This window comes from Leopardus geoffroyi, chromosome C2 (assembly GCF_018350155.1).
Source record: "Leopardus geoffroyi isolate Oge1 chromosome C2, O.geoffroyi_Oge1_pat1.0, whole genome shotgun sequence".
In the NCBI taxonomy this organism is placed as follows: Eukaryota; Metazoa; Chordata; class Mammalia; order Carnivora; family Felidae; genus Leopardus; species Leopardus geoffroyi.
The window spans coordinates 8,292,057-8,353,004 of NC_059333.1; the positions used below are offsets into that span (position 1 = coordinate 8,292,057).

General features: G+C 47.5%; 1 protein-coding gene across 2 annotated transcripts; it reads left to right on the forward strand.

Annotated features, from left to right (window-relative positions):
• The first annotated feature begins 6,976 nt into the window (after nt 1–6,976).
• Nucleotides 6,977–59,213, forward strand: VPS26C (VPS26 endosomal protein sorting factor C). Of its 2 annotated transcripts, none has more exons than XM_045501393.1 (8): nt 6,977–7,202; nt 32,109–32,252; nt 33,922–34,071; nt 41,672–41,752; nt 45,161–45,235; nt 50,287–50,437; nt 50,678–50,830; nt 57,194–59,213. In XM_045501393.1, the coding sequence occupies exons 1-8, from the start codon at nt 7,146–7,148 to the stop codon at nt 57,280–57,282; spliced, it is 900 nt and encodes a 299-aa protein (XP_045357349.1). In that variant the 5' UTR covers nt 6,977–7,145; the 3' UTR covers nt 57,283–59,213. The 2 variants fall into 2 exon arrangements, with proteins under 2 accessions (XP_045357349.1, XP_045357350.1); XM_045501394.1 differs by lacking the exon at nt 57,194–59,213 and adding an exon at nt 53,421–54,133 and having other exon boundaries at nt 6,985–7,202.
• Nucleotides 59,214–60,948: the final 1,735 nt, after the last annotated feature.

Genomic DNA, 60,948 nt, shown 5'->3' on the forward strand with positions numbered 1-60,948 from the left:
TTATATTTTTATTGCTATTGAACATACAATCCTTATTTTCATTTTATTTTCTGACTGGTTACTGCTGTTAAATAGAAATGCCTATTGATTTTTGTATGTGTAGCTGTTTTAAAATCTACAGGCACAACACATAAAGGGTCAAAAAAGTAACAGTCTTCATTTCTCTGTAAATTAACCTGATTTAGCTCTCCAGCAACCGTTTCTGCTGAGGGTGGGGAAAAAAAATCAATCTTACTATGTAGTTGGAACTCAGTTGATACTATATTACATTCCCTTTTCACATCCCCATTCTCTTTCTTGCCTTCTCTCTGAAATAATTCTATCTGGGATGGGGAGAGGTGGATGGTTCAAAAATGTCATATATCTCGGCCAGTAACCCTGCTGGTGCAGTTTGTAGTCTCCTCCCGGTCCAGCCAACACTATGCTAGAGCGTTTTGCTAGAATAAGCCTGAGCTCTCCCCGCTGCCAACTCAATTCGAAGCTCACTCTTGCAGGGTCTTCTAATCCTCTCCTCTTTCACTCAGGCTTTCTGCTTTTTCCTTTCTTTTCAGAGCCCAGCCCAGCCCCATCCTCAACCAGGATGGTGACTCCAGAGGACAGGCAGCCAGCCCTCGCCCCCAGATCGGTTTCGCTCTTTCCATGCCTTTTCCTGTAGATCAGACACATTTATTTCATGTCTTTGGCAAAATGCTCTTTATCACAAATTCGTGATCCGGGGCATAAATCTGGCGGAGGGAGGGTTGGTGGTGGCGTACCTACTAGGAATTACAAGGGATAAAAAAAATACGTTGGCTAGTATTTCAAAAATAGTGTCTCCTTCTACTATGGGATTCGAACATACAGAAAAGCACAGAGAATAGTATAATAAAGCTCCTTGCCCTCATTATTCAGCTTCAATAATTAACATCTCTCACCCATGGCCCTGTCCCAACCATACCTGCTCTCTTTTTCTTCCCTTCTTCGTGGAGTTAATTTAAAGCAAATTCCACATATCAGATCATTTCACATGGCCAAATATTTATAAAGTCTTTTCTAATAATTTTACAGAGGAATCTTTCTTCGGTGTATCCGAAGGCTTTGGTATGAAGCATTCACACTTCCTTATTTTTAGTCGATTACTGTATTTTTATTTGCTCGTTGACCTATGTATTTGGGAGAGTTTACCTGAATTTCGAAATAGTTAAAATTTGGCTGGTTTAAGTATCTGGACCATACTTAGTTATTTGAATATGAGATTTTCTTTGTGGTATAGTATGCAATCAATGCTTACAGATAACTTGGAAAGGTGAATCCCCTGTGATTCCATTTCATTGTATTTAATTATTTAAAATCCTCTATACCTTTATTGTTTATGCACTCAGTCTCTAACAGGTTGTGTTTTGTTAAAATCTTCTACTAACTGTATCTACTAACTGTACATTTATCTTTATATGTCTAAATGTTTTTGGGACACCTGGGTAGCTCAGTCGGTTAAGTGTCCGACTTTGGCTCAGGTCATGATCTCACGGTTCATGAGTTCGAGCCCCGTGTCGGCTCTGTGCTGACAGCTCAAAGCCTGGAACCTGTTTCGGATTCTGTGTCTCCCTCTCTCTCTGACCCTCCCCCGCTCATGCTCTCTCTCCCTCTCAGAAATAAACATTAAAAAAATTTTTTTTTTAATATTTTTGTCTATATATTGTTGCCATATGTTACAAGTTGAATTGTGCCCCCACCAAATTCATATGGTGAAGTCCTAACCCCCAGAACCTCAGAACATGATTGTATTTGGAAATAGGGTCTTTACAGAGGTAATCAAATCAAAATGAGGTCATTAGTGTGGGCTCCACTCCCACATGACTGTATTCTTACAAAAAGGGAACACTTTTTTTTTTTTAATTTTGTTTTTTAACATTTATTTATTTTTGAGCAGAGAGAGACAGAGCATGAACGGGGGAGGGGCAGAGAGAGAGGGAGACACAGAACCGGAAGCAGGCCCCAGGCTCTGAGCTGTCAGCACAGAGCCCGATGCGGGGCTCGAACTCACGGACCGCGAGATCGTGACCTGAGCCGAAGTCTGACGCTCAACTGACTGAGCCACCCTGGCGCCCCACAAAAAGGGAATACTTAGAGGTGCCTGGGTGGCTCAGTTGGTTACGCGGCTGACTTCAGCTCAGGTCACGATCTCACGGTTCGTGGTTCAAGCCCCATGTTGGGCTCAGTGCTGATAGCTCAGAGTCTGGAACCTGCTTTGGATTCTGTGTCTCCGTCTCTCTGTCCCTCTCTGGCTCATGCACTGTCTCTGTCTCTCAAAAATAAATAAAAATATTTTTTTAAAAAGTGGGGGGGGGGCATTTGGAGACAGACGCACATGTGGGGAGAATGCCAGGTGAGGATGAAGACACACAAAGTAGCGCAGTGTGAGGGGTCGCAGAGGAAGACCACCATCTGCAAGCCAGGGAGATGCACCTGGAGCAGAACCTTCCCTCACAGCCCTTGGAAGGAACTAACCTTCCTGCTGGAAGGAACTAACCCTGCTGACATCTTGTTTTCAGACCTCAGTCTCCAGAACCAAACAAGAGAGGATAATGTTTGTGGTTCCCAGCTGCCCATTGGCAGTACTTTCTGATGGCGGCCCCAGTAAGCTCATGTGCCATACAATTCTCCTCTGGCTTTTACAGCGTGTCTTCACCATCAAGTTCTCTCAAATCACCTTTGACTGTAAGTTGAACTCTTGCTTGACTTTCACATTTCATTGGGAGTTCATTGCCCGGTCTTTTCATTAAGACCCTCTGCCCCCTTGCACTAAGCCCAACGTTTGTCGCATGCACGTATGTAGCATGGTGATTGGTGATTGCACATGTGAGCTCTGGATCAAAATGGTGGCCGCCACTTAGCTGCTACATGGCTTCGGGCGAGTCCACTAACCCTTCTGTGCCTGTTTTTGCCTTTTGTAAGGTGAGGGAGTCATAACTGTACTTATAAGGATGGAACAAATTAAAGTATTTCAAGTGCTTAGAACAGTGCCTGATCGGGGCGCCTGGGTGGCGCAGTCGGTTAAGCGTCCGACTTCAGCCAGGTCACGATCTCGCGGTCCGTGAGTTCGAGCCCCGCGTCAGGCTCTGGGCTGATGGCTCAGAGCCTGGAGCCTGTTTCCGATTCTGTGTCTCCCTCTCTCTCTGCCCCTCCCCCGTTCATGCTCTGTCTCTTTCTGTCCCAAAAAAATAAATAAACGTTGAAAAAAAATTTTTATAAAATAAAAAAAAAAAAAGAACAGTGCCTGATCCACAGCAAGTACTTCATATATATGTGAGTTGTTATGAATCACTTTATAAGGAAAGAAGCACTGAGATCATTTTACAGAAGCTCAAAGAAGTTAAGTCAGGAAGCTGGCGTGACAGGATTGCTGCAGGCTGGTTGCCAAGGGGCAGGCCCTGAGATGGAGATTAATGTGCAGGAAATAAATTAAGGAGTGTTCCCCAGATCAACAGGTGTGTTGGGGGTGGGGTGGGGGTGAAGCAAGCAGGGTTGGGTTGGGCAGAGGGAAAGTGTACTTGTGATGCAATCACAGGAAGGCTCCCCAGCCAATGGGCGCAGAGTGCTTTAAAATATGCCCACAGATTCTTTGATATTCCCTTCCAAAGGAGCCAAATTCCCCTTCCCTTGGGTGTGGGCTGGAATCAGACTCTCTGCTAACCAACAAAGGAAACGTAAATGTGAGAGCTCGGAGCCTAGGCCATAGAAGGCACTGCAGAGCTCCGTCTGCTCGCCCTGTGGGACCGCCTGGTATGGGAGAAGCTGGCTGCCATGCTGTGAGGGCTCTCAAGCAGCCGGTGGAGAATCCCACGTGGTGAGGAACTGAGGCCTTCAGCCCATAGCCATGTAAGGGCGCCATCTTGGAAGTGTATCGTCCAGTCCAGTCCAGCCTTCAGAGGACTGTTGACTTGGCTGCAGCCCCCTGACACCTTGAGCCAAAACTACCCAGTGAAGTTCCTACCCAGTTCCTGAGTTCCTGATTCACAGACACTACGAGTTCAAAAATGTTTGTTGTGTTAAACAAACATTTGTTTGTTGGAGGTAATTTATCACACAGCAATAGATAACTAATATAGGGATCTTGGGAGCTGACTTGTCCTTCAGAGTCGTTCCAAACTGGGGTGAAGGGAAGAAGTCTTTACGTTCTAAATTGACTAGTCATTACAGGTGGGCTGTCCCCCCCAAATTCCCTCCCCCACCCAAATGACCATGACTTTGGGCAATGCAGTTTTCCTCAGCTAAGGGCAAGCTTTAAAGAGTGAGTTTAGCTGACAACTTTTGAGAGCAATACTCCCAGCAGCTCAGAAACACGTTCCTCAGTCCTAAAAGGTCTGAACAGAGCAGCACAGCCTCCACTAAAAGATGTTTAGTGGTCCGTCTCCTACAGTCCCCGAATGGGCAATACGCTCACAGCTGAAACAAGCATGTGCCCCATCTTCCAACAAAGGATGCCTACACTTGGAGGCAGGTATTTTCCCCAGAGCTTAATAAAGAGCTGCAGTCAAGCCCTGCTTCCACCAAATACTTCCCCAATCCTCTCCATCTCAGTCGACATGGCGAGGGCGAGAAAGGAATAAAAGGAGGCAGTTGGCCTTGCAGAGAGTTCAGCGTTTCTGGTGGGAGGTGATGTAGGGGGGGAGGCTGCAAAGTAATCTCTCCTTGGTATTGGTGGGGACTACTGCAAGGAGAGGCTGGTCTTTCATTGACTCCTTGCCAACCTGTCTGGCCTACATTCTTGATTTATTCCTGCCTGCATTTTAGGAGGGAGCAAGAAGATGGAAGAAAGACAGCAGGGTGGAGAGGAGAGGCCTTGGGGCAGGTTCCAGTCCAGCCCTTTTGTGTGGCAAGGATGTGTATTTCTCATGGGTCACGCGGACTCCATGGGAGATAAATGGTCTTGAGCCGCCTTGCTGAACCGTCACAAAGAGGCTGGGTGTACTACTGGGTGCTGGTAAGGGGGTGATAAGAAAATATTGAGCTGGAGATAGGTCTTCCATGGAAATGCATGGGAGGGAGAAGGCCCACCAGACCTTCTCATACGTGCCCCACGAAACGAGTTTTGAACAAGGACCAGTTATGAAGACAAGCAGGAATCAATTAAGAGAGAACTTTGGCAGTGGCCAGTTAAAAGATGCTTGCCTCAACACAGAAGCATCCAGGCCTTGAAGAGGACGCTGAAGAAGTGTCTGAGCCAGAAGCATGACTCGTACCTTCCCACTCCCAACTAAGGATCTGGGATCCCACTCATGTCCTGAGATTGGCACTTTGACGTGGTCTGATTTTTAGTAACTGAAACTGACCAGACAGGAGTATGCCCTAAGGTGTAGCTGAGGGATGGAGAAAAGATTCAAAACAACAGTGACTGGAGAAAAATGGACCGTTTCATGTTTGGAAGCCATCAGAGAGGGCCCCAAAACTGATTACACTGACAACTGCTGGAACCAGAGCTCTTTGCTCCGCACCAGCATTCCACACAAATTGTGTACAACTTACAAAGAGGAATAACAACATGGCCTAGCTGACCTCAGGGAATAAGAAATGTTTGGTTGTAAAGTTAAGTAGAAAGCAGGTTTGCAGAAGCAGACAAGTCTAGGAAGTGGATCCCTGTACGAGGTTTCTTTTCCTGTTTCCCTGCATTGTCTACTGAGATTGAGATTTACCAGTTGGAAATGCTGGGTGAGTCTAGTGGAGAGGGATTCATTTCTTGAATTGCAAATAGACTAGTCTGTGATTATCAAGTCTCTAATGAATTGTTTTAGAATTGCTGAGTCTGAGTTGCAGGAAGACATCCAAGACAGAGAGACTGAAGCCCTGAGGGCAGAGAGGAGCTGAAACCGGAGACCTGAATATTGGGAAATACCACCTTGTATCACCCTTCAAAAGCAATGGCAGCTATAGCACCATCAGTGTCGTCCTATAAAATGCCTTAAATTCTCAAGAGGGAGGCACCGGTCACACTAATTCACGAAATCGTTTTACGGAAGATTTCTAACGTCATCCTGTAACTAATGCACATTGAAAAACAAACATCAGAACTAAAGAATTTAAGAACAAAAAGCACTTCTTCACCGCACTGCCAAAAGAACGAAATGTTACCTGCCTGCTTATTGGCAAAGCCCTCGTTTAAAACATCTACGAGGAATTTTATTCGTCAGGGCAAAACGTTTCCTACCACTTTATTGCTGCCCTGCCTGGAGGCCACTCCCCCCAAAACCAATATGTCTTGTGTCTGCTTCAGTCGGCTCCTTCCGGGAATGAAAAACAGACTGGGCAGGTCCGCTTCGGCTCCGAGGTTCCCATCCGCGCGCGCTGCCGGCACCCAGGGCCTGCGGGCCGCGCCTCCCCGCATCCTGCGCACCGACATGAATATTCAGCCCCCGGTTCCAGGGCGCGCGCCGGGGGAGTACCCACAAGCCCCCGCGGCCCCGCCCAGTCGGCCTCCGGGGACTCGGAGCGGGGCGAGGTCACCTGGTGCTCCCCGAGACCTTGGCCCGCGGCCCAGCGGCAGGGGCGGGCCAGGCGGGCCGCCCGCCAATCGGCGCCTTGCGGGCCGGGAGCGCGGGGCCGCGGGCAGGGGAGGCAGTGCCCCAAAGGCGAAGACGCCAGTCTTCAGAACCCTCGGGAGAGAGTGGGGGAGGACTAGAGACGGCGAGAGGCAGGAGACTAGGGAGGGAACTCAGTCCTCAGTTATCACCACCTTAAGGCCAACATAGCGCAGCGCCCCTGGGCCGCACAGCCTGACGGGAGCTTCACTTACCCCGCAAAGGCAGGGCCCGCGCTACGCGACCTCGGCACCACCCCCCACCGCGGGGCACGCCGGGAGAGAGCCGTTTTGGAGGGTATTTCCGGTGTTAGGACCGTCTTTACGGAAAGGGTGGGGCCGGCCTGGTCCCGCCCCTCACGCCCAGCAGGGGCGGGGTGAAGAGTGACAGCCCCTCGGCCCGCGCTAAGGCCCGCCCCTGCACCGGAAAAAGGAAGGCGGGGGAGTCGATCCCGGGAAAGGCGCGAGGTCTCCAGAAAAGACAGCTAGCGGCAAGGGAAAAGGGGCGGGCCCGGGTCGGAGGGGCGGGGCGACTCGCCTTCCGCTCGGGTCACGCGCGGCAGGAAGTGCTGCCGGCCGCGGAGTACTCGAAATGGGGACCTGCCTGGATATTAAGATTAAGAGAGCGAACAAGGTTTATCACGCCGGGGTAAGTAGGGTGGGCGGGCCTGCAGGTCCCGTCGTCTGCGGGGCCCCGCGCACTTCTGGGTGTGCCTGGGCGGGGCAGAGCGCCCCTCCAGGTGCGTCCCCGCCAGGTGTGTTCTGCGCGCGGCCCGCAGCCCTAAGGAGGGCACCCCGGGCGGAGTCGTCGCCGCGTCGGCGGGGCTTGCGGGCCGGAGGGGCCGGCGCCTGGGCTGCAGCGTTTACCGTCTGGCCTCGTGAACATCCGGCTCGGCCTTGGTTCCGGAGCTCGAGCTGTCCAGTGAGGGCCGAGGAGCTCGGTGACCACCTGCCACGTTCCTTCGCTCCCGCTGTGACTGCAGGGGTCTTACTGAACGAAAGGCAGAATTCGCTTTGAAAGCAGAAATACGCACTTCGGGCCCCGGTCAGCTCTAACACCGTACAGAAGTGACTCATTTCTCCGGTTTTATTGTTTGAATGATCTACAGAAGGAATAGCATATTAAAATGCAAGTACAAAAAAATAAAAATCTTAATTATGGCACTAACAAGTTTTGTGCCTGCCATTCGCCAATCACTTAATCTCCTCAATCGTCAGTTGCCTTATTTGCAGAACGAGGGTGATGCAAGTTTCTTGTAGCTCAACCCTACTCTGCAGTAGAATCAATCACCTTGGGAATTTTAAAGTATGATAGCCAGGGTCCCACTCCCAGAGATACCATTGATTGGAATGTGCAGCCGGTGTTAAAATCCCAGCTGGCTTGCACTGTGGAATAAACTTGCGGGTAGCAGTTGGTCACATTAATGCAGAGCAGTCTCAAGAAGGATCGAAGACCAAGCAAAGATCATGAACAGATGCTAAACCTTTTGAGTGCAACACAGCTGGGGAAACCTGATATTTACACAGACTCAAATGGTCACCTCCCAGATTATTAATGTCAAAGGGAAAAAGCTACCTTTATAATGGAGGAATCAGGTTATCAGGACTCCAACGACAACCAACAGTGAGCATCACCTCACTGCCACCACTAGTGACACTGAGGTTTAGTTCTGGCATGATAATAAAGGGTCTGGCCTGATGGCACTGCAAAGCAAAAGCCCTTCGATGTGATATTCCTACCAAAAGGGTTCAACTTAGATCAGTTCGTAAGGAAACAATCAGGCATTTCCAAATTGAGGAACACTCTGAAATAATTGGCCTGGATTCTTAAAAAATGTGAATGTCATGAAAAGCAATTTTTCTAGATTAAAAGAGCCTACAAAGATACGACAGCTAAATACAGTGTGTAATTCCTGATAAATAAATTTGGATATAGATTGTACGAAAAATAATTTTGTATGGGTGTTAAATTTCCCGAGTGGGATATTTGTATTTTGGCTATGTAGGAGAATGCTCCACATACTGAAGTCTTTAGGAGTAAAGTGTGGAAATAACTAGATTTTAAATAGTCCACCCACATACTGTGTGTGCGTGGATGTGAGGAGAAGAGAGAGCAAGTGGGGCAAAGTGTTAATAATTGAGGACTCTGATCGAGTCTAACTTGTATTTTTTTTTTAATTTTTTTTTAACATTTATTTATTTTTGAGACAGAGAGAGACAGAGCATGAACAGGGAGGGGCAGAGAGAGAGGGAGACACAGAATCTGAAACAGGCTCCAGGCTCTGAGCAGTCAGCACAGAGCCCTACGTGGGGCTTGAACTCACGGACCGCGAGATCATGACCTGAGCTGAAGTCAGACGCTTAACCCACCGAGCCACCCAGGCGCCCCTTGTATTCTTTTTTTAATAACAATTTTATTGAGATGTAATTCAAATACCGTAAAACTTACCCATTTAAGGTGTAGAATTCAGTGGTTGTAACACATTCACGGGGTTGGGTAAATAATCACCGCCATGTAATTTTACAACATTTTGATCCACCCAAAAAGAAACCCTCCACCCATTAGCCGATACTCCTCATCCCCTCTACATCTCAGCCCCTGGCAATCACAGATCTACCTTCTGTCTCCATGGATTTGCCTATTCTGGAAACTTCATATAAATGAATCATACAACATGTAGCCTTTCATGACTGGCTTAATTCACTTAGACTGTTTTCAGCGTTCATACATGTAGCGTATGTCAATCAGTTCCTTGTCCTTTTTATGGTGGACTAATATTCCATTGCATGGATAGACCATGTTTTATTTACCCATTCATCTGTTGATGGACATTTAGGTTGTTTTCACTTTGGCTTTTATGAAGAATGCTACTGTGAACATTCCTGTACAAGTTTTTGTGCGAACATAGGTTTTCATTTCTCTTGCATATACACAGAGGTGTGGAATTGCTGGGTGATACAGTAATTTTATGTTTAACGTTTTGAAGACCCACCAAACTGTTTTCCAAAGCACTGGGACTGCTCTACTGTGTGTGAGCGTTCCAGTTTCCCTACTATTTTGTATTCTTGGAACTTTTCTGTGGCTTGGAAATTCAGAATAAGAATTGGGGGCAGACAGTGGTAGGAGACTATATACATTTTGCCTTAATCATTTTCATTTCATTAAAAAGTCAGTACATTCTATTCAGAGATGTTGGGCCAGCTGAGATGTTTTCTGTGGCTTTTAAATAATGGCACAAGTAATCGAAGGTGCATCTAGAAAAGCTGCAAGAAATGAAGTGGTGAAGTTGTCCCAGCTGGAAGTCTTCCACATGTAGGACCAGGCCTCGTGGGTGGCGGAGTCGAAGGTGGTGTCAGCTTTGCACAGCTACTAGTGCACATCCCTTAGTGCCATTAATGGGGAATAGAACCTGTAGTTGCTGGCTTATGGCGGTTTTAATTTAATTAACATTTTAATTTAATTAACATTTGTTTTAACTTAACAGGTTTTTTCACTTTTATTTATTTTGAGAGTGTGAACGTGCATGAGCATGTGGGGGAGGGCAGAGAAAGAGAGAGAATCCCAAGCAGGCTCCACACGATCAGCACAGATGACACAGGGCTCAAACCCACGAACCGTGGGATGACGCCCCGAGCCGAAGTCGGACACTTAACCGACTGAGCCACTCGGGTGCCCCCCTATGGCAGTGTTTCTTGATCTTGCATTGGGAGACCGTACATGGTGAGTAGAAGAGAAAAATCGAGGTAACTTCTCCTAAACAGATGGTTGCTATGTTTTTAGAAGCCAAAGGAAGAAAAAATGTTACTACACTGGGCAGTCTAATCAACCAACAAAAGTATGTATCTGAACGTATGTGCCTGTGACTCAGATGTCAGACTCCGTGATCTGTGATTCAGGATAGGTGGAGTAAGCCAGCACTGCTATGGTGGCTTCCTAGGCTCCAGCCGGCAGGACCCTTGCTGGCCAGTTGCTTGATGCTCTCAGGGCCTGTGGACAGTGCGTGTTTCAAGCATAGTTTGGGCCATGGTTGTGTGAGGGGTGGCCTCTTTTTCCCACTCTCACTGGCCGCAAGGGGAACTAATCACATACAAGTTTTCGATTTTCCCTGCACATCTCAACAGCGCTGGTAAAGATTCCGTTACTCAAGATTTGACTCCTCGGTGGGTCACCAGAGCACAGTACCTGTAACTGTCATTGTTTGACGTGGCTACCCCCTACGTTAGCCCGATCCTTAGGTCGTAAGTGATTGTCATTCATGCAAAACATGTTTGCCTGTGTAACCACATAAAGCGGTCTTCTGTTCCACTCAGACGTACTTGGTAAGCACTGGTATGGGTTTGTTAGGCCGTATCACTCCGTTTTACTGATGAGGAAACTGAGGCCTAAGCAGGTTGAGAAACTTGCCCAAGGTTACCCAACTCCTGACAGCCTGGATTCCAGTTCAGGCCAGCTAGCTTCGTCCATCCAGCAGTCTTGCCATCCTGCCTCCCTAAGAGTCACTATTTTTGTGCAACATGGTTGAATTTATAATGTAGAAATAGTTGTTATTAATTTCCTAAGAGTGCTATAATAGTATTATAATATTTCCGTTTAAAAAACTATGACTTCTGGGGCACCTGGGTAGCTCAGTCGGTTAAGCATCTGACTCTTGATTTCAGCTCTTTGTTAGATCGAGTTTGGGATTCTCTCTCTCTCTCTGCCTGCCCCCCTTCTAGCTCTTTTCCTCCTTCTCTCTCTCTCTTAAAATAAGTAAATAAACTTTAAAATAAAAAAATAGGGACGCCTTGGTGGCTCAGTCCGTTAAGCATCTGACTCTTGATTTTGGCTCAGGTCGTGATCTCACAGTTGGTGGGTTTGAGCCCTGCTTCGGGCTCTGTGCTGGTTGTGTGGAGCCTACTTGGGATCTCTCTCCCTCTCTGCCCCTCCCCCATGGGCACGTGCACTCTCTCTCTTTCTCAAAATAAATAGATAAACTTAAAACATAAAAAAATAAATCAGAACCTCTCCCCTACCCTTAAACCATGGAAACCACTGGTTTGTTAAAAAAATTTAAAAAACAAAAACTATGACTTCTACTCAGAAGAATGTACTGATTCTGTTACTGTGCTTTTCAGTATTTTACTTATCATAAAAGCATTTGAAAATGGCTTTGATTCTGCGGATACCAGAGAACCTGAGTTACCTTGGGTTTAAAATTGGCAGTCGGGTTTTTTCCTAGAAAAAAAAAAAAGTTTTTTCCTATTATTGACAAAATGATAGACTTTAAAAAGTCACAGTTGAATCATTTAAAAAATAAAAATGTAATTCATGCCATGTTGACCACTTAACATTTTATAGAAGGCTGCTAAGTGAAAAGCAAGTTCTTCCTCCTCTCCCCCCCACCCTTTTCTGTACCCTGGAGGTATCCCCTAGCAGTTCATGTACTAGTCCAGGCATTGCCTATGAATAATAGGTGTGCATGTGCATGCACTCACACACACACACACACACACACAACTTGTTCTTTCTGCATAACAGTGTCTCTGTGTCTTGGATACCTGTTCATATCACCACATCCCCATCAATCTCCTCCTTTTTTAGTTGTTACTTAATCTAAACAAATTTATTCACCCCGTGTCTTTGGTCTCATGAGGCTTGGCGGTCAGAGAGAGAGATGGGTAACTATATAAACGAAAGGTGAGAAGGAGCTCAAATAGGAGTATCTGTGGCAGATGAGCACAAAGTTGGGCATCCGCATTTCGGGCGGGCAGTAGTAGGGCCCTCTGGAGCTCACTGGCGGTGATGTTTGCACCTAGCTTTGAAATTTAAGCACTGGTCTGGGGTCTCCCTCCCCACCGGGCCTGTTCATTCCCACCAGGAGGAAGAGACAGTGTGGCAAAGTGAACAAGAACCCGCAGACATTTGCAAAGCAGTCTGAGTCCAGTAAAAAGGTTTCGGACTTTTTTTTGTAGGCTTTTCCAGTGACTTCTATAATCCCATTTGACAGTAATTTTTTTTTTTTTTTTTAAGAGAGAGTGCACGAGCAGGGGAGAGGGAGAGAGTGAGAAAAGAGAGAGAGAGGGAGAGAATCTTAAGCAAGCTCCGCACTCAGCACAGAGCCCCACACAGGGCTCGATCCCACCACCCTGGTACCATGACCTGAACCAAAACTAAGAGTTGGACTGTCCACCAACTGAGCCACCCAGGTGCCCCCACAGCAGTTTTTTGTTTTTTTTTTTAATTTTATTTGTTTTTGAGACAGAGAGAGACAGAGCATGAACAGGGGAGGGTCAGAGAGAGAGAGAGACACAGAATCTGAAGCAGGCTCCAGGCTCTGAGCTGTCAGCACAGAGCCTGATGCGGGGCTCGAACTCACAGACCATGAGATCATGACCTGAGCCGAAGTCAGACGCTTAACCGACTGAGCCACCCAGGCGCCCCTCCCTCACAGCAGTTTTTAAAGGGGATTTCACTTTATCATCTTTCCAAATATTTCCCCTCTTTTTCTTGAATTTATTCTGCCTTTTTCCTGTTGTTGTCTTTTATGTTCCTAACTTGACTGTTTAGCATATCAACTTAGAGCCTCCTTTTAAAAATGCAGACGTTTCCCTCTAAGGACTGCTTTAGTTACAACCGCAAGTCTGCTCTGCCTACGCGCTGCCCGAAGACACGGCTCCAAAGGACCCCACCAAGACTGCATGGCACAGCAACCTCACCCTCTGCAGACATGGCAAGACCCCCAAATCACTCTACCACCGTGTCGCGTGAGGTGTGATTTGTGGCATTTCATACTTTATAATAAGATATTACTACAATATCTTCCAATTTCCACTATGGTTTTTCCTCTGACACGTGAATTGTTTAGAAGTGTGTGTTTTCAATTCTGTTGTAAAAACAATTCTCACTCATAGACTTAGAATAATTCTTTTTTTTATTTTAACATTGTATTTTTTATTTTTTAAGAGAGAGGGACAGAGCACAAGCAGGGGAGGGGCAGAGAGAGGGGGAGACACAGAATTGGAAACAGGCTCCAGGCTCAAAGCTGTCAGCACAGAGCCTGACATGGGGCTTGAACTCATGAACTGCGAGATCATGACCTGAGCCGAAGTCGGACACTCAACTGACTGAGCCACCCAGGCGCCCCGACTTAGAATAGTCCTTAAATTGCAAATTTAAATTTTAGAAAGTTCCTTATGAGAAGAGTACCTTGAACTGGAATGTGTGATCATGGTGGAGCAGAGGTGTTGGTCCGGTGGTCAGGAAAAGACTTAGTATCATGCCATGTTTTCTGTAACTCAGTAGTAACCTGTAATGCATTAGCAACACCTTTTATAGGTACCTGTATCATTGCACCAGTTAAACTTGTTGCAATTAACTTGTTCTTTGAATCTTCCTAACTACAATACTGTCTTGTTGACATTGATATACCTAGGGCCGTCAGTACCTGCCTACTCAGTAGGCACTCTAAGACTTTATTAAACGATAGTTGAAGCCTTTAAACTAAATTCATAAAGCTAATAGTTTTCTAAATGCATCGATCAGAAAGGGAAAGCTATGGTTTCATAGGTATACTATAGATTTTCCTTTGTAATTACAAATAATACTCTAGGCATAAATTCTAGACAGATGTTGGTAAGATTCTTATTTTGGCATAGCCCCAGAGCTATGTGCGAACCCTCTCCATTATTTGTATTTGCTTTAGGACTATCGTTCTTAGGGTTTTTTTTTAATGTTTATTTGTTTATTTTGAGAGAGAGCATGCATGTGAGTGTGAGCCGGGGGAGAGGGCAGAGAGAGAAGGAGAGAGAGAATCCCAAGTAGGCGCCACACTGTCAGTACAGAGCCCGATGCAGGGCTCGATCTCACAAACCGTGAGATCATGACCTGAGCCGAGTTTACGAGTCAGACGATCAACCAACTGAGCCACCCAGGCACCCTTATGATGATCATTCTTAAAAGAATGATTCAAATAAATATGGGAATGGAGACTTCCAAATTCCTATCAACGTGATTCTCTTCTCTGCAATTCAGAAACAGAAAATAATAGAAAGTGGTCCAAAATTTGATCTGTGCCTTCATCACAATTTACATAGCGCAGAGTGAGTAGACCTTCCTCAGAGCTTAAAGCAGCATTGCCGTTCCACTCTGAGAATCCTTCTCATTGAGTTCAGAAATTTGACTAGTGTTTCCCAAGCCCCATGTATGTCTGATACAAGATAATCAGTAATATGATTTAAAAAGAATTCCCTAATTCCATATTTCCAGTGAACATTGTGATAACCCATGAGAGCACTTAACTAAAATTGCTTTATAATAACATATACTAATATGGCCCTTTCCAACTTTAATCCCCACCAACACTGAAGAATGCCCCCATTTTATGCCTGAGAAGACTGAGGCTCAGAGAATTCAGTGACATACACTGATGAGAGGAAATATTTGAAATCGGGCTTCTGTATGCCTTGTCTTAATTTTTAAGGCCTTAATTTTTCTCAGCTGGAGGAGGAAGCTGATACCTACTCAAAAGTGTTATTGTAAAATTAAATGACATAATGTTTTAAGACATTTACTGTAGGCTCTGACCCTTAGTAGGGGCTCAAATGGTAAGTGTTGGTATCGCGAGGTTTTTCGATAGTGTCTGTTCACACAGAATCGCTGTGTTAGTGCACTTTCCAAGTGGCGTACAAGTCAGTGTCGTATCAGATGCTTCTCACATCGTCAGATGTCTCTCCACCGTGGACTTGGAGGAAGGAGGGCCAGTGACCTAGCAGCCCCGATAGGGAGCCCGGCAGTTTTGGGCACTGAAAGCTGAGTGGAGTGTTGGTCTCCCTGTATACTCCTCACACGGTGCAGTAGATGTGTTCTTGATCAAAAAGTTTGACTCCATTGCACCGTAAATTATTGTTTTCAGTGCACCGGGGAAGTTTATTGGTTGAAAGAAACTTGCAGTAAATCTTTTGGTGATGTAAATGTGGTTCATTTGTTTTTATAAATTCAGAATGTTTTATGTTCTAAAATCCCGGCACATGTACTCGTGAAAGTGATGCTGTTAAATAACGTGCTTGTGCAAAACTTAAATAAGAGCTTTGCTCTCCGTCATAGCCAGGTCACAGTGATAAGGGATTTGTGCCCAGTGCGCTGATTACTGTAGCGTGAGAACCGCTAGGTTTCCATCTTGTCTTACTTGGCTTGCATGTACTTTCTTGTTACAAAATTAAAGAGGGAAAATCCTATATGTAACAGTTTGTTACTCTGAGGAAAAATTGCGGGACTGGAATCGAATGGAAAAAGAGCCCCTTACTGTACTTTGTACTGCACGATTCTTGATGCACGAATGATCAGTTCTGGTGAATGCTGATGCAGGTACTTAGGGTACAAAGATGTAGATCTTTGAGCCAGGAGGGGTGAGTAATCCTAAGACATGTGGGGGAGGTCTGAACCTTTTAGGAATCTCTGTCGTCTAAACGTTGAGTGGGTCTCCTCTAGAATAATCGAATGCTCCTCCAAAGGCCTGTCTCCTGAATCGTAACCTAACCCTTATGTAATGCATGAGAGGCATTTTCAGAATTATCCAAGCCTGTTTGAAAACTGGGTGCAGTAAAATGATTCATGTAGTTCTCTAGTTGGTGTTTGTGACAGCGGGTTTTGTACTGACCTGAGCATTAGGAAAGCCTGCTTGACCGCTCTGGGTGTGCCGGTTTCTAGACTCGGCAGCAGCCGGACGAGTGTCAGCACGCAGGGCCAGGCTGCCCTGACTCCAGCAGGGTGGTTGGGTTTCCTCTGCCTTCCTCTGGATGCCGGTCCCCAGTTCGGACCTCCTGGCCTTGCATCATCTTGGATTTGCTGGTGGAACCAGCCGCACCCTCCCCGTGGGCTCAGACCTGCATCTTTGCCTTGCCTGCTTCCTGCGGTGATGGTCCCCCAGCTGGAGAGCCAGTAGCATGGGCAGGTTTGGGGGAGATGCCACCTCTCTCCCCGTCTCGTCCCCCCTCTTGACTCCGTCCCCACTACTGCCCCAACCCGAGTCAGCAGAGCCCTGCTGGGCTGTTCTCCAGACTTCAGGTTCAGCTAACCCTACGGATGGACGGTCCCTGCTATGTCTCCCTTACCTCCCCGCTCTCGGTCCTCTTGCACCTGTGAACCACGGGCTGCTCACCCCCTCAGCTTTGAGCTGGACCGACTCCCTGGCCCTGGCTCTCCTCCTACTTCCATCACTCTTCCTGCACGTCTGCCCACCCTGCTTGTCCTCTGCCCTCTGAGCACAGGCATGTTCTAGAAAAGCTGTAAGTTGCAGTCTGTTTTCCGTTTGCTTCCCACTTTCATTTCAGCTACATGAATATCTCTTCATCTCATTTGGGTTTTTTTTTCCCCCTAAATCAAGTAGTTGTTACACAAAAATGCAATTCTTTTAGTAGACAAATCAATGGCCTCACCCCCACCCCCTGTTAGTTTTCTGGGCTTCAGCTGTTTCATTCAGAAAACAGTCCCTTGTGAGCCACTGGGTGGGTGGGCTGACCTGTTTCCCCTCCCCATGAGCGCACAAAGCCTTGGAAGTTTCCGAAGAGCATCATTAACAAATTAGCAACTGAGGGTCTCGTGCCAGCAAGAAAAGGACAGTGTTCTTGGCCCTGTCTAGATGGATGGTTGAAGGAGACGTAGGTCATGCGGTGCGTGTTTGTGAGCCACTGTGATTCCCACGTGTGGCTGGAGATGCAGGGTGCTGGGCTCTGGTGTGTTGGGCATTGTTCCTCTCCGGCTGTGGGGTTCTGGGTCCTTTCAGATGCTTTCCACAGACAGGTAAAGATCCAATTTTTGTAAAAGACTTTTGTGAAGTGAAGAATTCCTTTCAGTTTCAATTAGTGTCCCCTACCTGCACACAACACTTTCCGGACAGCTTTATGGTGAGCAGCTCTTAAAAAGACTGTGTTGGTCTTCTGTTGTCCTTATTGAAGAGAACAAAGTCTACTTTCTTACTCGTAGGTAGAAGAAAATTCAGGCTCAGAGCAACGGTGCCTTTCTTGAAGTGATGGAAGATATATATCTCCTTTCATCCCCAAAACTAAAGGGAGTGTTTCCTTATAAACAGCTCAAGAAAATGAACAACATCGTTTAGAATGAAGATTCCCCCCCGCCACCCAAATTGAAGCCTTGAACCTCTTATGTTAAATTAAATCTTATATAGAACTCTAACATACCAATTTTTGTAAGTATATGTTTTATAAGCATATAAAATCAGAGCTTTTCCCCTTTGAGGAGGTTTCCCCTGGCTTCCCTGACTCATCCTCAGATCCCAAAGTGGCTGCTGAGGCGTCTGCATAGGCCTGGGGCTCAGCGTTTCACAGCTTGAAAAGTACTGGTTGTATGATGTAATGACTGGCCACAGCCAACAAAGTTGAAGTTTTGTATCATCCCATTTTATTTTGTCTTATGCCAGAACTTGAAAGCTCTGTTAACTTTCACATATAATGCAGTGGGTGCAACCAGGCTTAAAGCATTTTGCTTTCATTCACTGGAGTATGTAAAGAATAATAATAATTAAAAGAGGTAGCCTCCTACTCTACACGAGATTCCAGACCTACCCTTGTTGGTGAGTCTTCTGCCAGTTTCCTCCTTGACAACCCGCTCACCTGGGGTTCTTGGGCCAGTAGTCCCAGCAGAAGCCGGTGGGGTCTGGCCACCTTCACCGTTGTTCTCCTTACCGGTGGGTGATTAAGCTTGCCGTGGGAAGAGCGGTGTGAGATTGTCAGTAGAGCCTTTGATTCTTGCTGGGAACCTGAACCTGGTCATGCTCTCCTGACCCCGGATGCTGATGTTCAGAAAGGGCTTGCCTCTGAGAAACTGTGGGCTCCCACCAGCTGTCCTCCTGGCTGTCAGGCAGGTTCTCACGGTGTGTGACATTGGCACACGGGCTTTCTAATGATGGCTGGGCTCCGTTCATCCCCAGCACCCCGCCCTCTATGCTGACGTGCTTCTCTATGCTTATGGTTTTCTGTCACACACCTGGCATGATGTCAGCCAAAAATCGGCCCTTCCTCTGCTTCTCAGAAAAGATCGTTTAAGACCATTACTCTAAAACCCGAGTCATCATCTTTAGGAAAGGAACAGAAGTCCCATCAATGGAAAAGTAAGGGATAGAAGGACAGAAATTCCTCCCTTCAATAATAATCAGGAAAAAAAAAAAGCCACTTTTTTTTTTTATTGAAAAAAGATCTAGTGGTGTTAATTTGGCCACGCGTTTCAGATCTTTCAAAAAAGTTCTATTTTATAAATTAAAAAAAATCTATGTTTTCCCTTGCTAAGAAAATTTAAGGAAGAGAAAGGAGTATCAGATGAGAAGTAACATTCCCTGTCCCCCTCCTTCACTGCCCCGTAAGCGCCCAAGAATTAGCACGTGACACTCGCAGCCTCCCGCTGTGGCAGGGTCCTACAGTCTCTTTGGGCAGGGTGCCCGGGAGCCACTGGGCCGCCTGGAGCAGAGGCTGCTGCTGCGTTTGGAAGCGCGATCAGTCGGCCCTGGGCTCTCTGGCCCCGCTCCCGCCTGTGGGCCCTGCTCCCCTCACCTCTCGCCCTCTGCTCCCGGGCCCGGGCTCTGCCTTGGACTGATGCTACACTGTTGATGATACACTGTTGATGTGTACGTTGTTGATGTACTGTTCTCATTCATATGAGAGTTCCCTCTGCCTGGGATTCAGTTTGGTGGCTTGTTGGAGTTCATTATGTAAGCGGGCTGGCTGTTCAAAGCATTTTCTTTGGCCAGCTCTCTGTATTCCTCGGTCATTACTTTGGCATATCATCAGGCCAGCTCCCAGCCTTCTGTGACGGGAGCTCTCTGAAGCTCTTGGTTTGTAGTCTGGATGGAGTCTTTATGTTCCCTTATGCCAGTAGTTGCAGACAAATGTCAGTGTTCCCAAGTTTCCATGAGTTGTACTGTTCTTGAAATTTGAAACCCAGTCATCTCTATTAAGTCATCACTTTGCTAATACGTAGTATCCAAGCCCTGAAACCACACAGCTCACCAGGATTCTAAGGTAACACTCCTGTCCTGAAGACTCCATATTTACTTACTCGAAAAGGTTTCGCTTTTTGTGACTAGTGTCGGCAATCTTATTTTGCCCCTTCCGGAACTTTTACTCAGTGGCTCAGATTTCTTTTCCAGACTCAAGAAAGTTTGGGAACTGGAAATTTCAGACATGTCTCCCTCGGACAACTGCCATGAGTTTGTCAGCCCATTTTACTTAGTATCTACACCTGTACTTCTATAGCTAGAAGTGCAGAGGAAACCTGCTGTCTTTCACCGTAGTAGTACAGCATCAGAATGCGGTGCTAAAATGCAAGCCTTGAGAAAGGGACTTTTTGTCTCTTTTGTCCCCTGCCCTGTCCCTGGTACCTGGAACAGTGTCTGCCTCCTAGAAGGCATACCAAAAATGTTTGTTCAATACATAATGATATTATTTCTGCTATTTTGGCAATACATATGTGAATGTAAGCCAAACAAGTTAGTATCTCAGTATTTTGTTACCGTTCTGTTGTCAGTGAACCAATTGATTTTCACAGATTTTTACTTAAATATTAATCACTTTCAGGGGTGCCTTGGTGGCTCAGCCGGTTAAGCGTCTGACTCTTGATTTTGGCTCAGGTCATGGTCTCGTGGTTTCTGAGTTCGAGCCCTGCATTGGGCTCTGTGCTGACACTGCAGGGTCTGTTTGGGATTCTCTCTCTCCTTCTCTCTCTGCCCCTCCCCTGCTCATGTTCTCTCTCAATAAATAAATATTTTAAAAAATCTTTAAATATTAATCACTTTCAGACTGTGACTCTGTTGTCGAGAAAGTAGCATGTATTGAAGAGGGCATCTTTTTTTTTTTTTTTTCTTAATTTTTTTTTTTTCAACGTTTGTTTATTTTTGGGACAGAGAGAGACAGAGCATGAACGGGGGAGGGGCAGAGAGAGAGGGAGACACAGAATCGGAAACAGGCTCCAGGCTCCGAGCCGTCAGCCCAGAGCCCGACGCGGGGCTCGAACTCGCGGACCGCGAGATCGTGACCTGGCTGAAGTCGGACGCTTAACCGACTGCGCCACCCAGGCGCCCCAAAGAGGGCATCTTTTGGGATGAGCACTGGGTGTTGTATGGAAACCAATTTGACAATAAATTTCATATATTAAAAAAGAGAGAAAGTAGTATGGCTGTATTTCCGTCTCTGCTTAATGATCTCTGTGGGTTTCTTAATTGAGGTTATCACATACAATAGATCACTCTTCAGCGAAGAGTTCTTTCGAGACGGTAACCGCCACCATGGTCAAGATCTGGAGCAAGGACACCTGGGTGGCTCAGTTGGTTGAGTGTCCAACTCTTGATTTCAGCTCAGGTCATGATCTCATGGTTCGTGGGATCAAGCCCCACGTCAGGCTCCGTGCTGACCATGTGAAGCCTGCTTGGGATTCTCTCTCCCTCTCTCTCTCTGCCTCTCTCCTGGGTTGCATGCATGTGCTCTCTTTCTCTCTCTCAAAAAAAAAAAAAAAGACCTGGAACAGTTCTGTCACTCCCTGAAACTCCCTGTGTCCTCTGTAGTCAACCTCTTCTCCCCCCTCTACCCCCCCCACCCCCACCCCAGCCACTGGCAAACTCTGGTCCGTTTTCAGTCCCCTATGGTTGCCCTGTTCCAGAATATCTTGTAAGTGGCCTAATTTTGCTTACACGATATGTAGCCTTTTGAATCTGGCCTTATCGTGTAGCATGATGCCTTTGAGATGCATTCAAATTGTTGTATCAATAGTTTGTTCCTTTTTATTGCTGAGGTGGCTTCCCAGGTATAGATGTACCACTGTTTGTTCAGCCATCCACCTGTTGAAGGACATTTGGGTGATTGGAATAAAGCTACTAGAAACATTTGCGTACAGATTTTTGTGTGGACATAATCTTTCGTTTCACCTATAAATGGGGTTAAGTAGCATTATAGGTTTTAATGACAGATCAGAGACGATACAGTCTCTTAAATTCTCCTTTCTAGAACTACAGTAAACACCACATGATACTGGCCATTACTGACTATGTGGTGACCTATCTGGTGATTCTTCTGCTTTTCAGACAAGATGGAAAACAGTTGTGATACAGAATAGTGGAAATGGGGGTACCTCACAAATTGAAATCTCCCTAATGTTTCTGATTTCTGTTTTCCAAACAGAGTGGGTCTTTGAGTGCTACTAAGAAAGAGTATTGTTTCAGCAATTGTCTTCACGATTAATTGTCTAACTTGCGTTTTCCCACCTGGCTCGCCGATTTACCTTACGATTTTGCTGTGCATTTGATTCTCTCGTTGGTAAATGAAAGGACAGCCCATTATCGATGTGCAAGATCTCTAGACCAAATGTGGTGTGAGAATCCCAGGGTGGTTCTGAGTAGTGCTGCAGCATTAGGAAGGAGGGACTTGTTTGGATACACAGAGGACTCTTGGGAACAGTGCCGGCTCCTCTGGGACCATCAGAACGGAAAGATACTGGAGAGAGAATGGCTGAGGCATCAACTAAGAGGCCTTTGCCTCTCTGGCAGTTGTGTTCAAGTCCAAAGCAAGAGATAATCCAGCTGTGACTTTCTAGCATACAGTCTTCAGATCTTTTCCCAAGGCGAGCAGGTTATCAGAATTTAAAGAACTTAGAGTCTTTGTACATTTAGGTCCAGAGGCCACCCATTCTGGGATTGATCTTACTTTAAAATTGATTTATTACGTTAATAGTTAATCAATTCACATGGTTTAAAATTCATGAGTTCCAGGATGGACGCATCTACCCCTCACCATCCATCAAGGTCCTCTCCATGGGGCAACCAAAAGCTATCTATTTCTTGTGATTCCTACCAAAGAGATTTTATGCATATATAAGTAAATCATACATATGGCCTTTCTCTCCCCCCTTTTTTTTTCACAATGGTGCAATATGCATCCTTAAAAAAAAATAATAACCATGTATATACTAATGTGAACGATTTCCAAGGTATTGTTAAGGGGAAAACCACCATTTTCCTGTTGTTGGAATTTAGGTTGTTTACAGCCTCTTGTTATTACAAACAGTGTTGTAGTGAGTAACCGTGTTCCTAAGTCATTTCACCTGTGCTGGTATATCTCAGGAAAATTCCTAGCTAGGAATTGCCAGCCCGGGTGTTAGCGAAATGTCTCTGGTATTGCCAGATGTTCCTTATGAGGTCATGGTACTCCAGACTCCACCCACCGCAACATCTGAGAGTACCCATTGCTGCCTCCCTTAACACAACACGATAAAATATTTTGATCTTTAGTAATCTGATGGAAAATGGTGGAAAATATTTTGATCTTTAGTAATCTGATGGAAAATGGTGGAAAATGGCACTTAGGATAGTTTTATTATTTCTCCTATTACTGTTGAGATTGAGCGTATTTTCATGGGTGTGGAATAGATTGCCTTCTTTTTCTGTGAACTCTTTGTTCCTATCATTTGCCCATATTTAAAATATTTTTTGATGTTTATTTTTGAGAGAGAGAATGAGAGACAGAGTGCGAGTGGGGGAGGGGCAGAGAGAGAGGGAGACATAGAATCTGAAGCAGGCTCCAGAGCCCGATGCAGGGTTTGAACCCACGAACTGCGAGATCCTGATCTGACCCAAAGTCGGACACTTAGACCAACTGGGCCACCCGGGTGTCCCGTCGTTTGCCCATATTTTAATTTTTCTGTTAAGTTGTTTATCTTTTCCATTTATTTTTTAGGAGTTCTTAAAGTATTAGAGAAATCATCAGCCCTTTGCCTTTTACATGGAGTTGCATTATTTCCCAGGTTTATCATTTATGTAAATGATTTGCTCATAATCACTTTTATGAAACAAACTTTAGGTTGTATCTGTAGTCATATTTATTCAGAATTTTGAGTCATTCTTAGAAAGGCCTTCCCCACTTTGATATGATAAAAATCATCCTGGATGGTTTCTTCCAACATTTTGGTTATTTCTGTTTTTACATTGAAGTCTTTGGTGCGTTGTGAACTTTTCTGTGAACAAAGGTTTACAGTATGGCTCCAGCTTATTTTTTTTTCCAGTTCTGAGGCCAGTTTTCTAGTATCATTTAGTGACTTTTCCATCTTTTCCTCTGGATTTAAAACGCTTACCTTTATTATCTGTTAAATTCCCCTACTATCTGGGTCTGTTTCCGGACTCGTCTATTTCCTTCTGTTGACCTTTCAGCCTGTACATGCCCTGCACCTCACGTCGTGAGTAATGGTGGCGATGTGACATCTCATGGGGCTAGTCTCCTTTTCAACATTTATTGACTATTCCATAAGAATCTTCAAATCAGCAGCACGTGGGTGGCTCAGTTGGTTGGGCTTCTGACTCTTGGTTTTGGCTCAGGTCATGATCATGGTTCATGGGATGGAGTCCTGTGTCAGGCTCTGTGCCTTTGGCATGTAACCTGCTTGGGATTCTCTCTCCCTCTCTCTGCCTCACTCCCACTTGCATGCACATTCTCTCTCTCTCTCTTTCTCTCTCTCAAAATAAGTAAATAAGCTTTAAAAAAAAAAAAAAAGAATTTTTGAATCAGCTTGTCTGGTCTTTCTCACCCCACCAAACCCCCCCCAAAGAGAATTATTTTCTTTAGGATTCTGTTGCCTTTATAGACTTAACTTTGGGAAAGTAGACACACTTAGGGTGTTAAAACTTTGTGTTCATAAGTATGGTATGGCTTTTCATTTATTTTGTGCCCTCAGCTGTTTTAAGTTTTTGTCTTATCTGTGTTTTGGACATTTCCTCTTAAGTTAATTTATAACGTTTTAACTTTTGGGGGCACCTGGGTGGCCCAACTGGACGGCTCAATTAAGCATCTGACTTCAGCCCAGGTCAGTATCTCGCAGTTCATGAGTTCGAGTTCTGTGTCTCACTCTCTTTGCCCTTCCCCCACTCACGCTGTCTCTGACTCTCTCAAAAATAAATAAACATTAAAAAAAAAAAAAAAAAGCTTCCCATATAATATTTTAACTTTTTGTTGCTTTTGGAAATAAAGTCTTTACTTCCAGCCATGTCTTCTCACTGGTGGTTGTTTTATACAGGATGCCTTATTAATTTCTCTGCATTAATTTTCTACCCAACTGTCTTCCTGAAATTTTCTTCATGTTGATAATTTTCAGTGAATTCTCTTGGGTTCTTTTAGGCATGCAATCATATTATCTGCAGATAATGACCATTTTACTTTCTACTTTTCAATTTTCATACTATTTGTCTAGTTTCATTATGTTAACTAGTACTTGTACAATAATAGTGGTGACAGTGTTCATCTTTGTTTTATTCTTTTTTTAAATTTTTTAAATGTTTTAGAGAGAGAGACAGAGTATGAGTGGGGGAGGGGCAGAGAGAGAGGGAGACACAGAATCCGAAGCAGGCTCCAGGCTCCGAGCTGTCTGCACAGAGCCTGACGTGGGGCTTGAACTCACGAACCCATGAGATCATGACCTGAGCTGAAGTTGGTCGCTTAACCGACTGAGCCGCCCAGGTGCCCTAATCGTTGTTTTATTCTTGATTTAAAGGCAGTGTATCTCATTTCCCATCAAGGCTGAGGCTGGCTTTTGGGGAAAGTAGATATATTTTGTCATGTTAAGGAAGTATCCTTCTAATGTTACTAAGAATTTTATCGAGGACGGGTATTAGATTTTAGCAAGTGACTTTTGTGCATCTATGGAGACGACTGTATTTTTCTCTGGAGAGCTATTAATGTGCTGTATTAATAATTTTTCTCAATAATCGAGCTATCCATTCCTGGACTAAATCCCACTTGATTATGATGTGATATTCCTTTAAGTTGCTCCTGGATTATATTTGCTAATATTTTATGTACCTTTTATCTGTTTGGGAGTAGTTTAATATTGGAATTTTCTGCTCTTCATATATTTTGGGAGTGGTCTATGAATTTCTCTGGGCCTGGCGCTTTGAGCAGGGGTTTATTTATACCTTTCTGTACTTTTTCTAAGGTGATTGATTCGGTTTCATGGCTCCTTTGTTTAGGTTAATTGTATTTTCTAGAATGATAATTGACTTTATCAACTTTTCAGATTTACTTACATGCAGTTGAATAATGTGTTCTCCTATTATTCTTTTAATAACCTCTGTATCTCTGATACTTCCCTCTTATTTTGGAAATTTGTGCTTTTTTTTTTTTTTTTTTCTTGATAGTCATTTGCTTTTTTTTCCCCCCTGAAAAAACAACTGTTGAACTTACTTATGGGCCAGCTTGGTTGATTTTTGTGAAGGAACCACGGATATTAAGTGTGTATCTCCTTTTCCAGGGGGTAGAGTTCCACATGTACCTCATTGACATGTAACGTAGGTCCTTTATAGCCTTTCTTCTCTTTGTCCTTTTATCTGTCATGAGCCAAGGGGGTAAATGAACACCTCCCACAACTAACGTGCTTCCCTCAATTTGTCCTTGTTTCCCCTGTGGTTCTTGCACTGCGTTTCGATGCTGTGTTATTTGATCTGCAGCGAGTTCTGCCACAGGTCGTCGCTGTGAGTGGCACTGCCTCGGGTGGTACAGCGCCCTTCTGCTTCAGCCCTTCCTTCTCTGAACTCACCCTTGTCTGATGTGAAGATTACAGCCCGTGATTTATTTCTTCGCTTTTGCCTCACAGTCCTTTGCTTATCCTTTCTTCTTCTTTTAGGTGCTTCTCTGTCATACACCATAAAATTGGGTTTTGCTTTAAGATATAATCTGTATGTCTGTTTTTAATAGACGTTAATTTAGCCCATTTATTAATGCGACATATGTTTGGCATTAGTTCTGTCACTGCTGCTTTGTTGTCACTCGAGGGGATGGTTAAGTACCTTTTAAAACTTCTTCCTCTCTTATTTTCTTTGCTTTGTGTTGATTTTCTAATACTTTGGAGTTTTATTCGTTATAGTTGTTACCCTTACAACTTTTTATTGTGCCCCACATCTGCTATGTTTTAGACGTTATTTATAATTCCCTCTTGTGAACGATGATGAGATGACTGTATCCCCTCTTTCCTTCTTCCTTTCTCTTCTACCAACTGGTCCTAGTTATTTACAAATATTAACTCTACTGGCGTCTACCTTTGTTAAGTTTGTACTGTATGGTTTGACGTGTTAACTTTAGATCCTCACTGTCTAATAGAACTCTCCCCAGTGATGTGCATGTCCTGTACGTTATGACAGCAACTGGCCATAAAGTGGCTTTTAAGCACTTGTACGTGTGGCTAGGATGACTGAGGGGCTGAACTTTAAATTTTATTTATTATTAACCTATATAAATTTGAATTTAAATAGCTACCTGTGGCTAGTGGATACCATACTGGAGAGCATGGCTTTATTGGAGTGTTTGTAAGTCCCAGCTGTGAGAGTCAGGAAAACCATGGCTCTCCCTTCCTTCCCCAACTAGTGTCACTTAAGTCCCTTCTACACTGTCAGGTATTTTGCATTCTTCTACCGTCATCATCGCGTATCTCGTCGTTAGAGTTGAATGGATTGAATCTTCACATGTTTGTTTTGTTTTTTTAAAGATTTTATTTTTAAGGAATCTCTACACCCAGTGTGGGGCTCAAACCTGCAACCCCAAGACCAAGAGTCACACGCTCCACTGAGCCAACCAAGTGCCCCACACGTGGGTTTTTTTGACACGGTTTTTCTAGCCATCCCACAGGTGCATATAATTTGCAATGTAGTAAATTCCTCAAGGAGGATTTTCATACAGTGTTCCCTGGGGTTTATTTGTTTCTGCACATTTAAAACTCTTTTATACTGGAGTGACTGTTGAAGTGGGTATAAAATTCTAGGATCACTTTGTTCTTTGAGCACTGTGTCAGGCATTTTGCTGTACCTTCGTTTTGTGTCTTGCTGTGGAGAGTTTGTTTTCTCCCCTCTTGTGAGTGACTTAATCTTTCTGCCTGACTCCTAAAGGATTTTCTTTTTCGGTTTAGAATAATTTTACTGTAGTTTGTCCTTTTTCTGACCATTCCTGATTCATTTTCCCTCTCAGTATTTTAAAATTGATCAGTGACTGTGTTCTGTTCCATTCTTTCAGTTTTCTTATTTGGGAACTTCGTTATGCGCCTGTTGGGTGTTCCTCACAGTCTGTCCTATTTGTCATTGTTTTTGTGATTCTTTTTAGTTCTTAAATTTTTATTTACTTTGAATTTTCTTATTTCTGCCCTGCATGTACTTTTTGCCCTTTTCAGCTTCACCCCCTTTTCTGTGGTGTTTTTGGTTTTTTCCTTCCACTTCTTTTCTGAGTTTTTCTTCTACCTTTACCTCTTTCTGTGGCCTCATCATGTCATTTTCCCTGAGCTCTTACAGCTCTGTTTTGTGCCCATCCTTTATAGAAGCAGTTTAAAAAGTTCATGGTGAAATGCATCTTCACAGTGTTCATCTGCTTGATGATACTGTTTTTCCTGGTGAATGGTCATTTATGAATATTGAATAGTGAATATGGATCGAGGGCTTGTGGTTGCAATCACTCTGCCCTTGTGGAGTTTATGTTCCAAGAGTACAGATAATAAGTAAGAGAGAATTACTTATGTGTATTTTATTGATTGATTAATTGATTGATTTTTGATTTAAATTCGAGTTAGTTAACATACAGTGTAGTACTGGTTCAGGAGTAGAACCCAGTGATTCATCGCTTACATACGACACCCTGTGCTCGTCCCAACAGGTGCCTTCCTTAATGCCTGTCACCCGTTTAACTCATGCTCCCTTTAGCCCACCCCCCACCCACCTCCCGTCTAGCAACCCCTGTTTGTTCTCTGTGTTTAAGAGTCTCTTATGATTTGCCTCCCTCTCTGTTTTTATCTTATTTTTCCTTCGCTTCCCCTATGTTCATCTGTTGTGTTTCTTAAATTCCACGTATGAGTGAAATCCTATGATATTTGTGTTTCTCTGCCTGATTGACTTCTCTTAGTGTCATACCCTCTAGTTCCATCTACATTATTGCAAATGGGAAGATTTCATTCTTTTTGACCTCGGAGCAATATTCCATTGTAAGTGTGTGCATATACATATATATATACCACATCTTCTTTATCCATTCATCAGTTGATGGACATTTGGGCTTTTTCCATAATTTGGCTATTGTTGATAGCACTGCTATAAACATGGGAATGCAGGTGCCCCTTTGAAACAGCATTTTTGTATCCTTTGGATACATTCCTAGTAGTGTAATTGCTGGGTCATAGGGTCATTCTATTTTTAATTTTTTGAGGAACCTCCACACTGTTTTCCAAAGTGGCTGCACCAGTTTGCAGTCCCACCAGCAGTGCAAGAGGGTTCCCCTTTCTCCACATCCTCTCCAACATCTGTTGTTTCCTGAGTTGTCAATGTTAGCCATTCTGACGGGCACGAGGTGGTATCTCATTGTGGTTCTGATTTGTACCTCCCTGATGATGAGTGACATTGAGCATCTTTTGATGTACTTGTGTGTATTTTAGGAGGTGACATGTGCCCCAGAGTGGAGTTGAGGTGGGGCTGACTGTTGGGGAGAGGGCGGTTTGGGACGGCACGGTCTGCGAGGGCCTCACTAAATGGGGCCATTTGCATGATGACTTCACAGAGATGAGCGAGTGAGTGTTGAAGAAAAACGATCCGTGACGCTTGTTAAAGATGGTCGGGCAGGTTTTTTCAAGGAGGACTTCTGTGGTGGGCGCAGGGGAGAGAACAGGCTCAATTCTGAGCATGGTGTAGGTAAGGAGTGGGGGTGGGGAGGAAGAGACACGGGGACTGAGTCCAAGTGGGGATTCTGGCTTAACCAATCTAATGGGACTCTTGCTGAAGGCAGGCCAGGTTGACGGGGTCTCATGTGTTGGGCCGAGGGCCCCGGGTGAGGAACCTGAGCAAGGGTGATCAGATATGGGGGGTGGCTAAAGCAATTAGCAGAATTCTTGCTACAGTCAGACATTGCAGAGGTGAACACGGGAGTCCAAAAGTTGAGGCCTCGTTGAAAAAGAGCTCAAGAGAAGCTGAGTAGAGTTTGGTCAAGGAGAGGATTTTTGTCACAAGCCGTGTGGGTATGTGCAGGAGGAACATCCAGGTTGGGGGGGGGGGGCGGGGAAGGACATGTGCAAATGCCCTGAAGTTGGAATTTGCAGGCACCTAAAGGACTAGCAGGGGGGCCAGTGAGGGAGGATTGGAGTGAAGTGATTGAGGGGGAGGGCTGAGAGATGAGGTCAGGGAGGGGGAGAGAGAGAGGAGAGAATCTCAAGCAGGCTCCTTGCGGTCAGCAAGGAGCTTGACAGAGGGCTCAAACCCACTAACCGTGAGATCATGACCTGAGCCGAAGTCAGGAGCCCGATGCTTAACCAACTGAGCCACCCAGGCGCCCCTACACTTGGACAAATTCTATATCCTTCTTTTATTGGCAGGGATTGAACAGACCTGTATATCATAGGAACTCCTAACTTATCTACTATTTTATTAATTTTGTATTCTCTCTACTGCGTTCTTTCTGAATTAAATCAGCGAATGACAAAAGAGTCCCTTGGGTCATAAATTATTTACTCTGCTTACTTCCAAGGTACTTTGCTTCTTTTTCCTTCTTATGCCATAGGGATTAGGGAAGGAAAGGTGCTACTGATTATAATATGCCAACCAGTGGTCAGCCCAGACAGACCCTGCTCCTGTGAGATTAACTGAAAATGTTGTGATTAGATAGGAGCAGACCTGTCCCAGGCATGACTGTGTTGCATTAGGTGATAAAGTTCATGCAGTTGTTTTGGCTCATTTTATTTCTCGGTTACACTAGTCAAGTAGATTTTTAAAAATATACTAGTGAATTTAAACTTCTAAAAATTAGATTTCTGTTTAATATGGGTTGTACAAGAACTAGTAGAATTAATTTTAATTAAATTTAATAAGATTTTTTTTTAACGTTTATTTATTTTTGGGACAGAGAGAGACAGAGCATGAACGGGGGAGGGGCAGAGAGAGAGGGAGACACAGAATCGGAAGCAGGCTCCAGGCTCGGAGCCATCAGCCCAGAGCCCGACGCGGGGCTCGAACTCACGGACCGCGAGATCGTGACCTGAGCTGAAGTCGGACGCTTAACCGACTGAGCCACCCAGGCGCCCCAATTTTAATTAAATTTAAAAGTTAAATTATTTCTGGGGCGCCTGGGTGGCACAGTCGGTTAAGCGTCCGACTTCAGCTCAGGTCACGATCTCGCGGTCCGTGAGTTCGAGCCCCGCGTCGGGCTCTGGGCTGATGGCTCCGAGCCTGGAGCCTGCTTCCGATTCTGTGTCTCCCTCTCTCTCTGCCCCTCCCCCGTTCATGCTCTGTCTCTCTCTGTCCCAAAAATAAATAAATGTTGAAAAAAAAAAAATGAAAAAAAAAAGTTAAATTATTTCAGAGGAGTTTTCATTTAAATTTGCCTACGTACTTTTTATGGGGCAGTAGGAAACAAAAGCAAAATACTTAGCATATTTAAGGGACATAGAATATTCCCTGCTCCCCAAATTCCATATACCATGAGAACTTGGTCAAAGGGTTTTCACTGGATGACTAGAGGAGATGGAGAGGTTTCAACATCAATAGGACAGATGGTTTTTAATGCTTTGATCTGTGGGCCCGTTTTAATTTTGCTGTTTTCCTTTTTTTGTGTTGTTGCCCCCAGTTTTCTGCCATCATATTACCGCTTGACAGACGCATGCTGTTTCTGAAGGTCATTTCAGAAACACATTGTTTGAATTTATTGTGGATTCTCTTTCCGCTCGGGTGGATGCTATTTAATCTCAACTTCCTTTTCCACCCAAAACCCCCATAGCAAATTGAGACTGTCGAGTTCAATGGCAACAGGAAGAAACTGCCATCCAGCCGAGAGTATAATGTCCATATTCTGTTGCTCAGTAATTATCTTCAGGCAAATGAATACGCGATCTGTTGTGAAATTGTTCTCAAATGATTTATGATCCAGAGAATTCTGGGCTCGAATGTCTACAGAGTGAACCTGGACGTGGAGAGACTGGGGAAGACCTTTAGTGAAAGGCTGGGTTGCACTCACGTGTCGTGTAGACAGGCTCAAGATCCCCCCTCGGTGAGGCTTCCTGGGCAGAGAGAGCGCCATTTAACGAGGAGTTGTGTTAAATTACGCTTTTGAAAATGTGTAGTCGTTTTAGCATAACCGGGAAAGAACCCAAAGAAAAGGGTCTTACTTGATCGTATTCTTTCTGAAGAAGTCATTATACGTGCTCATGTGTAACATGATTGTGAATCTGCCATTTGCCTCGGGCCCTTGTCTTTGCCCTTTTGAAATCAGACATTTGTTGGGATTCCCCCAGCTGGGAGTGCGGATGTGTCTGGAAGGGGGCGATCGCATGAGATCCCCGCCCGCTCCCCCCCTCATGCTCCCAAGCAGTGTGCACCCAGCTAATTGTCCATGTAGTTGTCCATGGCCGTCCGGTGCCCCCACCCGAGGCTGTGCCTTCTCCATCCCAGCATCCAGGCCTCTGGTCTGTAATAAGTGCTCAGTGAATGTCTGCATCTTTGAACAAATCCTTAAGGAGACCTATTTTGGCTGATAAGGTGAATGCAAAGGAATGTTAATTTGGTGGCTGTCTCTGCTTTCCTAGGAAGTCCTCTCGGGCGTGGTGGTCATATCTGGCAAGGATTCAATCCAGCACCAGGGAGTGTCTCTGACAGTGGAAGGAAGTGTGAACCTCCAGCTCAGCGCCAAGAGCGTGGGTGTGTTCGAAGCTTTCTATAATTCTGTTAAGGTAAGAATGCTCAGGTTGCACATTTCTTTTTTTTTAGTTCATTATCCGCGTAATTGTGGGGTTTTTTGCTTGCTTTTTGGCTTTATTGTTGTTACCTGTCGTTGTTTTGTAAGGTACAGTGATAGTCATACTTTTAATACTTACTAATCAAACTGAAAAAAATACTCCGATATTTTGATTCTGAATATCTCCTACGATTGAAAGTCTGTTTTTATTCCTAGAAGATAGGACAAGGAAAACTACAAGTGGTCTAAATTCAGCCTTTATTTTTATTTATTTATTTATTTATTTATTTATTTTCAACGTTTATTTATTTTTTGGGACAGAGAGAGACAGAGCATGAACGGGGGAGGGGCAGAGAGAGAGGGAGACACAGAATCGGAAACAGGCTCCAGGCTCTGAGCCATCAGCCCAGAGCCCGACGCGGGGCTCGAACTCCCGGACCGCGAGATCGTGACCTGGCTGAAGTCGGACGCTTAACCGACTGCGCCACCCAGGCGCCCCTATTTATTTATTTTTAAGTTTATTTATTTTTGAGACAGAGAGAGACAGAGTTTGAACGGGGGAGGAGCAGAGAGAGAGGGAGACACAGAATCGGAAGCAGGCTCCAGGCTCTGGGCCATCAGCCCAGAGCCCGACGCGGGGCTCGAACTCACGGACGGTGAGATCGTGACCTGAGCTGAATGAAGTCAGACGCTTAACCGGCTGAGCCACCCAGGCGCCCCTAAATTCAGCCTTTCAAGAGACCAGAGCCCTTCTGAGACGTTGTGCCTTTGGCTTCTGGCACTCACCTTCCCAAAACGAAACCGTTACTTGATATTCAGATAAGACGCAGGTAGGGCAGTGGCCATTCTTTCCTTTTTGTCATTTTGGGTAGAGGTCTGTGTTCCGGAATATCAACTCTTTTTCCGTACTTATAGTTTCCATTTCCTGAAGGACATGTTAACTCTCAGTGTTGAGAGGGAAGGAGGTGAGAGGAGAGAAGGGCTCTTGTTGCCCGTGGTCAGATTCCGGCCTTCCCACCCTCTTCCGCAGTCTCCCTGCTTTCCTCCAGCAGCACTTCGAGACTCACTTCAGAAGTCGGAGATCTTCTGAGTGATGCTAACCCAGGGCTTGGAACACATTAACTACGATGTGATGGCTGCCTTCAGGCAGGTTCCCAGTGTGATGCAGAGGCACGCAGGGCTGAGGCCGGGCGGGCCCGCTCCCTCCGCACACGGCGGGCGGGCGGTGGGCAGGCTCCCGGGAGGCTGGTGTCCGAGGCGGGTGCCGGCTGGTGAGAAGCCCCGGTTCAGGTGGCGGCCCTCCTGGCCACTCATCCTGACTGTGCTGCACCTGCTTCTTCATTCTGAAGGTCAGAGTGCGAGGCAGGAGGGTTGTTAGGATAGTTGACTGAGCTTTCTGGGGAGAGGAGAGGAAATACCGCTTCAGATGTGCCCCAAACATCGAAGCATCCGGTACCGTGAATGAACCATTATTGTGCCAGAGACTTGAGCCAGCTGTGGGCTCACCTGCAGATACAGAGCTGTGCGGCCCAGGACACCGGGAGGGGGGGCACCCGAGGGCTCGTGGCTCGCGGCTGTCAGGAGATCATTAACGGACACGGTAATTTGGAAGTACATCTAGAAGTGCGTGTTGATAGATGGAGTTGGTTTTTTTTTCTTTACAGCCTATCCAGATTATCAATAGCACCATCGAAATGGTGAAGCCAGGAAAATTTCCCAGCGGCAAGACAGAAATTCCTTTTGAATTTCCCCTGCACGTGAAGGGCAACAAAGTTCTGTATGAGACTTACCACGGCGTGTTTGTCAACATTCAGGTGAGCGCTTCCTAACGCTGTGGGGCCACCTTCACAGCTGTTCTTCTGCAAAACGGCTCTGTGTCTCTTTCACCGAAAGTTAACAGACCCAAGAAGTTGATGTTGTAGTTGTTGCCGAGACCTCCTGTGTGTATTCTATTTTGATTTCTCATTTTGCTTTGCAGAACACAGTTTGTGTGCGGCCGTTAGTTTTGATAGAAATCCCAGAGGACCCGTGCTACACGGCTTCTTTGAAAAAACTCCGTTGTTTCTTTTGGCCCCCACTCAGGCCGCATGGACACCGTGCGAGGGGTGCTTTTATTGTGTGGTGATAGATATGCCCTCACGTCTCTCTGGCACCCGCACTAATTGTCTATTTTCTACGTATAAATATCTCTTTGTTAGATATCCAAAGGCTACTACTCTAACATAGGCTTGTATTCTTTATTGAACAAACCTTGTAAATGAGGGGAAGTGAATTTATGACTTCCTGTCTACCTCCGCTAGCTCAGGATGCCTTTCACAGCCACTATTGTGTCAGGCACAGTTTGGAGTCATGACTCAGAGCGAGCGAGCGAGCGAGAGAGCCTTTCCTTTATTCAGTGGAAAGAAAGGTACTTTTGTGATACCAGCTCTGCAGGGTTCCCCTTGCTGGATGAGACAAAACCATCTTGTCTTACGTACGTGCAAGAGGGCAGCAAGTTGGGAAGTTTTTTGATTTATTGAGTTTTAGCCGGTAATTCGGTCTTGGTAAGTCCCCATTCCCCTGCGTCAAATGTAACACTTTAAAAATGCAACACTTTAAAAATGCGGTTCCTCAAAACACTCCTGAGAGTTTTAACTAAAGGTCTGTCTACGTGTGAGTCCCATTAAGTGCTTAAAAGATGGGCAGACAAGAACCACGTGCAGCCTGGCCTACTGTGCTGCACGGAGTATCTTTCTACAAAGAAAAACTGTATCTAGTCCTTTGTTATTGGTGCACCTGTTTCAGGCAGTCTGTATACTGAAGGCTTTGGACAGGCCCGTAGGAAGTACTTGTAACAGTGGGGAAGCGTCTAGATTGGAAGGAACCTGCCTGCATAGACGTGAGTCCTCTGCCCAGCTTTCTAGGCTGGGAGCACTTTCACCGTATAAGACCATAAATGCAAAATGCCTTTTTAGGAAGACTGAGACCATCTCAAACGTTTATTTGGAAATCATATTTATTCTCTTTCCAGAATCAGCATCACTGCACTTTCCTGACATCGTAGCTCTTTAATACTGTTTATTTAATAACATAAGCATATGTTCATTAGAAACCGAATAGAGGGGCGCCTGGGTGGCGCAGTTGGTTAAGCGTCCGACTTCAGCCAGGTCACGATCTCGCGGTCCATGAGTTCGAGCCCCGCGTCGGGCTCTGGGCGATGGCTCAGAGCCTGGAGCCTGTTTCCAATTCTGTGTCTCCCTCTCTCTCTGCCCCTCCCCCGTTCATGCTCTCTCTCTGTCCCAAAAATGAATAAACGTTGAAAAAAAAAAAAAAAAAAAAGAAACCGAATAGAATAGTGTTCAAGTTTCAGTGGCATACTTCTTATTTCCTCCTATGTTCTTTGTTTTTGTTAAAAGATTAATTGTTTGAAATCAAATTGGAGGGCCGCCTGGCTGGCTTAGTTGGTGGAACATGTGACTCTTGATCTCGGGGTTGTGGATTCAAGCCCTACGTTGGGTGAAGAGATTACTTAAAAAAATAAAATCTTTCAGGCCGCCTGGGTGGCTCAGTAGGTTAAGCATCCATCTTCGGCTCAGGTCACGATCTCATGGTTCGTGGGTTTGAGCCCCAGTGTCGAGCTCTGTGCTAACAGCTCAGAGCCCGGAGGCTGCTTCGGATCCTGTGTCTCCTTCTCTCTCTGCCCCTCCCCTGCTTGCGCTCTGTCTCTCAGAAATAACTAGAACATTAAAAAAATAATAATAATAAAACCTTAAAAAAATCATATTGGAAATTTCATTCTTTTCCAGATGTTGCCAGGAAGGGCATGTGGATCTACAGTTGACCCTTGAACGGCATGGGTTTGAACCGTGCGGGTCCACTTACTTGTGGATATTTTTGTCAATACATACAGTCCAGTGCTAATGTGTTTTCTCTTCCTTGATTTTCCTAATAACATTTTCTTTTCTCTAGCTTACTTTATTGTAAGAATATGGTATATATGATACATATAACCTAACAACATACGTGTTAATCCACTATTAATGTTATCACTCAGGCTTTTGGTCAACAGTAGGCTCTCAGTAGTGATGGTTTTGGGAAGTCACAAGTTACACCTGAGTTTTTGGACTGGTGCCCCTAACTCCCCATTGTTCGTAAGAGTCAACTGTACATAAAGACTTGTGTACTTATGTCCTGCATAGCTGTATGTAAGTTGGAAATTCTTGAAAATGCCGTTAGAGGGCTAACATGTGGTGAATTCTTTTAGTAAGGTGTATACTCTCCCAACCCAACCTTTATTTTGGCCCTAAGATCTTATCCCTTGGGGGTTAACTTCAGAATGCTACAACCTGGAATTCTCTACCTCCCCAAATATCTCACAGATTTCTAAAGATGAGGGGATTTCTTCTTATCCTAACCTTAGATTTATAAGAGCTTATCACCTAGAGTCAACATTCATTAGAATTTTGCCACCTTTGTTTCATCTGTATTTATGCTTCCTGAATCATTTCAAAGTTAGTTACAGAATCTCGACACTTCATCTAGAGGCACTTCAATGTCCATCTCTGGAAAATAGGGACATTGTCCTACAGAATCACAGTTGACATTTTCACACCTATCAAAATTAACAGGAATTCTCAAATACCATCTCATTCCCAATTCATATTCAAATTTGTCATTGCTTCTTTTGAGAAAATACACTTAAAAAAAAAGATTTTATTTAATTCATTAAAAAACATTTTTTTAATGTTTATTTTTGAGAGAGAGAGAGAGAGAGAGACAGAACATAAGCGAGGGAGGGGCAGAGAGAGAGAGGGAGACCCAGAATCCGAAGCAGGCTCCTGGCTCTGAGCTGTCAGCACAGAGCCTGATGCAGGGCTTGAACTCGTGAACCGCGAGATCATGACCTGGGCCAAAGTCGGACGGACGCTCAACCTACTGAGCCACCTAGGGCCCCCAATTTAATTTATTTTTTAAAAATGTTTATTTATTTTTGAAAGAGAGAGAGCATGAGAGAGTGCGTGGGGAAGGGGCAGAGAGAAAGAAAGAATCCCAAGCAGTGCAGAGCCCACAGTGGGGCTCAAACTCAAAACCCTGAGACCAAGAATCACACGCTCCACCGACTGAGCCAGCCAGGTGCCCCTTGAAAATACACTTCTTGAGCGAAACTAGGATTATGGGTTTTTTAAATCTGCTTTTCATTGATTGGTTGATTCAGTCATTGGGTTTCTAGATGGGTCTTTTGCTGGCCTTCTTGTTTTATTAGCAGAGCAAGTGCCTCCCAGAGTCCACGGTAACCACTTGTGGTCACAGGGCTGGCCTTTGCACCATCGCTTACCACGCTTACTCTGCAGATTCATGGGCGGTTTACTTTGGATAGAAGGTGGTGTTAAACTAGATAGAAAGTGTTATTAAACCTAGTAACATCCTCTTTCTCAAATGACGTGGGCACAAAGACATTTTACACTTATAATTTGAATTGTGTTGTAGTAACATATTGTAAAAACAGTAAAAACCGTAAGACAGAATAAAGGGTTTAAGATGCAGCCAGTATTAAATTCCCAGCTTGCAGGGTCTGGGTTTCCTTGTGACTCCTTAGACGGAGGCTCAGCGGTGTTGGCCCGTCTTCTTCTCAGGCCTGTTCTCACCTTCATGATTAGATCATGCATACGAGAATCTGCCCGCTTTCCCTAGTTGTCCTTGGTGCGCCTTTTCTTTTAAAAGTTATGTAAATCGTAGGCAAGTTTTATTATGTATGTTCCACTCATGTGGCCATACTAACAACGTTTTGTCCTATAATAACACAGCATAGAGCAGTACTAACATGTCTGAAATCGCAATTCAAAATTAGTTTATCCAGATGCTAGTCATTCTTTGTCATAGTTCAGAATATCCTTTCTGGGAGTCTGCTTCAAATCTATTGGCAGTCTTCTTTCTTCTTCCTGTTGGCTCTGTGTTTACTGACGGTCATAGAAGACCCAATCTTGCACCTCCTTCTGGAGCCCTGCTCAGTCTGACCGTCCTGACCCCCTCTGACCTGCGGAAACTCCTACCACCTGGACCATTTCTTCACGATTGGGCAAGAGCGGGATAAAGCAAAAAGATCGAGGGCTTTGCAGCAGACAGATCTGGGCTTGAGTTATGTGTTGTGTAAAGATTCAGAGCATGGGTTTTGGCAGCCAGCAGGTGTAAATTCATATCCCACCTCTGTGACCCCGAACAGCCTTCATGACCTCCTCCTAGGGGATTAATGAGGTCTTGGCATGAAGTGCTTAGTTAGCTCAGTGCCTGGCACATGGAATGGTCCAAGTCCGTATTTGTTGAATGATTGAATATAAATGAGGTATTGGTAACTGTCCTTGCATTGTCCTAACAGTTCTATTGGAGTTGTTAGAATTAACTGAGATGGTGCATGTAAAAGAATTAACATAATTCCTGGAACAAAAATCAGCATGTTCCTCTTCTCCGCCTTTCTCCCCACCCTCGCTTGTTAGCATCTGCCCCATGTTACGAATTATTGCCTTCATACTTAAAAACATTCCGTGGCCAGAAGTTGATGCCACTTGTTCTCACTCCTTTGCGAGTGATGGAAATCCAGTTCAAGCTGACTTCACCTAAAAAAGGGATCAGATCACAGAGCCAGAAGTGCGGGAGGCCAGTTGTGTCTCCGGCTCCGTTGTCTTCTGTGCAGGCCTCATTCTCAGCTGGGTTCTTCCCTGGCCACGGCAGAGCTGGCTGCTAGTGTGTGGCTGGCGTATGATCTACTGGATCGGCACCCCAGCAGAAAGAGTTGTTTCCCCGTAGCAGGCCTGGCTTACCGGTCACTTCCAGGAGGCTGATGGGAGGTCAGCTCTGCCAAAGCCCTGAGACTAAAAATGAGGAAGGGGAAGTTCCCACTGGGAAAAGAATGCAAGAGACCAGGCAGGTCCGAACAAAATGTCGAACAAAATGCTAGACAGTGTGTGGGCTGTGTAGGAGAAAGACAAAACACGTGTGTGCATACACACAGACTACACACATACACACACGTTGTGTGTGCACACACGTATACAGATCTAACAGTACCAGGCCTCACTGAGCTTGTCTGACTGGGGAGACCAGATTGAAATCTCAAAAGAGCAAAAGAGAATGTGTGTGTGTGTGTGTGTGTGTGTGTGTGTGTGTGTGTGTGTACACACGTATATATACATCCCTTGTCTACAAAGATCTTTATATATAGATATATAGATACAGAGGGGCGCCTGGGTGGCTCAGTCAGTTGAGCGTCTGACTTCGGCTCAGGTCATGATCTCACAATCTGTGAGTTCGAGCCCCATATCGGGCTCTGGGCTGATGGCTCGGAGCCTGGAGCCTGCTTCCGATTCTGTGTCTCCCTCTCACTCTGCCCCTTCCCTGCTCATGCTCTGTCTCTCTCTCTCTCAAAAATAAATAAAAACATTAAGAAAAAAAATTAAAAAAAAAAGATATATAGATACAGATATAGATATAGATCTTTGTAGATCTTTATATATATAAAGATCTTTGTAGACAAGGGATGTTTCTTTAGAAAAATGTTTTAGGGGCGCCTGGGTGGCTCAGTCGGTTAAGCGTCCAACTCTTGGTCTCCGCTCGGGCCATGATCTTACAGTTCTTGAGTTTGAGCCCTGTGTCAGGCTCTGCACTGACAGTGTGGAGCCTGCTCGGGATTCTCTCCCTCTCTCTGCCCTTCCCCTGCTCATGTTCTCTCTCTCCCGAAATAAACAAACAAATTTTTAAAAATGTTTTAATATCCCAGTAACACCTTAAATATATAGCAACTCCTTGTATAATGTGGACAGGTCATTCATAATAATGTAGCTTCTTGATTCAACCATGCATGTAGTCCCAGTTATATAAAATATTTTGAACATAATTCTAAAGTTTTTCCTGGATGATTAAAACAGTAGCTGACTTTCTTCAATGTGGGTTATGTGATTTTTTTTTTAGATTAGCATGAAGACAGTGATCATGCTATAGATTTTTGTTACCAGTGTGTCAACCCACAGACAAGAACCATGTGAAGAAACAGTCCCAGGTCAGAGCTCTTAGCTCAGGGACCGGCCCCGCAGAGGGGCCCGCTCTCCCTTGGGTAGAACCGGGCCTGTCTTGCAGGAGGTACACGAGCAGTGGCTGGTTCAGAAAAACAGCCCAGGCACAGCAGAGAAACTGAACACGGGTTAAAAGCTAGTGTGATGCCACCTGCCTTACCCGTCCCCATCACCTTGCACTCAGGGTACGTCTGTGTATTGGCAGATGGGGAACGGCTGAGAGGGAGAATAGTTAAGATTGGCCATGCATCGACCCCTGTGGAAGCTGGCTCCTGGATACGTGGGGCGTCTTTATACTCTTCTCTTTACTTTTGCATATGGTTGGCTTTTCTAAAATAAACATTTTAAAAGATTTCCCCTTCTTTATTACTTAAGGTTAAAATATGGAGAGCTAGGGGTGCCTGGGTGGCTCAGTCGGTTAAGCATCCGGCTTCGGCTCAGGTCATGATCTCACGGTTTGTGGGTTCAAGCCCCGCATCGGGCTCTGTGCCGGTGGCTCAGAGCCTGGAGCCTGCTTCGGATTCCGTGTCTCCCTCTCTCTCTCTGCTCCTTCCCCGCTCACACTCTGTTTCTCTGTCTCTCTCAAAAATAAATAGACCTTAAAAAAGTTAGTTAAAATATGGAGAGCTAGTTTTGAGGTGCCCTGGAGTCTTAGACCTTGAGCACTGTCACCGCAGCGTCCTCTCTTCGCTAAAGCCGGAACTCCTGGGTGCAGGGTCCGACTCCGATCTTGCTCCGTCACCCGGCGCCGTGCTGTGCACACGGTGCCACGGGCAGCTCGCTTCTCAGGGGCGGTTCGTGAAATGCCAGACGCTGTCCTGGGGCTGCTTGTCCTTCCTGTGTGTTTTCTAATCCTCGGGACAAAATAGCTGCCATTTTACCAAGAGCTGCTATGTGCCAGACCCTGTACTAAGTGGGTGTCACACATCATCTCATTCGGCCCTTGCTGCAGGCAGGCGCTAATATCCCCATTTTAAAGAGATCCCTGCTCTTTAAAGCTCAGACGGGTTGTCTTATTTGTCGGGGTTCACACGCTAAGACAGACAGCTGGATTCAAAGCGGCTTTTGCTCCCAGGTGCACATTCTTTCCGCTCTCTGCCTCTTCTAGGTGAGACTCTGTGCCTTTGCACCAGCGGGTCAACTACGGGGCGGCCGCGGCATCACCCGAAAGTGTGTCTTTGCTTTTGGTCTTTTTATAGAAATGCCTTTACTTTGAGCACTGGCTCCCCCAGTTATGTGTATTAGGTTCATATAACACAGTAGTTGGACCACGTTTCCCTGAAAGTTGGCTTTCTTGGGTCTTTGGATAAAGTTCCAAGGTGGAAGCAGACCACACTAAAACGGCATTTTCTTGTCCGATTTCGCCCTCCAGTATACCCTGCGCTGTGACATGAGGCGGTCTCTGTTGGCCAAGGACGTGACGAAGACCTGCGAATTCATCGTTCACTCCGCTGTAAGCTGTGTTTGGGGCTCTGCGCGTCATGATGGGACTCTTCCGTAGGGTCTGGTCTTTTCCCCCGTTTGTAGGCCAAGAAGTTAGCCTGGTGCTGTGTCATGGCTGCTGGGGAAGAGACTCCTGGGTTGGAGACAGGGACCCTAGTGTCTTCTGGCAGGATCAGAACCCTGCAGGGGGCCGTGCCTCCACTGAGAAACAGCGGGCAGGGGGCCCACCTCTGTCATAGCAAGCAGCAGGCCTGTTTCCGAGGGACGCATCTCTTCCTTTCTCAAGGTCATGACGGCCACACAACCCAGAGCAATGGCCCGCCTCAGACAAGGGATGGTCAGGACCTTACCTTGTTGGCACGCCCAGCGAGAGCACACAGGGACCTTCGGGGTCAGGGTGGGTCGCTTCTCCCAATACTTTTTTTTTTTAATACATTTTTTAAAATGTTTTATTCATTTTTGAGAGACATAGGCCATGAGTGGGGGAGGGGCAGAGAGAGAGAGGGAGACAAAGAATCCGAAGCAGGCTCTGGGCTCTGAGCTGTCGGCACAGAGCCCAACACGAGGCTCGAACCCACAAACCGTGAGATCACAGCCTGAGCCAATGGCAGACATTTAACTGACTGAGCCACCCAGGCGCCCCTCTCCCAGCACCTTCTGTTACTATTTTGCCGTGACAACATATTCTTTATTTTATTTATTTATTTATTCATTTTTAAAAATTTTTTACAACATATTCTTTAAAATTTCCTTTCACGTGCCGACTGAGGGAACTGGATCCCTCTCCCCTGTGGCTGCTGGCGATTCCGGGTGAATTCAAGGTAGAGTCCGCAGCCCATCTGTGCTGTTCCTTGGTCATCGTGCAGAGCCTCACGGTGACTGGCCCTGTCCGCCCTAGGTGTGACACGTGTGATGGATGTCCACAGCATTGGATTCCCTTGTCTCCCGGGCCTCTCTGCAGGCCGTGTCGTCCTTCCCTTCCCTGGGCTGTGTGCTCACACCTCCAGGTCAGGGCCGGCTCCTGCTTTCTCTAGGCCAGCGCTAGCCTAGCTCCCCCCTTGAATGGCTGCGTAGACTCAGACTGCAGCGCATCTGCCTTTCATTTGATCCTGAGCAGTTTGGAGACGGAGGTGGCCAAACTGGGGTTCCTGGAGGCGCCCAGGTGAACGGGGTCTGGACGTGTCGGCGCACGTCTGCCTGGGCCGTCCCCGGGCTGACCCGGGAACACCGCTTCTGACGGCCTCACCGGGCCGGGTAAGGCCCGTGCGTGTGCTCCGTGAGCGAACGGGTTCTGTGGGGCTGCGGGCCGTGTCAAGATGGCACCAAACTGGACAGACGCAGAAGCCACTAGCTTTCCCTGACTCGCTTCCCTTCGTAGGTAATTGCGCAAGGCGCCGCGTCCTGGGGACCCCACACGTTTCCCGTGGTCCCTGCCATGTGCCTTAGTAAATGGGGGCTTCTACAGAGCTCCGTGGGGAGGCACGTTGCTTTTGTGGAAAATTTGCAATTGTATTTCTTTTGTACTGTTATGAAATGTCCATGGATGTCTTTTAGTAGTGGTTACGTAAAAATGTAAGACTTAAATCTCTCGTGCAGAAGATTGGCAAAATCACCGATGTCCTTTATTTCCATCATTTTTGTGATTTTTTTTTTTAGGACGTCTAACATTTATCCTTAACCCCTTATTAAATTTTTAATAATCATTGTTTAAGTGTCTTTTAGTGATAATATATTATATAAAATATTAAAAATATTTATCTTTTTTTGGAAGTCATGTGATTTAGGTATTTTCCTTTTTTGTATCAAAGGTCTTCACATGGAAGCAAAAAAAAATTTTTTTTTCTTTAATGTGGATTATTCCGTAAAAGAGACAGACATATACCCTTTTTATGTCTTTAACAAAAAGAACCTCCAGCTTTGTGAAGGAGAATAAACCCAAATTCAGCTCCCTGCCCAGAGCCACACTCCAGGCCAGGTCTTCCCTGACCCCTGACCCCCAGCCTGCTCGTGACTGCAGGGCCCTGTCAGAGGTCAGCTCAGGGCGGGCACCAGTGGCAGGGCCGTGTGGGGCTTCCTCCCTGCTCCTGGCAGCTTACCAACACCCAGCCTTCAAGGACCGTGTTTTTGGGGGCGCCTTGTGGCTCAGTTGGTTAAGCATCCGACTTTGGCTCAGGTCATGATCTCACCGCTCGTGGGTTCGAGCCCCACGTCGGGCTCTGTGCTGACAGCTCGGAGCCTGGAGCCTGCTTCGGGTTCTGTGTCTCCCTCTCTCTCTGCCCCTCCCCCGCTCGCGCTCTGTCTCTGTCTCTCTCAAAAATAAATAAACATTAAAAAACGAATAATAAAAAAAGAACCCTGTTCTTGGGGTGCCTGGCTTGCACAGTTGCTGGAACGTGCAGCTCTTGATCTCAGGGTTGTGAGTTCGAGCCCCATGTTGGGGCTTAAAATCTTAAAAATAAAATCTTTAAAAAAACTACAAAAATAATCCTGTTCTTTTTTACGAACGATTTCATGAGAAGGATAAAACCATGCTGTGATCTCTAGTCGACAAGTTAAATACTCCTTTAAATGCCGTGAGGAAGAATATATCCACTAAAGACTATGTTCATGAACCTATTAATAAGAGTATTGCGTAGAAAACGCCTTTGGTAAATGAGTAAACTTGGCATTTTGGCTCCTGGCATCTGGGTGTCAGTGGCCTTTGGATCCCAGCGCCGGAGCGGAATCCGCCAGGCAGGCCCTCATGAAGCTCGGCGGTGCCGATGGGTTCCGCAGCTGTTGTAACGTGGAGGTGACCGTGCTTGGCTGACGATGGCAACATTTATGATTATGCAATGGGAGTGATCCTCCCGGTGGACATTTGGACGGCTGGGTGGCTCACAGTGCCGGCCTTGGAGCCAGACCACACGGGTTTGAATCTCGGTTCTGCCACTTGAGACCATCCGAGTTCTCTGTGCCTCATTGTCCTTGTCTGTGAAGTGGGGCCAGTGACTGTAACGGCACCCCATAGGCTTGTCGCGCTCAGTCAGTAGCACATCAGAGGTACTTGGTGTCAGCTCTTATTCTAAGAGCTTTAACACGAATACCTTCCAATAATACTACCCTTGGTTCTTAGGTCTGATTTTTAATTCCCGGACCTGAAAGGGACCTGATAGGTTAAGAAAGTGGTTCCTCATTTTACAGATGAGGAAACTAAGTCACAGGGGATGAAGAAATGTGACAAAGAGCACAACACTGTCTTTCGGCAGAGCTGTGTTTGTAGAACCCAGGTGAGCTGCCTCGCACTGCCAGCTCCCCACCCCCCCGCCCCCCTGATCCATTCTGCTGCCTTTCATCTGTTTAAAAACGGAAAGGGAAGTTGGACCCGTGGAACCCTGGGCCTTCAAGCAGCTGATGTTGGTTTTACCTCCTGTTTTAGCCTCAGAAGGGGAAGCTGACCCCGAGCCCTGTGGACTTCACTATCACTCCCGAAACCTTGCAGAACGTCCGAGAGGTACGTGCACTTCCCACTTGAAAGCCAGAGATGTTTTCTTGGTGACCGGACCCCGCAGACAGACCGTTGACCAAGGGTTCCTTCTTTGGGTATGAGGTCATCAGCAAGAGTAACGTTCCGATTATCTCTGTACCCAAAATAGCCTGGATTTTTGGTTTGATTTCTTTTCTTTTTTTTTTTTTTTAATGTTTATTTGTATTAGAGAGTGTGTGTGTGTGCGCACGCGTGAATGTGAGTGGGGGGAGGGGCAGAGAAAGACAGAATCCAAAGCAGGCTCCAGGCTCCAAGCTGTCAGCACAGAGCCCGACTAGGGCCTCGAACTCACAGACTGTGAGATCATGACCTGAGCTGAAGTCGGCCGCTTAACTGACTGAGCCACTCAGGCGCCCCTGGTTTGATTTCTTTTTAAACTTGGTAACTACTTGGAAGAAGAATGCTTTTCAGAGGCTGCTCCGGGAGCCTGTATGCCCACCATGGTCCCCCCCTCTCCTCCCGGTTCTATCGTGCTGCAGTCAGAGCCCCTTTTGCCTGAGTCCCGACCACCCCTGCACCCCTCACTTCTTAGCTGGCCACCTGCTGTCTTGTCCGAGGGCCTGGCTCTTCTTCCCTGCTGTCATCCCGCATTCTGCTGTCCGGACCCTGTCATCTGGGTTAAAGGCAAGTCTGGGAGGCCTGGGGCACAGGAGCGGTTATTGGCCTCCCTGGGGAGGCAGGGGTGCGTCCTCAGGTGCCTCTCAGAAAGTCCCTTTACCATCTGGAGGGGACAGGACCCCCATGGCCCGGTCAGCTTGTACTCTCACAGGGATTTGAACGTGACTGGACACGTGCAGGGAGTGCAGGTGGTAGTGACGGGCTGAGGCTGCGGCCGCGGCCCGGATCTCACTGCCCTGGTCCCTCCCCGGCCTCGGCTGTTCAGCCCGAGAACTACCCAGTGGTGTCCCAGTTGGCGCTCATGCTCTTAACTGGTTTGTGTTTCTTAGGAATCTAAACAATACAGAACCAGGTGACAGAACGGGAGAGGGGAGGGGGGCTGAGTAGATCCAAGAGTGTCTTGTAAAGAGCACCCAGCCAGATCCTTTGAACGAGTTTGTTTTGTTCCTTCCATCATGTCCTGCGTGTACCTTAATGGTACCTTTATGTGTACCTTAATGTTTCTCTTTTTGCCTGGCCTTGGTCTAATTGATTAAGGTCGCAAGGGTTTTTTTTTCTGTTAGCATACTGTTACTTGCTCCTTTTTTCTCTAACATCCTGTTTCTGTTTTCCTAACAGTTATCCCCAAATGTTCAAACATGCAGAGACAATCATGCGTTTCAGTAACAACACGGAGAACAAGAACCTTCTGCCGGAAGGTTTATAACATTTTCGCATTTTCCTCCCACCACACCCTTGTTTGTTGAAATGGTCTGAAATCTAAGGTCAGGTTTGTCTGTTTCATTTTTCTCAGTGTTAATTAAGCCTCTGTTGGCTTAGAAGCCATTTCTCATAGTTGCCTGAACTATCACAGTCAGGATTTAACTGTCACTGCTTTACTGGAGGTGTCACCGTGGTCATCACTGCCTGTTGCTTCCTCTCCCATTCTCGTGTGTCTTCAGTTTATTTTCTGTGTTGCTGGAGTACATCCTAGAGTCATTCTTTCAGAAAGGGCGAGGAGTGAACTTACATCCTTGAGTGTCTAACAGGCACCAGACACTGGAACCCTAGTTTGTCCAGGTCGAAGACTCTGGCTCTAAATTCATTTGCCCTTAGAACTTGGGAAGTAGCTGCCTGGTGTTCTGGTGCCTCGTGATTCTGATGATGACCTGATCCCCAAATTTGTGCGAGCTCATCTGTGTCTCCTCCCTCTTCCTTACCCAGCACTGAAAATTTCCAATATCTCCCCATCCTTAGCATTGTGGAATGTCTAAGCCCTTGCCCAGATTTTGATGTTTCCTTAGTCAGTGTGCCTGCTGTCTTTCCTTCAGCTCTGTGACCATCTCTCAGTGTCTCTTAGACACGTCCCAGCAGAGTCCTCGGCTCGGTCTTCCAGCTCACTGATTTGCTCTTTGGTTGGTATGGAGCCCAGCTATTGAAACGTTTGCTTCGGGCGCCTGGGTGGCTCAGTCGGTTGAGTGTCTGACTTCGGCTCAGGTCATGATCTCACGGTCTGTGAGTTCAAGCCCTGTATCAGGCTCTCTGCTGACAGCTCGGAGCCTGGAGCCTGCTTTGGATTCTGTATCTCCCTCTCTCTCTGACCCTCCCCTGTTCATGCTCTGTCGCTCTCTGTCTCAAAAATGAATAAACGTTAAAAATAATAATAATAAAAAAAAAATAATAATAAAAGAAACGTTTGCTTCAACAGCAGTGTGATTCATCTCCAAGCAGTTCCTCTCACAAGATAGCGCCTCTTCCTGCAGACACATGGCCCTTCATCTCTCTTCCTGGTGATCCTGTTTGCTGGTGTCGGCCTCTTTTTCTTGCTTTTATTTTCCTCAAGTGTCTATCGGTTTTTGGGTGTCAGCTTATGTTTATATAAACGAGGATCAAACGTGTGTGGCCTTGTTAACCAGACTCTCTGTCCTCAGCCCAAATGATAATCTGTCCTTGTGGTTACACACGCACACTCTACCTGAGGAGCTCTGCTGCAAGGGAGGGGCATTCGGCCCTGTGGGCTCTCTTTGAAGGTGTGCAGGTGGCTTGTCTTCTGGGGTCAGAGCCTTGTCGTCCTGCATTGTGGCCGTAAATGGGGACACTCGCCCAGCCTGCTCTGGGAGCGTCCTGGGTGGGAAGTCCCCCTCGAGGGGGACACGCTGACCCCAGAGGCCACCCATGGCCAGTTCCGCCATCCCTGTGACTGCCCCGCCCCAACTGCCCCTTCCCCGGGTGGGCTCCACCTCTGAGCTCAGGGCTGCCCAGGGCCCCCTGGGAGCACGCGTGTGCAGAGCTCTGTCTTCTTTTTTTTTTTTTTTTTTAAACGTTTATTTATTTTTGAGACAGAGAGAGACAGAGCATGAATGGGGGAGGGTCAGGGAGAGAGGGAGACACAGAATCCGAAACAGGCTCCAGGCTCTGAGCGGTCAGCACAGAGCCCGACGCGGGGCTCGAACTCACGGACCGCGAGATCGTGACCTGAGCCGAAGTAGGACGCTTAACCGACTGAGCCACCCAGGCGCCCCCAGAGCTCTGTCTTCTAACCGCAGGACGTGGTTCCCTGAGCCGGGAGCTTCACTGACCGTGCACTTTTATTCACAGAAACACTTCACCGGTCTGGTCTTTCTCTGTGTAGCTTGTTTTTTTGTTTGTTTGTTTATGCCAACGTCATGTCCCCGGGAGGAGGGGTAAAGTGAATTATTAGAATCTTTAGCTGGGCGTTGAGAGCTTTTCTTTTTTGCCAGTTGCCTAAAAGAATTTTAATGCAGACTGCTACTGCTTTTTAGTTTTCGGAACAAATAGCCTCTCTGTAGTTATTTTTAGAACTTTGTCTTGAATCAAGTCTTTTTTTAGAGCTCTCTGCCCTTGGGGCCAGCAGGTGTGGGTCTCTGCACCCCAGTTCCGGCGCTGCCCGACAGGGGAGACCAGTCACGGCCACCGCTGGCCCCTGAGGTGTGACTGGTCTGAACTGAGATGAGCTCTGGGTGTCAGGTCCTGACTGGATTTCAAAAAGAAAGAGAATATAAATATAATTTTTAATATCGATTATATGTGGAAGGGAGAGTTTGGACCTATTGGTTGATTTTAGCTGTTTCCTTTTACTCCTTAAAATATAGCTACTAGGAAATTTTAAATTACATAGGTGGTTCCCATTTTGCCTCATTTTGTTTCTGTGAGACAGCAGTGCTCCAGACTCCACTTTAGTAACTGGGACCAGCAAGGTGAAGGCTTGTAGAACAGTTACCTCTGTTTATATCCACTTCCCACAAGAAATCATCATCCACCTGTGACCAGGTTCTTAGGTCTACAGAGGAAGCGTCCAGAAGGTTTAGTCAAGCATTGATGACCATTGTTTTCTTTCAATGTCCTTGAGGGGTGCCTGGGTGGCTTAGTTGGTTAAGCGTCTGGCTCTTGATCTCAGCTCAGGTCTTGATCTCCTGGTCATGAGTTCAGGCCCCGCATTGGGCTCTGCACTGGGAGTGAAGCCTACTTAAAAAAATAGTAAATAAATAAAAAATAAAACTAAATGTAAAAAAATTTTTTAAATGTCCTTGAAATAAAATAAATGCCTTGGCTTTTCAAAATTGCATAATTGGGAGCATAGCATTTTTTTTTTAATGTTTATTTATTTTAGGGAGAGACAGCATGAGCAGGGGAGGGGCAGAGAGAGAGGGAGACAATCTGAGGCAGGCTCCAGGCTCTGACCTGTCAGCATAGAGCCCGACACGGGGCTCAAACCCACGAACCCTGAGATCGTGGCCTACGCCAAAGTCGAACGCTTAACCGACTGAGCCACCCAGGCCCCAATAATTGGGGGCATTTTTAAGTTATTATTTTTTTTTTTTAATTTTTTTTTTTTTCAACGTTTATTTATTTTTGGGACAGAGAGAGACAGAGCATGAACGGGGGAGGGGCAGGGAGAGAGGGAGACACAGAATCGGAAACAGGCTCCAGGCTCTGAGCCATCAGCCCAGAGCCCGACGCGGGGCTCGAACTCACGGACCGCGAGATCGTGACCTGGCTGAAGTCGGACGCTTAACCGACTGCGCCACCCAGGCGCCCCAGTTGATTATTTTTTTAAAACCTTTTGGGTGTATGTGTGACCGGTTGCCCGTGGCCCTTACACACTCTTGGCAACTTCCTTGGGCGTTTTTAGGTCGTGTTGCTTGGTAAGAAGGAGCTTTCCAGATCTGATCTAGGCGATCGGGACAGCTCCGAGGGAGCCGGCCATTCTGTGCGGGCCGTGTGGACGCCTGGTGTCTGCGGGCAGCTGTTGAGTAATTCAGTCTGTTAACTGACTCGACCGTGGGTTTTATGAAAATTATCCAGCTTTGTGTTCGGTTTTTATTTGCACCGAGTGACTGACTGTGGAGTGATCTCCCTTGGCACCTTCGTCCCTGACGTCTTGCTTCTGTTTCTCATAGAGAGCCCTGCTCCCCAAGTTTCTCATCAGGGGCCATCTCAGCTCAACCAGCTGTGTCATCACGCAGCCGCTGACGGGCGAGCTGCTGGTCGAGAGCTCGGAGGCCGCCATCAAGAGCATAGAGCTGCAGCTGGTCCGCGTGGAGACGTGCGGTAAGGGCCCTGCGGCCGGCGTGCCGAGGGGGCAGCGGGCGGAAGGGCGCGCCTCCCGCTTCCGGGACGTGTCCGTGTGAGAAGGCGCCACGCGGAGGGAGGCAGCTCGAGTCGTGTGGGGCAGACGGCAGCGCTGGGTGAGCGGGGTGACACAGGTGCTCACGGAGTCCCCGGGGTCTCTCGCTGGGCGCGTTTGGACACCCGCTGTGTCCTGACTGCTGGGTGGCCCACCTCCCCCAGGGTGTGCCGAAGGATACGCCCGAGACGCCACGGAGATTCAGAACATTCAGATCGCCGACGGAGATGTTTGCCGGAGCCTGTCTGTCCCCATATACATGGTCTTCCCCCGGCTGTTCACCTGCCCTACGTTGGAGACCACCAACTTCAAAGTGGGTAAGCGCGCTGGCTCCCTGCCCCGGGCCTGCCGGGGTTCTCCCGCAAAGGCGGGGCCGCAGAAGGGCCACTGAGTGCCTGAGGCCCAGACCCACACGGGTCTGCTTGGGGCGGGCTCGGCCCAGAGCACCCAGTCCTCCGGCCACTCAGCAGGAGCTCCCCGAGAGGCTGCCGTGCCAGCCCTGACCGTACACGTGAGCGGCACCGGCCCTCCACGGGGAGACAGCGTGGCCCTGTCGCGGTAGGGCAGGGACCGTGGGTTCGAGAAGGAAACTAGCACACCGGGGAGCAAGCCCGCCGTGTGCGTGAGGAGGTCAGGCAGGCTCCTCTGATAGGATGGCATTTGGGGGAGACTCAGACGTGACCATCAGTGTGATCACCGTGAAGGCTGCTGTCTTCCACCAGCTGGCGGCGTGGTGGTCATTTTCCATGACGAATATTTGTAAAGCCCCTTGAGTGCTTTTACCTGCCATGGGACATCATAACAAGCACGTCGTGGGGTCAGGACATCCTCGGCAGGAGCAGAGGGCACCAGACTCCGCTGTTTGCCAAACACGTACAAGGACGGCGATGTCTGCTTAAGATAGCGTGGGGTCAGATCTGACCCGAGCTAAGCTGCTGTGACTTTTTTTTTTTTTTTAATTAAAAAAAAATTTTTTTTTTAACATTTACTCATTAGTGAGAGAGAGAGAGAGAGAGAGAGAGACTGAGCATGAGCAGGGCAGGGGCAGAGAGAGAGGGAGACACAGAGTCCGAAGCAGGCTCCAGGCTCTGAGCTGTCAGCACAGAGCCTGACGCGGGGCTCGAACCCACGAACCGTGAGATCATGACCTGAGCCCAAGTTGGACGCCCAACAGACTGAGCCACCCAGGCGCCCCGCTGCTGTGACTTTTCTCACAAAACGTGTATGATTATTATCGAATAGCTGGTGTGTGCCCACAGCAGAGAGGGCAGGGCGCCAGGGGCTGGAGTGCAGAGCGAACGCCCTCCACTGCCCACTTCCCCCCGCAGGTGCCCCCCTGGCGACCAGCATCAGGGCCCCGGCATGCTGCCCACGGCGTCCTAAAGGCCGTGTTTTACTTCAGCGTACTTTGATTTTAAGCCAGAAGGAGGAGCTTATCTGTTGCTTTCTCACTTGGTTTTTCTACATAAACTTTAAGAGCTCTAAACATTTTTGTTCTTCTGTGCTGTATTTTGAGCCCCTAACTTTTTGCATGCTGTTTCTATCAGATTTAGAAAGCGTCCATATAACATGTCATGCAAGCCTGCGATTCTTCCATATAAATCATGCCCTCAGTCCTTCAGCCGGGACAGCAGTAATGCTCTTCAGACCTGATAGTGAATTTCGTGTGGTTTGGGGCTGACAGGCTCCCAGACACTGGTAGGGACTTGGTGGGGATCACAGGCCGCCGGACACGGCTGGTCGGGAGCGCACGCAGCAGAGGGAGGGCCCGATGGCTGGGCCCCGCGGCTCCCGTGGGCCCTGGAGTTGCCGTCCATGGGCCCAGCTGGGGTGAGGCTCCGGGCGTCTGGCTGGGAGGTGGGAGCGAGCCGTACGTCCCAAGTGTCCAGCGGTACCTCCGTGCGCCCCCTTCAGCTTTGCTGGTGCTGACCACACGTGACCCAGTGCTCCGTCGGGCCCGGGTCCTCCTGCGGGGACCGGCTCAGGGCCCCGGAGCCTGGGCGGAATGGCTGTTCTGCCCCGTGTTCTCTGCCATAAGGAGAGGCAGCACCAGCTCCCTGACCTGGGCCTTCCTGGCCTGCTGGGAGTCCAGCCACGCCGTGCCCCCTGCAGGGAGGACGGCAGGGGGGCGGGGGGATGGGGGAAGACGATGGCCACCAGAGTCCCAGCAGGCCGTTCAAGTGCTGTAGCGATCGTCACCATGAGGAGAGAGACAGGGGCGCTGCTGGCCCACAGCTCCTGCCAAGGCCGCCCCCTCCCCCCCCCGGAAGGCAGACAGACACCCTCGGGGACACTATCCTCAGGACTCCAGCCACGAGGGCCGTGGGTGAGGTGACTGCAGAGCCCCTTCCCCAGCCGAGCTGCCTTGGTGCTTGGCCCTGGCCTCTTGGCACGGAGCTCCCTGCTCACGCACACCGCTTTTGCCGTCGTCAACGAGAGACCGTTCTTTGAACCGGCGTCTGGGGTGAATTAACCCCTCCCGCAAAGAACAACAGTGAAACCGCAGTCTCTCGTTTGGGGCGGGAGACAGGGACCCACACAGCTGGCCAGTTCCCAGTCGGTTCTTCCATGAAGAACTGTTGGAAGGAAAAAAAAAAAAAAAGAAAAAGCAAGACTATGAATGAGCAGAAAGGATTCTAGAAGATTCTCTCTGGTAAGGACAGAGGATGAGGAAAGTGTGGTTGAGAAGCTGACCTCTTCCTGTTCCAAGGAGAGAAGACAAATTCCCCTAGAGAGAGTCCTCCCCGGTTCCCTCGGAAGCTGAGGGTGACCGTCGCGGGTCGCGGGTCGCGGGCACAGAAGCCCCCAGGGCTGCCTGTGCGCCCCTCACCTTCAGAGCCGGGTGGTGGGCGTGTGGCCTCTGCTGCGGGGGCAGGTGAGTGTGACGCCCGTTCTTTCTTTTCTCAGAATTTGAGGTTAACATCGTTGTGCTTCTCCACCCCGATCACCTCATCACCGAGAACTTTCCGCTGAAGCTGTGTAGGATGTAGCCCAGGAGCGGGCAGTGTGGACGGCGGGAGCGGGGGGGCGGAAATGCGGCTGGGGGGCCGACCCGTGGGAGCCGAAGCCCGCAGCTTGTGCTTCCTTTCTCGATGAATCTGTGTCAGAAACGGAGCTGACCCCCGACCACAGTCACCGTGAAGCTTCTGCTTCCAGTGCTCGCCTCTCGTCAGACCTCTTCTTTAAGACTCAACAGGACTCCGTTGTTTTTGGCCAGATCGCTTGGCAGAAAGCAAAACTTCCTGGGACTCCTGACTTAACTGCCCCCTTGTAGAGGCAGTAAAACTACAAACAGCCGTTTGTGCTTGGCCGGAAAGTGGGATCCTGGAGGCCGAGGAAACCCTCCGCACCGAAGACTCCCCCGCAGCAAAGCAGCTTCGCCGGATGGTCACGGGCAAGCGGCCGGCTTACGACGTTTATGGATTCCGCCCGCGCGGGGCTGCGGGGACGGGGTCTGCGGATCATTTGCGCGGGGCCGCAAAGCGGCATCCCCTAGAACGGTGTAGCATTTTTTCCCGACTCTGTTCTGTAGGCCTTTTGTAACATTTTTCATAACAACTTCCAAGTTTTGAGGGAACTGGAATAAAGCGTCCCTTCCTGGCACGGGAGGAAAAAACCTCTGTCTGCACCTGTTGTTGCTGGGTGGGTTCCGAATGGCAGGAGACCTGTGCCCGGGGCAGTAGGCGAAGACCCCTCTGCGGTGGGTGGTGCTGGGAAAATGCCCTGGACGTGATGAACTTGGCCTGCCCCCAAGCCCGTGACGGAGGTGCGTTCAGTAAAGCCACGTGGCTCGCGGAATGTGAGCCTGTTGCGACGCGTTTCTTCCGTCTGATCCAGCCATTGTTTCTGTTGGTCCGCAACCAACAGGCCTCAGAAATAAGACGTGTGCTTCGCACGTTCCCTGGCCTCCCTGACGGTCCCTCCGCCTGGTCAGGCCTGAGCAAGGCGGCCGGCTTACCCACCCCCCCGCACCCCGGCCACACCGCTGTCTTCGGAGATGGGTGCCTGAGTCAGGCACCGCCTTATCCTGGGGCTTCGCCAGCGAAGCTGACAGCGCTTATCCACGGAGTCATTCCGAAGCTGGCTCCCAGAGAACGCATTTCCGGTTTATAAATCGCCCTTTATGCTCACGTGACATTAATAATTGTCTTTGATGATGTGTTTAGAGTATCAGAAGACAAAGAGGCCATACTTTCTGGGAAATTTTAAAGGCAGAAGTCATTTTTAGTGAAAAAAGAAAAAAGCTAAATAAGAATTTTGAGAAAAGGTTTGGGATGTATGTTGCTATAGAATTTCTTTAGTTGACCGGTTTTATGGATATAAATATGACGACTGCCCTTCTTAGGGGCTATTAACTCAAGACCTGCCAGCAGCCTGGCTGCTTTGATTTTCATCTCATTGGATCCCGAGTGGCCCAGGCAAGGGCCTCAGGCTGGCCATGTCCTTCCCCTTCCTGGCCAGACACCTCCCGTGGCTTTTTAAGGGAAACACAGATGTGTAGATATCTCGGACAGCGGCAACCGCCCGGCTACTGTCCTGGCTGGCTGGGGCCGGGGTATCCCCTGTAAGGTGCCCGGGGCTGCCAAATTCGCCAGTTAGAGCAAGAGCAGAGGAGGGGGAGGGGAAGGAAAGAGTCTGAACCGTGAGTGTCTACCTGTATTAATTTGGAAACGCCCTTCGAGGCAGGAACGCACTTGGGCTGTCAGAGATCGGCAGGCGAGGGGCCTGGCTCCAGTTCTCGGCCATGTTGTAAGTTCCGGCGTAAAGGCAAGAGGTAGATCAGAAATCAGGTGTGAAAAAGCCAAAGCGTTTGTGCCTGAATTCGTCCAGTCGATGTCCTGAGCCTACCTGCTCTGGTAGCTGGTGGGGAAGAACACCCTGGTGCCCTGTCTGCCCCCACCATTGGAATCTCATAATTCCCAGTCTGGGTCTGAATTCTCCTCTTAAAACTTCGGGGGTGGGGGGGTGGGGTTGGCGCCTGGGTGGCTCCATCAGTTAAGCTAAACGTGGTTTCCCTGTTCATGAGTTCGAGTCCCACATCAGGCTGACGGCCTGCTTCAGATCCTCTGTCCAACCCCCCCGCCCCTCCTCCACTTGTGTGCACCTGCGCATGTTCTCTCTCTCTCTCAAAAATAAACGTTTAAAAAAGTATTTAAAAAACTTTAAGGGAGAAGATTACCTCCACGTGCAGGCAGAGATGCGGGCTGTGGCAGATGGCTACACTCTGGGATCCCACGATCCCTTTCAGAATTTTTTTTCCGAAATAATATGCTTCCATGAACCCAAGGCCACCTGAGTAGGGACTGACTTCCAACTCCTTTGCTGCTGGGTGTGGTTGTGTGATGAGGAGGCCATGGGCCCAGGAGCAGCCTGCCGCCCAGCCCAGCCTAGCCGGAGCTCAGCGCCTCGGGGATGGCGGAGAAGTGGGACACCCGTCCCCGAACGTGTAAGAACAGCTCACCTCCCCACCCTGTGTGGCCACAGGAGGAAGGAAGGGATGCCTCTCCAGACCCCCAGATTGCCGGTAGGCTTGGCAGCCCAACCCCACCCCAGAGCGGGTGGCGGGAAAGGCAGGAGCCCCACACCGGGGCCCGGGCCTGGTAGGGCCGGGGGTACCCACGCGTGTGCAACAAACATCTTCGTGACCCTCCGAGCTGAGAGATAGCTTTGAGGCTCTCAGGGGTCCAGAACCCTGCTGGGGTCGGCTGGCCAAGTGCCAGGGTGGAAGGAAGCCCAGTACCCCTGGGACCCACCATCACTACCCGTCGGGTGGCCACGCCCGGCCCCACCCAGGAAAACCTCCCTGACCCGAGTGGAAGGACCCAGGGCTGGTTTTCACGGTTACTGGTCAGTCAATTAAAAGGACTAAGTTGCTGGTTTCCCCGGAGAGAAGGGCCGGCTTAGCACCAAGAGTGAATTCACGGAAGACATCTGCACGACATCCTTGTATCCTCCGCTTTGGGGGGAGAGCTGCAGCAGGCTGGCGAGGGTGGGCTCGAGGGTCTTTTTTTTTTTTTTTTTTTTTTAATTTTTTTTTCAACGTTTATTTATTTTTGGGACAGAGAGAGACAGAGCATGAGCGGGGGAGGGGCAGAGAGAGAGGGAGACACAGAATCGGAAACAGGCTCCAGGCTCTGAGCCATCAGCCCAGAGCCTGACGCGGGGCTCGAACTCACGGAGTGCAAGATCGTGACCTGGCTGAAGTCGGACGCTTAACCGACTGTGCCACCCAGACGCCCTAGAGGGTCTTGAGCCGGCCCCGACCCGTCCTTGAACCTTGTCAGGAGGTGCTGCCTCCGGTGAGGCGAGGCTCCTCCTTTCCCTCTAGAGGGTGCGCCTCTAGTTGCCTGCTCGGGGTGGAGGTGGGAGGTGCTCAACCCTGGTGGTTCTGAGTCACTGGATGTTGAGATACCAGCTGTGGAGGCGCCTGGGTGGCTCAGTCGGTCGAGCGACTGGCTCAATTTCGGCTCAGGTCAGGATCTCACAGTTTGTGGGTTCGGATCCCGAGTCGGGCTCTGTGCTGACGGTGAGGAGCCTACTTGAGATCCTCTCTCTCCCTCTCACTCTGCCCCTCTCAAAATAAATCAATAAACTTAAAAAATTAAAAAATAAAAAGAGAGAGACCAGCGGTGGCTCTGGGTCTAATGGGAGTAGGAGATACGTGAGCGTTTGTCATTTAGAATCTGGCCCCGTCGACAGTGCTGTGCACATATCATTTAGCCGAATGGTGATCCTCGGAGGAGGGAACGGTTACTCTCCGCGTGGCTGATGGAGGGATCCGAATTGACGGAAGGCACCGCCCGCGCCTCCCCACCTCCCTGGGGGAGCTCTGTTTAACGAGGTCCAGTTTTACCTGCGCCAAACCCCGGGCCACCCTCACCTCGCTTGGTGCGGGCCTCACTGTGCCACGTCAGCGACATGCTTTCCTGCCCTTTTCCTCCTATTCCCCGTCCCACGTTGGCTGCGTCACCGTGTCAGCCGAGGGGAGCTCAGGGCTCTGCTGCCTTTGTTCTCAGTGATGGCCTTCGTTTTGATGAGGTGAATCAAAGGAAGATGAAATCAGGAGACAGGAAATCGTTTGCAGCTGGATGCCGTTAAGGAGTGAGGTGAGTGACAGAAGACCCACAAGTCCAAGACAAGTCGTACTCTCGTCCTGATTTCCTTTCTGGAAAGTGAAAATATCAGGAATGTTCTCGATCAATTCAGCCCACTGTAGTGTCTTGCAGTAATGACCTCACAGTGGCCTTGTTGAGGGGGTTCTGTTATCCCCACTTTGCAGCTAAGCAAGCTGAGGCCCAGAGAAGCTGTGAGCTGCCCGAGCCACATCGCTCTGTAGGTTTCCTGGCCCAATCATCCGCCCCCATGGCCCCGACTTCCCACACCAAGAGAGAATTAGAATAGATAGCCATTGCTAAAGGCGCACGTGATCTTGTTCGTGGGGGGCCACCTGTTTGTGCATCCCTGCTGTCAAAGCCACTCTTCGTAATTGCCACTGGTTGTCAGAGGCGGAAGAAAGTTTTGTGTGGAGAAACCTCTGTCCATGGTCAGGCTTATCCAAGCTAACGGATGTTGGGACCAGCGTAGAGCTGAAAAGTCACAAGGCAGGGCAACTGCTTGGGAAAATGCTCCGGGAAGAGAAGGCCACTTTTGGACATGAACAATTCTGGAACGCCAAGGTGGGCAAAACTAGACACTCGGGCAGAAAAAAAGTGCGTGCATGTGGGTCCAAGAGGTGGAGGTGAGAGTAAGTCTCCTGGGTCAGTGTCTTCACTCTGACCACCAAAATCTATTTATACTCGAGACTGTCAAGAGTGGCTGGAATAGTCAAAGAACGTGACTTTACTAAGAAACCTAAGGGTACCTAGCTTACAGACTCAAACCTGAGCCATCTACACTTACACGAAATGCAGTGAAGTGATGGAGGGAGTAAAGGCAAACCGGAGTGATAGCTCAGTGAGGAGTCGTGACACACAATTCTGCTTTCCTGAGAATGTCGCTGGTAGAATGGGGCCACCTCGACCCCCGCCAGGTTAGGCAGGATTCCAAGTGCTGAGGGGTTTTTCACATCCAAACCCAGCCAGGCCCTCTGAAACCTTGCATTAACATACAAGAAGCATACTCTGGAGGTTTTAAGTACTTAGGAAAGTACAAGACATCATTTGCACCTGTGTCTGCAGGACTGTTGTCGGATTTTGGGAGCACCCCCTTGACCAAGGCCAAGGGGGCGGAAAAACCAAAATATTGGATTGCCTGTGATCGGCATCAACTGTCACTTGCTCCAACGATGCCTCTGTTTGGTTCCCTTGGCAACGTCCAGCAGGGGCAGGAGGCTGGGGTTCCCTGAGGTAGGGTTTGTTAAACAAGTGCTCCGTGAGATGCGATGTTGTCACTTCCTTTCTCAGGGGTCACCCATCTGGGGGACAAAGGACTAGGGCTTCAGAACCATCACTTCTGGGTCTTATGTGATGGGATGAGACCGGCTTTCCTGTTTTAGACCAGCAGCCACTGATCAGGCCCCCTGAGGGAGGCTGGGCCAGCAGCCCAGACATATTGCTGCTTGATGCACCAAGAAAAGGGTACGTACAGACTTAGTTGACGAAAGGTTGTGGAAAAGAGCAGAAAACTAAAATCAAGTATTCATTTTAATTTTTTAAATGTTTATGTTTTAATTTTTTTAATGTTTATTTTTGAGAGAAAGAGACAGAGTGTCAGTGGGGGAGGGACAGGGAGAGAGGAGGAGGGAGAGACACAGAATCGGAAGCGGGCTCCAGGCTCTGAACTGTCAGCACAGAGCCCGATGTGGGGCTCGAACCCATGAACCGCGAGTTCATGACCTGAGCTGAAGTTGGACACTTAACCAACTGAGCCACCGAGGCACCCCTCGTTTTAGTTTTAAAATAGTTTTCAACATCAAAATGTATTAAAACACAAAACACAAAAAACAGGTAAATTCAAGAGATGAGTATTGATTCCCTGAAGTGTTTACCACCATCTTCCTTTATATCTTACAGAAAATAAATATTTTTTTAATGCATGGAAAATTTGCAAAAATCAGGTATACATTTTTCCAAAAAAGAAAGAAAATCTCAATAAAATGTTAATAAGTAGAAATTGCCCAAGCCACACAGTCTACCATATTGCAATAAAATTAGAAATTAATACCAAAAGAAAAATTCAGTATAACCATTTGTAAATTTTATAACATTCTTCAAAAAGAAAATCAGAACTTTATTTGCAGACCTTTTAAAATTTAATGAAAATGAGGGGCGCTTGGGTGGCTCAGTAGGTTAAGCATCTGACTTCTGCTCAGGTAACAATCTCATGGTTCATGGGTCTGAGCCCTGAGTTGGGCTCTGTGCTGACAGCTCAGAGTCTGGAGCCTGCTTCAAATTCTGTATTTCCCTCTGCCTTTCCCCTGTTTGTGCTCTCTCTCTGTCTCAAAAATAGACAAGCATTTAAAAATTTTTTGGGGGGCGCCTGGGTGGCTCAGTTAAGCATCTGACTTCATCTCGGGTCATGATCTCGTGGTTCATGGGTTCGAGCCCCGCATCGGGCTCTGTGCTGACAGCTCGGAGCCTGGAGCCTGCTTTGGATTCTGTGTCTCTCTCTCTCAAAAATAAATAAAAATATAAAAAAAATTTTTTTTAATTTAATGAAAATGAATATACTATATGGCAAAGAGCTTTGCACAGTGACTAGTGCTGCAGTCAAAGGATAATTCATAGTCTTTTTTCTTTAAGGTTGTTTATTTTGAGAGAAAGAGCACTCACATGCGCAGGGGAGGGGCAGAGAGAGAAGGAGACAGAGAATTCCAAGCAGGCTCCATGATGTCAGCGCAGAGCCCAATATGGGACTTGATCTCACAAACTCTGAAATCAAGACCTGAGCTGAAATCAAGAATCGGATGCTTAACTGATTGAGCCATCCAGGCTCCCCTTAAGTGTTTTTATTATTACAATGGAGAGAATGAAAACTAATGAGTTAGGCACTCCTAAGTCTAGAAAAGCAAGAACAAAATAAGAATGACAATAAGGGGCACCTGGGTGGCTCAGTCAATTAAGCATCGGACTTCAGCTCAGGTCATGATCTCATGGTTTATGAGTTTGAGCCCCGCACTGGTTGATCTTGAACCCTGCTTCAGGGGAACCCCGCTTCTCCCTCTCTCCCTCTTCCTCCCTCTCCTTCTCTGTCCTTCGTGGGAATTCTCTTTCTCTCTCTCTCTCTCCCCCCTTCTCTCTCTGCCCTTTGCTCACTTGAGCACCCCCCCCTCAAAAAAAAAAAAAAAGTGATGATGAAAGCAGGAATTGATTGATATGAAAGCAAAAACACTGGAAAGTTTATAACTAAGTCCAGGAGTTGGTACTTGAAAAGACTGATTTGCTTAGCAGAGTTTCTTTTTTTTTCCCCAATATATGAAATTTATTGTCATATTGGT

Bases quoted from the DNA above. Each gene is read 5' to 3' on its own strand.
- VPS26C (XM_045501393.1), top strand. From the start codon at position 7,146: ATGGGGACCTGCCTGGATATTAAGATTAAGAGAGCGAACAAGGTTTAT. The intron at 7,203-32,108 runs GTAAGTAGGGTG...CTGCTTTCCTAG, and splicing joins ACAAGGTTTATCACGCCGGG to GAAGTCCTCTCGGGCGTGGT. The intron at 50,438-50,677 runs GTAAGGGCCCTG...CACCTCCCCCAG, and splicing joins GGTCCGCGTGGAGACGTGCG to GGTGTGCCGAAGGATACGCC.